The sequence below is a fragment of the Bos mutus genome, chromosome 13, assembly GCF_027580195.1.
Source record: "Bos mutus isolate GX-2022 chromosome 13, NWIPB_WYAK_1.1, whole genome shotgun sequence".
Taxonomy (NCBI): Eukaryota; Metazoa; Chordata; class Mammalia; order Artiodactyla; family Bovidae; genus Bos; species Bos mutus.
In genome coordinates, this window is record NC_091629.1 from 23,303,515 (window position 1) to 23,374,784 (window position 71,270).

At 45.2% G+C, this 71,270-nt stretch overlaps 2 protein-coding genes across 3 annotated transcripts; both read left to right on the plus strand.

The window, feature by feature from the left end:
- Nucleotides 1–260: 260 nt before the first annotated feature.
- PET117 (PET117 cytochrome c oxidase chaperone) lies at nt 261–4,266 on the plus strand. Its single transcript, XM_005904563.3, has 2 exons — nt 261–460; nt 4,117–4,266. Exons 1-2 carry the CDS (start codon nt 365–367, stop codon nt 4,264–4,266), a joined length of 246 nt encoding a protein of 81 aa, XP_005904625.1. The 5' UTR covers nt 261–364.
- A 217-nt stretch (nt 4,267–4,483) lies between these two features.
- Nucleotides 4,484–30,404, plus strand: KAT14 (lysine acetyltransferase 14). 2 transcript variants are annotated; one of them, XM_070381122.1, is made up of 10 exons: nt 4,484–4,752; nt 6,813–6,931; nt 9,249–9,370; nt 13,770–13,951; nt 15,603–16,022; nt 16,135–16,703; nt 23,798–23,934; nt 24,791–24,966; nt 27,189–27,379; nt 29,366–30,404. In XM_070381122.1, exons 1-10 carry the CDS (start codon nt 4,494–4,496, stop codon nt 29,537–29,539), a joined length of 2,349 nt encoding a protein of 782 aa, XP_070237223.1. In that variant the 5' UTR covers nt 4,484–4,493; the 3' UTR covers nt 29,540–30,404. The 2 variants fall into 2 exon arrangements, with proteins under 2 accessions (XP_070237223.1, XP_070237224.1); XM_070381123.1 differs by having other exon boundaries at nt 15,606–16,022.
- The last annotated feature ends 40,866 nt before the right edge of the window (nt 30,405–71,270 follow it).

Genomic DNA, 71,270 nt, shown 5'->3' on the forward strand with positions numbered 1-71,270 from the left:
CTGCCGCAGAGGACGGCGGATGAGAGGAGGGGGCTCAGGCCTCCAAACACCGTCCCGGGTGGTGATGCCGGGGCCAGCTCTGGGCAGGGGCTCTTGGAAGTTGTCCCTTTTCCAGCCCGCAGGGCAGGGAGATGATCTGGTCCCTCGGGTACCCGCCAGGCCCCACCAGAAGTCACGCTCTGCGGCGGAGTAAGGACAGCGCTCGGCGCTCGACTCCCCGCGCCTGGCGGCGACCGGGCTCTGCGCTCGAGGCATCGCGCCTGGCCCCGCCCCTGGCGGCGATGCTCACTCGGCGGCGGCGGCGGCCCCGGGCCTCAGGCGCTGCGAGCAGAGCTCGCGGCCGGCAGGCAGGCAGGCGACGGGGATGTCGAGACGCTCCAAGGTGGTGTTGGGCCTCTCGGTGCTGCTGACTGCGGCCACCGTGGCGGGCGTGCATCTGAAGCAGCGGCAGGACCGGCAGGTCGGTGTTCCAGGCCCGCCCGGTTCGGGCCTCGGGCCTGGCTCCGCGTGGTGCCTCTTTTCCTCGCCTTTCCTCCCTTCTCCGGGGCCGGGGGACCCCCTTCTCCTTGGGAGGAACGGTCCTGGGGGTGAGGGGGGAGTCCCCGGGTACACTGGGCTCCGAGACGCCCCCCACCCCGGCCCCCGGGCCCGCCGGGGTCGGAGCGCGGGAGACTGACCGTCTGCGTTGTGTCTCTCAGTTCTCGGGTCTTCCGTTTCCCAATCGGTCAGCGTGACCCCCGGGCGCAAGCCTTGGCCCCGAGCTCGTAGGGAAGAAAGAAGAGGAAGAGCAGCTGGTCGTGGGTCTGAGGGTCGAGCGAGGGGAGTGGCTCGGGGCGGCGGAGCCTGGGTCGCCCCGGGTGGGCACAGGCAATGGGGGGAGAGGAGTCGGTGCGTGTGCGGGTGGTGCGGAGATGCTGCCGGCGAGGCCTCTGTCCTGTTCCACTCTCTGGAAATCGGCAGACGAGGCCGACGGTGGTACAGGGATTTAGCGGAGGGAATGGAATGATTAACGATGACAGGACATGGAGGAGATGAGAGATTTGGGCTTAAAGTAGGGCTCTAAGGGACTTCCTGGTGGCTCAGAGGGTAAAGAATGTGCCTGCAATGCGGGAGACCTGGGTTCCATCCCTGGGTGGGGAAGATCCCCTGGAGGAGGACATGGCAACCCGCTCGGGTACTCTGGCCTGGAGAATTTCCATGAACAGAGGAGCCTGGGGGGCTACAGTCCATAGGGTCGCGAAGACTCCGGCACGACTGAGCAACTAACACAGCTAAGGGGATAGCTTTCCGAACAGAGGCAGGAGGCTTCCTTCTCTAAGAAGGAAAAGATGGTGATGGGAGGAAATTTGACAAGGGGGTTGAGAATGCTGTAGCGGATGTAACTCTGAGGTCAGGGAGCAGGGGTTTTTCCGAGTGTAGAGTAAGGCTGGGCTCAAGCTTGGTTCTGACCCCCAGCTACAAGTGCCAGTATTCCTGGGAAGTTTTTTTTTTTTTTTTATTAAATACCGTGAAACCGCCTGGGTCCTGCTCCAGACCTGTCAAATCAGAATCTCTTGCGGGTGTGGATCCTGCTTAAGTATGTTTTAAAAGCGACCCAGGGGTTCTAACATGCAGCCAGAGTTGAGAACTGCTGTTAGAATGCGAAAAGTGAAAGGTTTAGATATTTTTAAGTTAGAGGTGAAGGTTGACCAGAATAACTTGTGTTTGTTATCCGTCCAGTCATTCATGTGGCTTACTTCCTGGGAAAGAGGAGGACATGTGATTTGACATGGTTGGGTGTGTTGGGAGGTTCAGGGAAGCAAGAAATAAATCAGTGGTTGGCGTGGTCCCCCGTTGTTTCCTGACTGTCTACCACATACCAGGCACTGTACGGAGCACTCATCCTCACAGGAAGCCAGCAAAACTGGCAGTACTACCTGAGGAGTAAGAACTGCACCAGGAGCTGGGTTCCAGGTATAAGAGTTATGGTAATGAAGAGGTCTGGGTGGTCAGCACAGTTGTGAACTGGAAGTCCCAGGAAGGGTGTGCCAGGCAGTTGGCACAGATCTTGAAACTTGGGGGGGAAACTAGCAAATGATGGATGGAGAACAAGAACCTAAGCCATGTGCCAAAGTCTGAGAAAGGAAGGGAGGACCTCAGAGCAGGTGTGGAAGGTGTGGGCTTCAGGGGTTGGGTGGGGTGTGTCAATGTGTCCTGACAGGAGGCCCACAGGACAGGAGCTGGGGAGGGAAGAGTAGAATGAGAGCTTCTGATTCTGTCTGGAGATCTGGCTAAGGGCGCAGGGTTCAAGACAGATGGGTTTCAGTTGTGTATCAGTCCCAGGACTCTTAAATTTCTTAGCTCCCTGATGATGAGCACTGAAGCTCCAGGCCTGGAGGAGGGCCAGCACCGAGGTACTTGGTGAGTTGTTAAAGTAGACATAATAGTAAATTTAAAAACCAAAAACAAACAGATCTGTAACTTGGTGCTTGTTGATGAATTGCAAGCTAGCCTTGCAGATGGAGATACTTACCTTGTAGTTTATTTGAAAGAGGTCTGGTTTAAAATTAAAAAAACAAAAACAAAAAAACATTTACCCAGGTCCCATGCCCTGCCCCCATTATTCTGCCTCACAGGCCACTGTTAGGAGAGTATTTAATGACCTGTAAACTATAAAATGTTTGTTATTAATAATGACTGGATTGATGCTTCAGGAAGTCATCTTAGATGCCACATTCATGTTCTGGAACCTTCTGTCATTAGTGTTTGTGAAAGTAATTGCCATTGGTGGGCCTTTGTTTTTCCTCTGCTGATAGCTTTCTTTTTTTCCCCTTCTCTGCCCATTAGGTAATTGATGGTAATTCTGTGTAATTTTTACTTATTCTGTTTATGTAACAGAACAAGCCACGTTCTTTACTTTCTCGCATTCTTAAACTGTGTTCAAATTTTAGTACTTTTTTTCTATGATATTTATTATTCAGCTAGGACAATTGCTAATAGGAATGTAGTTCACAGTTACTTTAACTCTCATCAAGGTTTTTTTTGGGGGGCAGGGGACATAGGTGGCCTGCAGGGTCTTTGTTCCCCAACCAGTGGAAGCGGAGATTCTTAACCACTGGACCGCCAGGGAATTCCCTCCTCAAATTTTTATTTAGCTCTCTTTTTTTCTTCTGTTTCTTTTTCGTTTGTTGTTTTTCACTTGTTTTATTTTTTTCCATTGCTCTCAAATTTTTAAAGTATCATATATCAACTAAACTTCTAAAATTCAGCACAGTGGCAGTTTTTCTTTCTTTTTTTAAAAAGAGATTTATTTTTGGCTGTTGAGTCATTGTTGCTGTGCTTGGGCTTTCTCTGATTTCAGGGTGTGGAGGCTACTCTTTGTTGCGGGTTGCAGTGCTCAGGCTTTTTACTGTGGTGGAGTACAGACTTGAGGGTGTTGAGGCACATCCGCTAAATAGTGGTACACAGGCTTAATGTTGCCCTGAAGCATGGGGAATCTTCCCAGCAGAAGCAGGGATCAAATCTGTGTCCCCTGCATTGGCAGGAGGATTCTTACCCACTAGACCACCAGGGAAGCCCCAGTTTTTAATTTTTAATTGTTATTTACCATATTTGTATTAAATGATGTGGACTTCCCTAAAAGACAATAAGAAGTCTGTAATAATACTATGACAGTCTACCAAGTTAATTTTATGGTTTCTTTATTACATTTATACAGTAAATTGGGAGAAGGCAATGGCACCCCACTTCAGTACTCTTGCCTGGAAAATCCCATGGACGGAGGAGCCTGGTAGGCTGCAGTCCACAAGGTCACTAAGAGTCGGACACGACTGAGCGACTTCACTTTCATTTTTCACTTTCATGCATTGGAGAAGGAAATGGCAACCCACTCCAGTGTTCTTGTCTGGAGAATCCCAGGGACAGAGGAGCCTGGTAGGAGGCCGTCTATGGGGTCACACAGAGTCGGACACGGCTGAAGTGACTTAGCAACAGCAGCATACAGTAAATTAAAATAGTAATTGGGTAGTTGGAATCTAAAAGTTTTAACTGTATCTAAACTGTGTTTTAGATTTGAATGATACAAGGATGGGAACTACCTGTTCCAGTTTTACTGAAATCTGTTTCTTACATTTTTAGAGGCTTCATGATGGAGTGATCAGAGACATTGAAAGGCAGAATCGGAAAAAAGAAAATATTCGTCTTTTGGGAGAGCAGATTCTTCTGACTGAGCAACTTGAAGCAGAAAGAGAGAAAATGGTGTTGGCAAAGGGATCTCAAGAAACGTGACTTGAAGTGTGTGTGAAGTATTGATGAAAGAGACAGCATTCAATGTGTGTGTTGATGGAGAACAGCTTAGTGAAATCTTTTTTACTCACTGTCCTTTTAAACTTGATCAGAAAAAGGACAATGGCTCATATATTCTAAATAATGTCTTTAGAGCCCCTTGTGTCTGCGTAGAGGTGTCCAAGGATTGGAGTTGTTCCTGAGAACCCTGACCCTGTGAGCCGGGAGGGATGGAGGGTAGCATCCACCTGAGCGGTTTGATTAGTCGGCACGACGATGAAGCCACGAGAACATCAACCTCGGAGGGACTGGAGGAGGGGGAGGTGGAGGGGGAGACCCTGTTGATCGTGGAGTCGGAGGACCAGGCATCTGTGGACTTGTCTCACGACCATAGCGGGGACTCCCTCAACAGTGACGAAGGGGATGTGTCGTGGATGGAGGAGCAGCTGTCCTACTTCTGCGACAAGTGCCAGAAGTGGATCCCAGCCAGTAAGGAGCTTCTCCTTTCCTTTGCTCTGTCAGTTCCTGTGGGAAGATGTGTTTTCCTAACCTGTGAAAGAAACAGGAATGTGAAGTAGATCTAAATAAAAAGATAACTCTTTGATTTATTACTAGTTTAGTTGCTTAACTGCAGGCTTATATAAAACATAGACACATTTGTCCTAATAAATATGACTGCCAACCTCTGTCACTTTGTTAAATTAACGTTCTTGATTGCCACCCAGTAAAAATTAGAAATTCTGTGTGACTTAAAGAATCAGCTGCATTTTTCTATCAGGGTCACATTATTGTGGATTTGCAACCAAATTCTAGGCCCAGCATAGAGCTGAAGTTCAGACTTATAACTCAGGTAATATTTAACCTACATGGAAAACAGCTGCGATAGTTTGCTGATATAAGGAATTAGCAGATTAGAAATGTGTTGTGCCTGTTTCTAGTGTTTTCTTCTTGCTGGCTTCCTTGATCTGCTGGTAGATCTGCTAGTAGATGCACACACACACCCCAGGAAGTCCTTTGCCAGGCATCAGGGCAGTTACCGAAGCAGGGCTTTCCCGTTAGATGGAGACTGGTAAAGACACATGTATCGGAGGAGTACTCTGTGTACTGGAACCTGTAACCAAGTCAGAGAAATTTAGATATATGTGTGTATGTGTATTTTTTGTTGTGAACTGGGTCATTTTCTGGTATGTGGAGATGTTTTTAAGATGGATTCAGCTGTTCAGATTCCTAATTACTATTTAATAAAGTAACACCATTTTCACAGAAAGCAAACCTAAAATTTACTACCTATAAGCTAGTTTTGGGGGCTTCCCAGGTGGCTCAGGAGTAAAGAATCCACCTGCCACTGCAGGAGACATGGGTTTAATCCGTAGGTCAAGTAGATCCCCTGGAGTAGGAAATGGCAGCCCATTCTAGTTATCTTGCCTGGAAAATACCACGAAAAGAGGAGCCTGACGGGGCTATAGTCCGTGAGGTCACAAAGAGTTGGACACGACTGAGCACATACAAGTATGCGTGCGCACAGGCACGCACATGTGCACTAGCTAGTTTTTGCTCTTGAGCTGTCTCTGCTTGTAGATCCAGGGTTCTGGATGGCTGGGTGGCTCTCTCCTGTCCTCACTGTAAACCGCCCTTCCTGCTGGGCACCTGCAACTGCTCCAGCCTCTCCTTCATGTCCTCCTCTCCCCACAGATAATCCCCGCAGAGCTCTGTAGCCAGGGTGACCTTTTCATTCTCCACGAGCAGGTCTTTCTTTTCCCTGGGACTTTGCACATGTGAATTTCCTTTGTGGAACGTGTGTCTTTGCAGCCTCTATCCTCCCTACACCCCCAGCACCTTTTTACACCTGCCAATTCTAAGCATCCTTCAGGCCCTAGTGCCCCCACTTTTTCCAGCTCTCCTGTCTTCCTAGTGTAGATTGGCATCTCTTTTATGTGCCCTCACGTTGCCCTACTGAGCACATCACATTCCACTCCAGGGGTCTTCATGTCTCCCAGAGCTTCAGCATCTCCTGGGGAACTTCAGAAAATGCCCTACATCTAGAGGTTGATTAACTGTGTGTGGGACAAGCCCAGGGATATTAAGACAAACAGCTTCTTGGGTGGTTCTGATACACAGGATGGAGAGCAGCTGTGGTGCCGTTACCTGCTTGCCCGCCCTGTGCCCCTCGCAGCAGCTATAAGCCTCTGAGGGCGCCCAGCGCATCTGCCCTGGGCATCCTGTTCCCAGTTCCTAGCCAAATGGCACAGTGGGAGCTCAGATATTTCTTAAAGGGTATGTAAGGAGACCTCTTGTAGGAGTCAGGAATGTTAACAGTTGGAACAGCCAGTGAGGATAACCGTACCTGTCTTCTCAATGTCTTCTGAAAGTCAGGGAACCACGGATCTATCTTACTGGGCGTGCACTTGATAGTAGAAGAATAACCTTCCGACTTGGGTTGGCTGAAAGAAAAATGGAAGACGGCCTGGGAAACTTGGAAAATGGTTGGTAAACTGATTAAACCTTTGGTTACTTTGTTCTAGTGATGTATCTTTTTGTTTTCCTCCTAGGTCAGCTGAGGGAACAGCTCAGTTACCTTAAGGGCGATAATTTTTTTAGGTTTACCTGTTCTGATTGCTCAGAAGATGGCAAGGAGCAGTATGAGAGGCTGAAGCTGACATGGCAGCAAGTGAGTAAAACCTCTAGAGTTTGTGAGGTTGGTCTGCCCCAGATTTATTGGAGTAAGTGTCTAGAGAATGAGGAACTTACATATGAGCTTTTGAGTTGTTTTGAGGGTCACTTTTTCACAATGAAAATCATACAGAATATGTGGAGAAAAGAGTTCTTAGTGAAATTACTCACTGCCAACTTAGCACACTGGGTTTGAGATTCTTGAAAATCTCACCCACACAGTTTCATTTATATATAATACCAAATTTCTGATTTTAATCAAAGAGGTTCACATTTTTCTGGCAGCTGTTTTTAGAAAAATAAAACCATTCTAAAAAATGTGAAGATGGTGAATCACTACACTACAGCTGAAAACAATACAATTCTGAAAGCAACTGTGCTTCAATTTAAAAAAAGTGAAGTTGGCCAACCTAACCCTGCCCAACTATTGCCTGAATAGTATCTTATAACTGATCTCCAGGTTGTGTTAATTTTGGGGGGTTTGTTTTTATATTAATATGTTTATAGCAAGGCACCAATGGTATATGCAGCCTTTTAAGTTCTAAAAATTATGAATTAAACATCACTTACTTGTGGCTCAGCTGGTAAAGCTGGTAAAGGTCTCTCGCCTGCAATGCGGGAGACCTGGGTTCCATCCCTGGGTTGGGAAGATCCCCTGGCAGAGGGAAAGGCTACCCACTCCAGTATTCTGGCCTGGAGAATTCCATGGACTTTATAATCCATGGGGTCACAAAGAGTTGGACATGACTGAGTGACTTTCACTTTCATTTTCACTCGGTTTTTATGTTTGTTCTTTCAACAAATACCGAGTGCATACCATGCACCAGGCACTGTTCTAGGCCTGGAGAGTAGAGTATAGTCGAGACTAGCTAATTCTCATCCAGCTCTTTCTTTTCTATGGTGAATGAGACAGCCAAGACAGCCCCAGGCAGCTGACTTTCTGGACATTTGTTTTAGATGATAAGCAGACAAATACATAGGTTAATTATCCCTAGCACTTTTTGCTATGAGGGGAAATAAACAGGATAATCAGAAGGTGATTTTGTTATACCGTCTAAGTCACTTATGGTGTCCTTATAGATTGTAGTTGTGTTTGCAGCCTGGGACTGTCATCTTAATTATTGTTGCTTTTAGTAGGACATCTAATGAAATCTGTCAATGGTGGTTTTAGGGAGCGTTTTTTGACTTGCCTGAAAATATGTGAGTAGAAAATGAAGCTTGTACTGAGGATGTTTACAGTCTAATGAATATTATAACTGGTATTGTTTTTTTTTTCCAAAGCATACATAGAATACTTTGTCTTGGCAAGATTAGATTAATATTACCATTATTCTGATGTGTGCACATATAGGCAGATTTGGAATTATGGAAGGACTCTCTTCTTAGATTCTCTGTCCCCTTTTCAGTTTCATTGACCCAAAATTAATCATTATTTTTATAAGGATGAAAACATGGTTTTGAATAGCATGTATAGATTCTTGTCCATTTATGACTACAAAACTTTCTTTAGATGAGAAGAGAAATGTCTGAAAGGACCGTCACCGAAAATGTTAAAAAAGATGATTTCTTGATGGTGGATTTAAAATGATTTTTACTTCCTTTTTTGTTCTTTTCTCTTCTATACAGTGTGTTATTTATATTTCAAGAAAGTACTTCCCCATTTGGGGCTGTGAATGCATTACCTGTGAAATACATGGTTGGGCCAGATGCAGTGGAGCTGGGGGTGTCATGCTCTCTGAGGATAAACAGGGCAGCCAGTCCCGTCAGGTCTCTATCCCTCGTCCATGCCAGTTTCATCTCGGGAGAAGTTGGCCATGGCTGAGAAAGGCTAAACCCAGAGTAGATGGTACCTCACATTGTCTTCAGTTCTGAAATTCTGATAGTCTCTTGTTTCTGCCTCTGAAGGGCTTAGAAAGTGTATGTGCAGGGGTGATGCTCAGAATATTTAGTAAAGGTCAGCACTGTCTGTCAGCAACACCGGATGGAGCAGCCCCTGGGGCCTCCTGATGCCTGTGGTTAACACAGCATTTAGTGCTGCCTTTGAGTGATGGAGGGGGCGGGCATGGGGGTGCTTAGGACAGTCCTTACTCTTCACCAGCTCAGCCACACAGCAGCCTGGCGTTGGTGACATGTGAGGAGCAAGTGCACGTGATTACAAGGCTAAGTGATGCTCATCTGTGGAAAGCAAACAGGAAGTAGAATTCTGTACTGAAGATTCTCCAGGGTGTTATCCTTCCCCTCCCCTGATGCCCACTCAAACAGCAAACGTTCTTCCTGTTGGTACTTTTCTCCCAACCTGTGCACTTGTGTTCCAGGTGGTCGTGCTGGCGATGTACAACTTGTCCCTGGAAGGCAGCGGGAGGCAGGGCTATTTCCGGTGGAAGGAAGACATCTGTGCCTTTATTGAGAAACACTGGACTTTTCTACTAGGAAATAGGTAATGTGACTTTTAAAAGTCTTATCCTTGAATGAAGATGTAAAGAGCAAAATACATGCGACTTAAGACAGCCTAATGCAAGCCTTTAGAGCTTTAGCGTATACACTTGCGGCAGTTCCTAAAAATTTTTTAATCCAGAAGATGATTTCACTTTAAGTTAACAATCTCAGCAGAGGTGGGTATAATTACCAGCATAGATATAAGTGTAGGTTTCCATACTTCTTACCCTACATCCAGGGGAAACTACTGGTTTCTACTGAGCAGGAAGATGTTTGAACAGATTCTTAGACTGTTGAAAAACAGAGTTTGATTAAATGAAGCTGCATAATAGCTGGGTAGGTGACTAATTTGAGGACAGAGGACTATTATGTCCTTTTAGAGTCAGTGCCTTATAGGAGGTCAGAAGAAGAGAAATAATGGCAGTTATTGACTGGACTCATTGAAGTTGCTCTTCATTAATTACTAGTGTTTGTCTTTATTAGCTCTGGAAGGTAGAAACCATTGTGTACTTTTTGGCATTCATAACACTTTGCCAGGTCTAGGCAGATTTACATGCATGTGGTTTATTCATTTGTTACTCTTTTTTAAAAAAATTTACCTATTTATTTATTATTTTTGGCTATGCTGGGTCTTTGTTGCTGCATAGGTTCTCTCTAGTTGTGGTGACCAGGGGCTATTCTCTAGTTTCAATGCGTGGGCTTCTCATTGAGGTGGCTTCTCTTGCTGCGAAGCACAGGTTCTAGGGCACACAGGCTTCAGTAGTTGTGGTTCCTGGGTTCTAGAGCATAGGCTCAGTAGTCCTGAGCGTAGTTGCTTTGTCACGGGGGACCTTCCTGGACCAGAGATCGAACCTGTACCTCCTGCATTGGCAGGTGGATTCCTCATCACTGAGCCATCAGGGAAGCTCCATATTGCTATTTTTAAAATGGATAAGTGACAAGGACCTACTGCTGTATAGCACAGGAAACTCTGCTCAATATTCTATAACAACCTAGTTGGGAAAAGAATTTGAAAAAGGATAGATACATGTATATGCATAACTGAATCACTTTATACCTGAAATTAATACAACATTGTTAATCAACTGTACTCAAATATAAAAAGTTAAAAAAATAGATACAGACACTTTGGAGATCTGACTTAATATGAAGTATATTGCATTCCCTGGAAGATGGTACCTGTATATTCTGAGCAATATGTTTTGGGTGCTCAGTTGCTCGGTCGTGTCTGACTCTTTGTGACCTGATGCACTGTAGCCTGCCAGGCTCCTCTGTCCATGGAATTTTCCAGGGGAGAATATTGGAGTGGGTTGCCATTTCCTACTCCGCATTTGTTACTCTTTTTCATCATGATGCTTTGAGTTTGCCCCTCCTTTGTGACCCACTCCTTGGGTCATCAGATGTAGGGATGCCGGGCCACAGACATCCAGACCAGACGTTGAAGCTGAAGGTACATGTGCATCGAGCAAGATTTTCATTGCTCTCAGGGATTTAGCAAGTTGGCAGTTGCATTGGCGGATTGTTTGAGACTCTGATTGTTAGTTGCCTTCTGAAGTTCTGGGTGAGATGCACGAATCCTGCAGATTTGGGGCAATATGGACACGATAAAGGTGGGCACAGGGAGTTTGTGCCTGTCCTCGCCCATGTCCTCAGATGCCAAGAAGTCACAGCTGTGCCGGAGTTGCTGCGGGATCGGGGAGGGTGACCGTCTGCAGGCTGCCATGAGGAGAAATAGATTCAGTGCCTTTTTACAAAAGGAGCTATTTTTGTTCTGGAGATATTTAGTGGTACTAAGAAAAGGACTGACAGTTTAACTGGTTCTTTTTCTTAAGGAAAGGAAATCTGTTGTCTTAGTTTAATTATATAGGTCTATTTATGGAACTTAATACACCCCATTTGTAAGGGGCAGGGAAGGGAAAAAACTGATCAAATTAGATCTTGGCAGGTTTTCATGGTCAGTGCTGTTCTACTTGGTGGATTGTCCTCTAGAAGAAGCTGGACCATAAATTACAGTCCATTTGGTCAATTTTAGCTCTGAGTACAGTAGTGTCTAATGACCTCACATCCTTCAGCCCAGTGACAGACAGCCACACACGCCTTCCAGGAGCAGCTTGGCACAGTGTGGGGTCTGGATGCACACACAGGACCGTGTCCTCCAATCATATCTGTGCTCTGATCTCCCGCTGCTGCTTCTGATCACAGAAGTGCTGACAAAGGGGTAAGCAGCCTTTGTCATTGCACCTCCCCGCACTGTTGCAGGCCCCGCCTCTCTGGCTGGATTGACTTTAAAGGAACTTAAGGGCTGGCACCTTCTTCCCCACCTTCACTTTCCTCTTTGTCCCTCTTTTGGAGCCAGACATTGAAGACTGAAGATGTTTGAAAGCAACCATCTATACAGGGGCGATTAGTCTCCATGCATGCCCAGGGGAAGGCACAGGCTTAGACGTGAGCCAAGAGGACCTTGAGTTTTCAGTCCAGCTGATTTCTGGCACAGAGACAGCTTGCAGCCATCATGTCCAGTGAACCCTGGGGAAAGAAGAAAGACTGACGTCCAAATGTCAGATGTTTGTTTTCAACAGACAAACCCTAAGGAATACACAGAGCCAGAAAGTATGACCCATTTGAAGGGAAAAAATAAACCCAAAACTGTCCCTGAAGAAGGACTAATGGTGGAGTTACTAGTCAAAGACTTTAGAACAGCTTAGAGATGCCCAGAGAACTAAAGGAAGAGGTGGGAAACATCAGGCAGCAAGGTATGAATGAAACAGAAATACCATCAAAGAGATGGAAGTCCTAAGTAAATAAAAAAGAAGTTCTGGAGCTGAGAAGTACAATAACTGAAATGGGAAATTCACTAGAGGGATTTGAAGCCAAATAGGACAATGGGAAGAAAAATGAACAGAGCTCCAGAGACCTCTGGAGTAGGTTCCCCTGGTCAGACCTCTGGGTGGGGGTCTGGAAGTTTCAAAACCAGGTGAGATGGTAGCAGAAGAGAGGTACTCTGGGGCCAGAGGCTGGGGGTCACTCTCCCATCTCAGTGCTTAGGCCCTTTACAGTCTTTTTGTTTTTTTTGTGTGGAATTCTTTTGGTTTGTCTGTATTTGTCTAGTATATCTCTGTTCTTAAGAATACCTTTCTCCTTTGCCTTTTCAGCAGTATTTTCCATTGTTAGACTGGCCTTTGTAATTAAAGACGATTCTTCAGGATTTCTGGTCACTGGTTTATGTTTTTGAGGTGGAAATAGAACACTTTCCTTATATAATAGACCAACTTTTTACAGGAACCTGAGTACTTGACATTTTGTGTGCTGTGCATGCTCAGTTGTGTCTAATTCTATGTGATCCCATGGACTGTAGCCCACCAGGATTTCCCAGCAAGAATGCTGGAGTGGATTGCCATTTCCTACTCCTGGGGGTCTTCCTGACCCAGGGATCCAACCTGTGTCTGCTGCATTGGCAGGCAGATTCTTTACCGCTATACCACCTGGGAAGCCCCAGTTGACATTTTACATATTTAAAATTTTGGGTGTATACACTCTAGTGTAGTTATTTTTAAATGCTTGTTGTGTTTTGGTTGGGGGGTGGGGGATTTGGTTAGAGTTGATTATTCCCCTGAGGCTCGACTCTGTGTTTGTGGGACATACCGTATAGTTATATTCCTCCTCTGCTACGTGAAGGCAGGTAGCAGAATGAGGGATGCCTCCGACTCCGTGTGTAAAATGAACTACTTACCAGGGCTAAGGACTCTCCTGCTTGCTTTCCTGAGACTTGGTTTAACTGATACATAAATGCTGCTACTGCTGCTAAGTCGCTTCAGTCTTGTCCGACTCTGTGACCCCGTAGACGACAGCCCACTAGGCTCCTCTGTCCCTGGGATTCTCCAGGCAAGAATGGAGTGGGTTGCCATTTCCTTTTCCCCATACATAAAAGCAGCTCAAGTTAAATAAAATTAGCCTGTTGTTGTTGTCTAGTTGCTAAGTTGTGTCAGACTCCATGGGCTGTAGCCCACCAGGATTTCCCAGGCAAGAATGCTGGAGTGGGTTACCATTCCCTGCTCTAGGGGATCTTCCCAACTGAAACTCTATAATCATGTGGATTCTGATAAGAAGTGTTTTATGAGCTCTGTTTTATGGCATTATTCCATTTAATCCTCTCAGCAGCCTTGCCAGTTTTATTATCCTGATTTTAAAGATGAAGAACCTGAGGCAGCTGTTAATAGAAGGGGTGGTGGAGACGGGATTTGAAGCCATACAGAACCCTGTGCCTCTCCCTTACCTGAAGAGCTCTGTTCCTTCAAAGAGGCAGGTTCCGTAGCCCATCCCAGACCTGGAGGCAGAGACTGCACCATCTAGGTAAGGAGAGAGTTGTAAAGCCAATAATTTTTAAATCCTCGGACTCTCAGGAAGAAGACTTCCACCTGGTGGAGCACGGTCGCTGGCTGCCTCAGCGTGGGGAGCCCCATGTACTTCCGCTCGGGAGCTCAGGAGTTCGGAGAACCAGGATGGTGGAAGCTCGTCCACAACAGGCCCCCAACGCTGAAACCCGAGGGAGAGAAGCTGTCCGCCTCCGCTCTGAAAGTGAAAGGTACTGTCATGAGCCCAGAAATGCCAGTGTAGACGACCTATTTTTACCAGGCAGGCACTGTGGCCTCCCTGGAGCTGCTCTGCTCCACAGTTTTCTTCTAACACAGGTTTTTATTCTGTAAATAAATAGTGTACAAAAATATTTTGTAACTTCCTAATCAAGGAATCCCCTAAACAGAGGAGCCTGGTGCACTACAGTCCATGGAGTCACAAAAGAGTCAGACATGACTTAGCAACTTTATAAATTTCCTTGGGTATCTAAAAGGTTGTCTATTTTCAGTAAGTTTTTTTTATGTTTTTAACCTTTTTAGTATGGAAAATGTTAAATATACAGATGTGAAGAGAGTCATGTAGTGAATCCCTTCACACTTTTGTCTTCACTTTAGCTGTTAACCCTGGAGATCTCCTTTAATGTCATTTATCTGGGCCCCTGGGTGCTTCTTCCCAGCCCCCCACCCATCCACACCCTTGGGTTATTCAGAAGCAACTTCCAGGTATCAGCAGTTCCTTCTTAAATATTTCATTATTAGCCATAAGGGTTCTTTCCTGTAACCTCACCTTAATGGCATTTTCTCACTTATAAAAAACTAACAGTAGCTCCTTACTGTCACATATTGATCTGATTTTTTTAATCTAAAATCATTTTGATAATAAACTTTAACTTTTTAACAATGTAGCTGGGAATAAAACATATAATATTGAAGCTATAAAGTCTGAAAGTCCCTCTCCACCTCCTGCAGCTTAACTTCAGCGGGGCCACTGTTGTCTCTTGTGAGTGCTTTTAGAAGTCTTCTTTGTATATTTAAGCGTTTTCTTAAAAAAAAAAAAAAAAATCTGGTTCATACTATATTACCTCTTCTCCAATTTTTCCACACTCACCAAGTATATCTTGGCCATCTTTCCATAGCAGTACATGTAGGTCTATCCTGTTCCTTTTATTTCATTGCATTTCACTGAGTAGCTGCATGATAACTAAACCATTACCCTGTTGATGCACATTTTGGTTATTTCTATCGTTTTTGTTATTTAAACAATACTTTAATACATTTGCCAATATTTTGTGATAAATTCCTGGAAATAGGTTATTGTATCAAAGGGCATATATTTATTCAAAATTTTAGTCATATTACCAAATTACCCTCCAAAAAGATGTGATAAACTTTATGCTCTACCAAAAAGACACGAAAATACCCTATTCCCCTGTGCTCTCTGAGCATTATCAAACTTTTAGTGTTAGTCACTGAGTCGTGTCCAGCTCTTTGTGACCCCATGGACTGTAGCCCTCCAGGCTCCTCTGTCCATGGAATTCTCCAGGCAAGAATACTGGAGTGAGTTGCCATTCCCTTCTCCAGGGGATCTTCCCAATGCAGGCACTGAACCCAGGCCTCTTGCATTGCAGGTTCTTTATCATCCCTAAGCCATCCCAGTTTCTAAACTTTTAACCTTTACCAGTTCCCGTAAGTGAAAGTCCGTGTGGAAAGTGTTTGTATTTACATTATAATTCCTTTTTCCTGGTTAAGAGAAATCTTAATCTTAGTTCAGGGCATTCATTGAACATTTCTCTTTCTATGGTAGTAGATTCACAATAAGTTAGTAAAAGTAGCTAGTGCTGAATCGGTATTTAAAAATTTAGATCTTTTGTTCTTCACCAGCAGCCTCCAAACCAACTTTAGATCCCATCATCACTGTTGAGGGACTTAGAAAGAGAGCGAGTCGGAATCCTGTGGAATCTGCCATGGAACTGAAAGAGAAAAGATCACGGACTCAGGAAGCCAAGGATATCAGGAGAGCCCAGAAAGAGGCGGCTGGCTTTGCTGACCGGAGCAGCTCTTCCACACCTGTCAAATTCATCAGCCGAGGCCGCAGGCCCGACGTGATTCTCGAGAAAGGAGAAGTCATCGACTTTTCGTCCCTGAGCTCCTCGGACCGCACTCCGCTCACGAGCCCATCGCCCTCACCATCCCTGGACTTCTCCGCCCCAGGGACCCCGGCCTCTCACTCAGCCACGCCCAGCCTGCTTTCGGAAGCTGACCTCATTCCGGATGTGATGCCGCCACAGGCCTTGTTTCATGGTGAGCCGTTGTTCTGGGGTCTCAGGGCCTGTGTGGCCCTTGGGGCGGTGAGTGTGCTTTCCCTGGGGGGCGGTGGGGCCACATGTCCTCACTTACTTTCTGTTCCTCACAGATGACGATGAGATGGAAGGAGACGGTGTCATAGACCCTGGGATGGAGTACGTCCCGCCCCCTGCCGGTACGGCTGCCTCAGGGACAGGGCTTGGGGGCAGAAAGAAGGTCAGGGCCCCCGAGCAGATCAAGCAGGAGGTAGAGAGTGAGGAGGAGAAGCCCGACAGGATGGACATCGACAGTGAGGACACAGACTCCAACACGTCCTTGCAGATGAGGGCTCGAGAGAAGAGGAAACCTGTACTGGAGAAGGACCGGAAGCCCAAGGGGCCCAAGTTCACCCCCGTGAGCATCTATGAGGAGAAGCTGCTCCTCAGGCGGCTGGAGGCCTGTCCTGGGGCCGTGGCCATGACCCCCGAGGCCCGGCGACTGAAGCGGAAGCTGATCGTCCGGCAGGCAAAGAGGGACCGGGGGCTGCCACTCTTTGACCTGGATCAGGTCGTGAACGCCGCGCTCCTGTTAGTGGACGGAATTTACGGGGCCAAAGATGGAGGAGTTTCCAGGCTTCCAGCTGGACAGGCCACGTACAGGACGACCTGTCAGGACTTTAGAATCCTTGACCGGTACCAGGTGGGTGTTGTCTCACTCTTCAACTCCTGGGACTGCGGCTCCCTGGTGCGTTCTGGAGAGTGGAAGAACAGTGAAGGGAGAAGTGCAAAGACGACTGGGCTGTGTTTATTTTAATTGTCCAGCGTGAACATTCCTGAATACATCTGAGTTTGGGTTTCTGTTTTCCTTTTGGGTATTCTAGACAGAACCTAGACATTCTCTGCATATCTCTTAGTCTCCGAGGGTGGCTACTCATGTTCTGGGTTGTAGCTTTGACTGGCAGGTTTGTTGAGGATGTACAGTGTGCCAGTGTACCAGACGCTGAGCTGAGCAGGAGTGAAGGTGTGGTTTCATTTGTGTAGTTAGGAGACACCCTGCAGGAAGAGCAGCGAGTCGGCATGGTGTCCGCCTGGCCGGAGGACACTAGTGTGTGAGCGCTCCAGGGCCAGGTGATTGCACCACAGGTGCCAGAACTCCGCCTCCCATGGCAGGAGCCAGCCAGTCTCTCTCCCTGTGTCTTGCTGGCACTGCTGCTAACCATTCCTTAACTAATTTTGCTATTCTGATGGCTGTAAAATGAAGTCGTGTTTTTTTTGTTTGTTTTTTGGATGCATTTCTTTGATTACAGGTGAAGTTAGAACATTCTCCTGTTTCCTGGTTGTTTGTGCATTGCTTGTCTGGACTGTTTGCATGTTTCCTGTCTTCTTCTGTGGTGGGCTGGTCTTCTACCTGTCTTCTCTGGACACTGGTGGGGTGTGGACTTTGCTGCTGGTATTCTGGTTACCCAGCACTGCGTTGCATGTGGGGCTGTTCTTCCCGGTGCTGGGCCTTTCCCTATGGGCCTTTCTATTTGAAATGCTCTTTCTTGAGTTCTGGAATTTCCTGGCATCTATTTCTGTCTGTTCGGAGCACTCCTGTTATTTGGCTGTTGGACCCTCTTAACCAGAGGTGTGCAAGCCTTTTCTCTGAGGGGTCAGAGAGTAAGTAGCTGTAACTTCGCTACCCAGCTCTGCTGTGTGGTGTGAGGGCAGCATACACGACTGATGAAAGGCGTCACTGTGCGCCAGAAACAGTATGTACGAAAGCAGGCTGGATTCGGTCTCTGGGTTCTGTAGTTTCCAAAGACCTTCACTCCAGCTGGATCCCTGTAATTCTTTTCCTGTTTCTCCTTCCTGGGAAGCCGTAACCTGCCTGCCTGCATCTTAGGAACCTTGTGAGGAGAGCCAGGGGCTGACCATGCAGTTGTTAAACTTCCCCTGAGTCTCCCTGTTTTCTGGACAGAATTTCTACCCTTGGCTGCATCAGAATCTCTCATTGGAGCCTCCAGAGAATCTGGTCTGCCCTGAAGGGAGAGGTGGTTTCTGTATGTGGATGGCAGAAGTGTCATTGGAGCTTTAATACCTCTTGACCCAAGAGACCCCTCAGTCTATGGCCCCCTGCCCGCCCTCAGCTTCACTTGGACCTGATGTCCTTGCTGACCTGAGACACTGGTTCTGGCCTGTCCTCACAGCCACCTTAGGTTTGGGCTCTCCTGGTCTTAGTCACTTGCCACTTATTCATATGCTTTTGTGCTGTCATCTGGTCACCTGTTCTTTGTTCCTTTTAATCACTATACTTAACTGTTAAAATTATGAAAGGCATCTTACCCATACAAGAACACATACAGGTATAGTTTAGAAGTTAATAAGATCAGTAAGAAACAGGGCATTAAAACCACCTTAATTCTGCAGCCTGCCCACTCCCCCAGAGGAAGCGACTCTTTGACTTTTAGTGTTAACCATTCCCTCTGCCTTTTTAAACTCTTTATCCATAAACAGTGTAGGAAGCATGGATGGAGCATGCTGCTATTAGATGAAGCCTTCCAGAAGAAGACAGGCTTAATGTGTTTTGCAGGTCACTGATGTAATTGTGTCCCCAAACGTGTGTATTTTCCTGACTCCTGGTGCCTGTGCATGTGACCTCACATGGAAATAGGGCCTTTGCAGATACAAGTAGTTAAGCTGAGGTTGCATGGGGCAAAGTGGGCCCTTAGCCCAGCATGACTGGTGTCCTCCCAAGAACAGGAGAACCACTGCCAAGTGACGGCCCAGGCAGTGGTTCGAGCGGTGTGTCTGCAGAGCTGAGGAGCACAGGCCTTGAGGCCACACCAAAAGCCGAGAGAAGGGCCTGGCATAGGTTGTCCCTTGGAGCCTCAGAGAGCACAGCCCTGCTGAGGGGTCTTACTGCTCCACACGCAGCTTTTCAGTTCAGTTCAGTCGCTCAGTCGTGTCCGACTCTTTGCGACCCCATGAACCGCAGCACACCAGGCCTCCCTGTCCATCACCAATTCCTGGAGTCCACCCAAACCCATGTCCGTTGAGTCGGTGATGCCATCCAACCATCTCATCCTCTGTCGTCCTCTTCTCCTCCTGCCTTCAGTCTTTCCCAGCATCAGGGTCTTTTCAAATTAGTCAGCTCTTCACATCAGGTGGCCACAGTATTGGAGTTTCAGCTTCAACATCAGTCCTACCAATGAACACCCTTCTTTGGTGTTCATTGGTAGGACTGATCTTCTTTAGGATGGACTGGTTGGATCTCCTTGCTGTCCAAGGGACTCTCAAGTCTTCTCCAACACCACAGTTCAAAAGCATCAATTCTTCAGCGCTCAGCTTTCTTTATTGTCCAACTCTCACATCCATACATGACTACTGGAAAAACCATAGCCTTGACTAGACGGACCTTTGTTGGCAAAGTAATGTCTCTGCTTTTTAATATGCTGTCTAGGTTGGTCATACCTTCCTTCCAAGGAATAAGCGTCTTAATTTCACGGCTGCAATCACCATCTGCAGTGATTTTGGATCCCAGAAAGGTAAAGTCAGCCACTGTTTCCACATCTATTTGCCATGAAGTGATGGGACCGGATGCCATGATCTTAGTTTTGTGAATGTTGAGCTTTAAGTCAACTTTTTCACTTTCCTTTTTCCCTTTCATCAAGAGGCTCTTTAGTTCTTCTTCACTTTCTGCCATAAAGATGGTGTCATCTTCATATCTGAGGTTATCGATATTTCTCCCAGCAATCTTGATTCCAGCTTGTGCTTTTACCTGCACCTTAGTTCTCTGCCTGCCTTATTCCTGGTGCCAGACAAAACTGGTGCTGCCAGTTGCATTGTAAGAGGATTCTGCAGTACAGGTTGGACTGGTTCTCACTTCACCCAAAGCCAGCTCTAGATTCTGGCTTGAAATCTCTTAATTTTAATCTATCTGCCAGCTCTAGATTCTGGCTTGAAATCTCTTAATTTTAATCTATCTGCTTCCCAGTTACTGTGGTTTCTTCTGATCTTTTTGTTCTTGTGTATTTGTCTTTTATTTATTTATTTTTAAAGACTATTTCTATAGTTGTGGGGTTTTAGGAAGAAGTAAAATTAAATGTTTGTGTTTCATCCCCCATCTTAACCTGGAATGTTAGTGTCACTTTAATACAGTTATATAGGGGAGCAGCCGTAAATGCGTTTGTTCAATCCACTTGCCTTCTCGTCCTCTGATCAGTATATTCGTAGCTGTAACTGTCCCTGTGATATTTTAGCCATTACTCATGACTTTTGAAATGATGTGACTTTTTTTATAGTTCAGTATTTAGTGTTTTGCAATTTTTGTTAACCTTTCCTCTTTAACTCAAGAGTTATTTAGTGCTAAATAACTCTTAGTTTTCAGATACATGAGAATTTTTATACTATCTTTTAGTAATTGATTTAATTTCTAATCAGATTATTTTGTAGTCAGAGAAAATAGTCTATGTGACGTTGATGCTTTTCTATAGAGAAAATTGTTCCATTTTTATTCTTTTTATAGGTCTTAACTTAAGACATGTATTTCTTTTTCTGTATTATTTTTTAAATATTACCATGTGATCCTCGCCCTACAAACAAAAAACTACCTCTGCCTGCTCTCCTTTTCCTTTTTTCCATTGTGTTGCTTATTTAGTCAACAATAAACCTCACTAAACTTAAACTTTTCATTCACTTCCCATCATTTCTTCCAGGTTAATTTCTTGCTGAAGCACTTTTTGTAACAGTTCTTAAAATGTGGTCTTTTTGAAGTTCAGAACATCCTCACTCTCACATTTCAATGATAGTATAGCTGGATATAAAATTGTCATTTTTTTTCCCCTGTTGACATTTAGCATCACCACTTCATCATCACCTCACTATCAGCTTGTTCCTGAAGCTGCGTTGTCATTCTTAACACTTGCTTCTTTATAGGTGGTCTTCTTTTATTCTCCTGTGCCCTGGAAGCTTTCACAGTTTTCTCTTTGTTTTTGATATTTATTTGTATTCACACACTTTAAGTGCTTTTGCTTTCATTTATCTTGCCTGGCACCTCTGCCCTTTTGTTACAGGTGACCGATAGACTTCTTAGCATTTGTCCTCCTCGTTCTGTGAGCTCCTTGGATCTGTGGTTTTGGTTTGGTGTCTGATTAACTTGGGGAAATCCTCAGCTGTTATCATTTCAGGTATTTCTTCTGTCCTATGTGCTCCTCCTGCTATTCCCATTTTGCATATATTACACTTTTAGTAGTTACATCACAGTTTTCAGATATTCTTTTCCTTTCTGGGGGTGGGTGGGGCTTTTTTTTCCTCTCGGCTTTTCAGTTTTGGCATTGGGTCTCAGCACTTGGCTTAGAGTATTCAGAAAACCATGTTGAAAACAGATGTGCTGTCATCCAGGCTCTGTTGTTCCATTTACAGAGCACAGGCTGTGTAGACGGAGCATAAATCAGACGGTGAGTGAGCACTGGCTTCAGCTTAACACCACCAGCTGCATTAGCCCCTCCTCATAAGAGAGTCAGCCTAAGAGAAAAAAAAAAGTCAGCCTGTCCTTTGAAGCTTTGAAGCCTGAAGCCAGGCACTGACTTCTCCTCTCTACTTATTAAAGTCCTGGATGGCAGCTTCTTCCACTGGATGACTGTTCCATCTACATTGACATTCTGTGGTTTAGTGCAGCCACCTTCTGTCACTATCTCACCTAAGTCTTCTGTATGACCTGCCACAGCTTCTGCATCAGCACTTGCACTTCTCTCATGGAAACAGATGGCTTCTTGCCTTAAACCTCATAATCCTTAAACCTCTACAGGCCTCAGACTTTTCTTCTGCAGCTTCCTCACCTCTCAGCCTTTTTGGAATTGAAGGGAGTTAGGGCGTGGCTCTGGATTAGACAGTGACTTAAGACAGAGGAGGTCCCCGACACCAGGAGCAGGGAGATGACAGTACTGAACGAGCAGGGACTTTTCCTTCAAGTGAGTGCCATGGGGAGCGCGGCGGGAGGTGGACTGCACCTTTTGTGGAGGTGATGCTCCATGGTTCTGATCCTCAGGAGGAGCCCGTCCAGGAAGGTTTAGGGCAGGAAGGCCCCGAGGCAGGATTTCATTTGGCACGTGGGGTGGGAATGTCTTAATGGCAGAGGACCTGGCCAATGGGGTCGTGGATCCTGCAGGGCGTGGGACAGGAGTCTGTGTCGTATTCTGAATGCACAGCTGGAAGCCATGTAGGAGTTTCAGACCAGGAAGGTGACTTTTATTACTTTTTAAAAGTAGGCTCTGGCCTTGTGTTCAGATGGATGGGGTGGCATGAGTGTGGCAGGGAGGAGCCCGGTAGGGGGCAGGGGTAGTTCATGGACCAGGCAGAAGCTAAGGATGGTTAACCTGGTGTGGAAGCCAGGGAGACAGATAGGGTGAGGACTGTGCATATCCGGGGGTCTCACAGACCTCACCTCCACATGCTGACTTGACGCTGTTCACAGGCTCAGTGGCTGGTGTTACCTGTTCTCAAGTTGCATACCACCCCAAAACTTAGTAGCTTAAAACAATAACTATTTCTGAGTCTGTGGGTTGACTGGGTTCAGCTGGGTATTTTTCTACTTCATGAGCTGAAGGAAGGGGCACCCTGTGGCTCCACTTAGCTGGAGCTTGGTCCGCTAGAGCCTGTTGACATGTGGCCACCAGCCCTTCAGTGTCCCACCTGGGTACCACAGCAGCTGGACTCGAGGAGGAAGCCACCAGCTCCCTTATGGCCTGTGCTCAGAGGTCCCAGAGTGTTATTGCTTCTGCCATGTTCTGACCGGTCAGGCCTATGTCAGGCCTGCCAGGTTCCAGAGGAGGGGACATTGACTTCGTCTTTTGATACAGGAGATGGGTGTGCCTTCAGGCTCAGGAGGAAACGGGCTGTACTTGGAAATTGTGTACCCCAAGTTTGAATTTCACTTGAAAACTCAAAGTCCTGGCAGAATTTCAGAGTTGATTGGCCTCTGAAAGTTTTGGTGTCCAGTTTGGGAAAGTAATCAGAGCAAAATTATTAAGAAAGGAATTCATGCTCTTCTTCCAACAAAGTTATTTTCTAGCCCAAGAGCAAGCTGATTCTACAAAAACAACTCAGGTTTCTAAACTTCATCCAACCCCTGGCAAACCGCTTTGTAAATGTACTTTTTAATCTTCCGTCTGAGCTGTTTGCTATGAAACCTAATTGTCCGTGTTCTATTACGACATGACCGAGGGCCCTTGAGCAGCCCTGTGTGGAGAGCAGGCGTCTGCAGGCCTGTGGGGAGCAGGGACCATGTCCCCTCTACCCTCTGGTCAGTCCTCTCTGCTCACACTGAGGTGTAGGGATAATAATCTATGTCAGTCCTACTTTTGTGAGATTTACTCAGTAGAGACATATTGTAATAAATCCATATACACATGCAACAGTAATTTCTGCCATGGTAACAGAGACCCTTCATGAGACAGGAGCCGTGTATGTGTGTGTGCATGTGTGTGTGACCCACCTGATGCTTGGGCTGACTGATATTTGATGAACGGATTCAAGGTGCCTTATAGACAACATGAAACTTGGAGAAACTATACATAACTTAAAACTTTTTAATTATTTTGCCTTTAAACTATTAAACTGCAATTAGGTTTTCATATCCAGTTTTATGCAAAGGTACTTATGAAGTTTTTATGAACCTTAAATTTTCCAGTTAAGTCCTGCAGAAAGACCTACTTTCTGCCACATAAAAATGTCCTAAGTACTACTCATCTGTAGAAATGAAACCAGCCCTTTGAGTAATTTTATTTTTGTATAACTGGCCTGTCTTTCTCACAGACTGCCTTGCCATCCAGGAAAGGATTCCGGCACCAGAGCACAAAGTTTCTGTACCGTTTGGTGGGATCGGAAGATACGGCTGTGGACCAGAGCATCGTCAGCCCATACACGTCTCGGATCCTGAAACCCTACATCAGGTACACAGAGGACAGCTGTGACACTGGGTGTGGCACGAGCAGTGGTGCTTGGGTTCTGAGCCAGCCCCAGCCTCCCCACATCTGTGAACTGGCGTTGGCAAGGACCAGGCCTCTGCTCTGTGTCTAGTCTCGTCCTGAAACAATATACAGTGTGTTTCAACTGTATATTATTATAGAAAGGTTGGTCCCTTTGAAATAAATATACAGGGCAACTCTGAGATTTCATTCTGATTATTATACTTATTGTTTTATTTTAAATTGTACATAGTTAGTTGTCTGCAAAAGGAAACAAGGGGACGGTGGGGCCTGTATGTGGACTGATGATGAATATCCCATGTAGGCAGCACCTGGACAGTGAGCTGGCCAGAGAGTTCCCACCCCCACCCGCACTGGGCTGCACATGACTGACAGTTATCTCTGCCACCCCAGTCATGTGTCCTCCTGGCCCAGCCCCCCACGCTCCCCCTGGGCAGACCCATGGGTCAGCATACAAGCCTGCTCCTTGCCCCTGGGTCTCCGGATGTCCAGGCGGAGTTGGGCCTTCCTCCCCGGGCTCTGTCCTGGGTCAGAGGGTGGAGTTAGAAAGCCGTTTCTGTTTCCACAGTCCATTCATTAAGGCTCACCAGCACTAGTGGACTTCCTGGCAGGTTCCACTAGGTCTTGTCTAACGAACGTTAGTAGAGATAATTTTAAGTGTCATACCAGAAGAATACTGTAGCTCTTAAGTCAGCTGACGTATAAAGTAGTGCGAATTAATTTAAAATTTTCAGCAGATCAAGGAGCATTGTGAATCAAATGGCTGGGAGTAATGGGTATTTTCCTTGTCTTCTGTGTGTTTCTTTTCTGGATTCTGGAGGCGTGATTATGAAACAAAGCCACCCAAACTGCAGCTGCTCTCCCAGATCCGCTCCCACCTGCACAGAGGGGACCCTCACTGGATGCCGGAGCCAGACGCCCCTCTTGATTACTGCTATGTCCGGCCAAATCACATCCCAACCATAAACTCCATGTGTCAGGAGTTCTTCTGGCCTGGTATGTTCTCCCTATTCAAGCTCAGCAGGTCCACCTTCCGTATCGTTCACTTCAGCAGTTTTTAAAACTAGTGTGTGTGTCATGTGACCCCAAAACCTTTACTCATATGGTTTCATTCAGTTTGTCTGCTCATATAGACAGTTTAAAATACGAACATCTCTTTCTCTCCTAAGATCAGGAAGAAGCGAGTAGTTCAGTTCAGTTGCTCAGTCGTGTCCGACTCTTTGCAACCCCATGAACCGCAGCACACCAGGCCTCCCTGTCCATCACCAACTCCCGGAGTCCACCCAAACCCATGTCTATCGAGTTGGTGATGCCATCCAACCATCTCATCCTTTGTCGTCCCCTTCTCCTCCTGCCTTCAATCTTTCCCAGCATCAGGGTCTTTTCAAATGAGTCAGCTCTTCGCATCAGGTGGCCAAAGTATTGGAGTTTCAGCTTCAACATCAGTCCTTCCAGTGAACACCCAGGATTGATCTCCTTTGGGATGGACTGGTTGGATCTCCTTGCAGTCCAAGGGACTCTCAAGAGTCTTCTCCAATACCACAGTTCAAAAGCATCAATTCTTTGGCACTCAGCTTTCTTTATAGTCCAACTCTCACATCCATACATGACTACTGGAAAAACCATAGCCTTGACTAGACGGACCTTTGTTGGCAAAGTAATGTCTCTGCTTTTTAATATGCTGTCTAGGTTGGTTATACCTTCCTTCCAAGGAGTAAGCGTCTTAATTTCACAGCTGCAGTCACCATCTGCAGTGATTTTGGATCCCAGAAAAATAAAGTCAGCCACTGTTTCCACATCTATTTGCCATGAAGTGATGGGACCGGATGCCATGATCTTAGTTTTGTGAATGTTGAGCTTTAAGTCAACTTTTTCACTTTCCTCTTTCCCTTTCATCAAGAGGCTCTTTAGTTCTTCTTCACTTTCTGCCATAAAGATGGTGTCATCTTCATATCTGAGGTTATTGATATTTCTCCCAGCAATCTTGATTCTAGCTTGTGCTAACTCCAGCCCAGCGTTTCTCACGATGTACTCTGCATATAAGTTAAATAAGCAGGGTGACAATATACAGCCTTGACGTACTCCTTTTCCTATTTGGAACCAGTCTGTTGTTCCATGTCCAGTTCTCACTGTTGCTTCCTGACCTGCATACAGATTTCTCAGGAGGTAGGTCAGGTGGTCTGGTATTTCCATCTCTTTAAGAATTTTCCACAGTATATTGTGATCCACACAGAAGTTAAAGCAATAAACAGTGCCGTTTGTTCCTCTTCCCTGTTTGTCTCTGGTTTCAGAAGAAATGGTTCACCCTGTTATCTCCCGCATGTATCGAGATCCCAGGCTGGTGGCTTGGATGTGTCTGGACACTTTTGATGTTTGCTTAATAATTCTGTGTGCTTTGTTTACTTAACTAGTCCTTGGTGTTAGTACAGCCAAAAGTTGTTTTTAAAAAGCCAAAAACCCCAATCACAGACTTTGAAAATAATAGACCCAATGCAATATATCATTTTATCAGCCTTACCACATTATATATAGTCTCTGAAGTCATCAATTAAAGGAACACTCTCTCATTGCTAAATGTATGTTCTTTGTGGCTCTGCTTTGAAATGTAAAGGAAACAATACGTCTTCTAGGGGCTGGATAAGATTTTGTCAGGATGTCAGTGCATGTAGTGGGGGGTGGGATGGGGCTGAAAGGAACGTGCTGGGAGTGTCTGTTTCTTCCTGTCCCTGCGCGAGGTGGCTTCCAAACAATAAGCGTGGAATTATGTGATATTTAACTCCTTTATTGTAAAAAGTGACATTTGTACCAAAGAGCTTGTCAGTGGTCTGTGTATGAGGTAAAGAACACGACAATTTGGGCGGTCTTAGATCTTCCCTTCAGGTCTGGGTATCTCTCATCTCACCTGAGGCAGATTCCCGAGGCAGGGCATTGGGATATGTGCTAGCTGGCGCACATGGCCCAGAGGCCAAGCTCAAAGCCAGGTGTGCCCACTTCCAGCCTGCGTGCTCTCTCCTATCCACCCTGTCCCACTTCCCTTCTTTAACATATGTACACAGACCAGATGATGCTAATTTTGGTATTTATGTGTGGCGTCTGCAGTGGTGTCTCTGTCTGCAGTCTGGGTGTTTTTAGCAGGCAGGTGCAGCTGAAGCACAGACTGAACAGCCTGCCGCTCACTCATCCCAGAGCCTGGGCTGACTGATCGCTTCTCTGCATAGGCGTCGACCTGTCCGAGTGCCTGCAGTACCCTGACTTCAGCGTCGTCGTCCTCTATAAGAAAGTCATCATCGCGTTCGGCTTCATGGTCCCCGACGTGAAGTACAACGAAGCTTATATTTCGTTTCTGTTTGTCCATCCTGACTGGAGGAGAGCGGGGATCGCAACTTTCATGATTTATCATCTGATTCAGGTATGTTGTCTCTGCTCACTGTCTGCCTACCTGCCCTGAAAGGCTTGGAGTGCAGACGGGGCCAGAGCCAGGCAACACCAGGTGAAGGGGAGCCAGCTCTGTTGTCCACAAGGTTATTTACACCTAGACAGAAGCCTCACCCCCAAAGAGGTCACTCCTCAGACCCAAGTTTCAAAGAAATCAGTTTGTGGACATGTGTAATAAATAAAATGAGGTGCGTACAGAGGTAAGAGCCTGCAACACTCAGACCGTCTTTTTTTTTTTAGTTAATTTTTATTTGGCTGCACCAGGTCTTTCTTGCAGCACGTGGGATCTTTGATCTTCATTGCAGAAGTCAAACTTTTAGTTGCAGCACATGGGAGTCAAATTCCTGGTCATTCCCTCACCAGGAATCGAACCCGGGCACCCTGCATTGGTTGCGTGGAGTCTTAGCCACTGGACCACCTGGGAAGTCCGGGACCGTCCCATCTTGTAACTGCTTCTGGTCTTGGAGTCACCACTGTGGTGACTCTGAGAAGTGGGGGTGAACATGTGATTTTTAGTTCTTAGGTATTTTTAAACATTTTAACAAAACCATTTATCAGGGATTTCCCTGGTGAACTAGTGATTAAGACTGCACTCCCAATGCAGGGGGTGCGGGTTCTGTCCCTGGTGGGGGAACTAGATCCCGCATGCCACCCAGCATGACCAAAACCAAAAAAACCTCATGCTATCAGCAGTAGGTATATTCTGTTATTGCCGCTTGTTTGTAGTTTTACTGTCACTGTGTAAGCTGCTGTGAACCTTCTAAGTAATCCATCCTTTGATGTATCTGTATCACCTTTGAGGAAGATAGACCATATATTTATATACAAACACCAGAAACACAGGCAAGGTTTTTTTTTTACCCCAGAATTCATCTGGTGACTTACTTAGAAGCCATTCGGTATGGAGCACTGTGTGTCATGTAGGCAAGGTTCTTTTTAAATAGGAGTTGGTGATTGAATGTTTTTTCCCAGTTTTTAATGAAACTTGCTCAATAATTATCACATGTTGGTGTCTGTCCACCTTTGATGAGGCATCTTAGTATAGGAAGCCTTAAGGACGGGGTTGTAAAACCTCCAAGACTCATGAAGCCCACAATCTCAGCACCTCCTCACTAAAGAGCCAATTCTGAGTTTATGTAACTTCCGGTGCTCTCTTCTGTGTGGCTAAAGAATCTGAGAACCTGCCTAGCTGCAGTAGACAGACACCCCTCTTTTCCCCCACTGGATAAGGCTGGTGCTACATGAAGAAACCTCAGTTCTGAGAAGTCTGGGAGTGCTGGGGCGGGGGAGGGGGGGAGGGGGTCGTCTTTGGGATTTGGAACGTCCCTAGGGGATACCCAGCTTGTATAATTAAACAGAAGTCTTGAGGTTTCATACCCGGTCACATAACTTGACATCTTTCCTAGTAGGTCCAGGGGGAAGCGTTTATGATTGTCTTGCAGGATGACATCTAGTTTTTAAAAACAGAACGTCTGGTTTCATCCCTTGTTTCTTCAAGGTTGTCGTAGTGTTTGGTATTGTTACGCTGGATATACTTAAATGTAACTGAATTATAAAACAGTTGGCAGTGAAATATCCCCAGTGGCTCTTTGCTCCAGAGAGGAAAAAACTGGATACAAACCAGGGTCCTTAAGGCTTCGTATACTAAGAGGCCTCATTAAAGGTGGACAGACACCAACATGTGGGAATTACTGAGCAAATTCCATCAAAAACTGGGAAAAAACATTCAATCAGCTTACCGTCCACCTCCTCAGTCTGGAACGTTTCATCGAGGGTTTTGGCGGCGGCCAGCGGGCTTGGGTCCCCCGACGGGCGCTAGCTGGTGGGGCCGTGCCCCAGCCTCAGGCCGGACTCTTCCAGCCTCCATACCTGACTGCCTGCATGTCAGGGACTCTCTCCACCCACTCCTTTTCCCCGAGGCTCTCTCGTTCTCACTGTGTGCTTCTCCACTCTCTTGCAGACCTGCATGGGCAAGGACGTGACCCTGCACGTCTCTGCCAGCAACCCTGCCATGCTGCTCTACCAGAAGTTCGGGTTCAAGACGGAAGAGTACGTCTTAGACTTTTATGACAAGTATTACCCCCTGGAGAGCACAGAGTGTAAGCACGCGTTCTTTCTGCGTCTGCGACGCTGACATGAGCGCGGCTCCTCACGGGGCACAAGTGCTTGGAGGAGAGGGCTGACGTGAGTGCAGCTCCTCACGGGGCGCACACGCTTGGAGGAGAGGGCTGACGTGAGCGCAGCTCTTCATGGTGCACGTGCTTAGAGGAAAGGGCCAACAGGAGGCCCGGCAGCAGCGCTCACCCATTGCAGGTTCTGAGCTCCGCGGAGCTGAGGGGCGTGGGCGGACGCGTGTGTGGTGACCCCCTGGTCAGCAGAGTCACTGGACAGGCCTTCGTCCGCACCTTGGACTCCCAAGGTCAGCCAAGACTGCCAGGTGTGCCGACTTCAGCCGAGAGCGCGTTCAGCCAGAAAGGCCTGAGCTGATCTTCCTGAGGAGAGATGTTCTGTCCCATTTAAAGTGAGCAGAGTGATTGTAGTCCAAGATCCCAGCTGTGTCCACGAGGCCTTGCGCTGTCCTGGTGACGACCACATGCTGACCCAGCCTGTCCCAACCCGGCTGTGCTGTCCCCAGAGCGGGGCATGCGCTGACTTTGGTCACAGTGTCTGTGTGTGACGTTGCCTCACCTTTCTCCTGTGAGCATTTCCGGCTGGGGCCCTGGCCTGGGAGGCGAGAGCTCTTCTCCTGTCCTGTGAAGTGAGGTCAGTTTGGGGCTGGAGGAGCCGGGCAGCCTGCCATTTGACTGTGCCCCTGACGGAGGTGTGCGGTGGTGGAGGGGTCAGCCATGGACAGACACACCTCGCGTCTGCCGGCCGAGGCTGTTGGCTGGCTTGTGGAGAGTGGAAGTAGACCATCAGTCAGGTGCTTTTGGATTTAGTAGAAATGCTTCCCACAGTATCAAATGTTCTCAAATAAAATATTTTCTTATTACAACCTATGGCCAGTCTAACCAGTTTGCTTTCCAACTCTCTTAAGAGCAGTAGTTCTTATTTTGTGGGTGGTTGGCTGGGTGGGTTGGGGGTGGGACATGATTCCCTTTGAGAAGGCAAAGAAAGCTCTGCACATGTAAAATTTTGCATTTGTGATCTTTGTACACCAGGACCTCTGTTCTGGAGTCTGTGCTTAGAGGGAGCTGGAATCCCTTTATTCAAGGGAAATGTGTGTGTGTCTCCCCCAAGGGAAAAGTCTGAGACTGTCCTGTCGCTTGTTTCTGATAACTGGGATGGGCTGCAGGGCTCCCCAGGCTCCTTTCCCCTCCCCCTACAAGACCCAGGCTGGATATATGGGGTCACTCAGGTACCAGGTTCCCCAGGACAACAATGATCAGCCTTCAAGAAATGGGTCTTCTGGAGGGAGGTTCAAGAAGGAGGGGACATATGTATACCTATGGCTGATTCATGTTGAAGTTTGACAGAAAACAACAAAATTCTGTAGAGCAGTTATCCTTCAATTAAAAAAATAAAAAAGGGGTCTTCTGGGCTCTTCTCACCCTCTTCCCTTTCAGAGAGTCAGCACCAGCATTTCCCCAGCCTGGCCTTCCAGGGACCCCCCCAGCAGACTGGGAGGGGCCAGCTGTCACCTGATGTGCACTTGGCCTTAAGGTATAGGTATTTAACAATACAGGTGTGTCATATTCTACTCTCTGAGTGTATCTGTTTTAATGCTTAAGTGACCTCCTCAGTCAGTCTCTCCCATCAGGAATCTTCCATAAATGTATTATCCTTATCCATCAGAGGGCAGACAGAATGAAAACCACAATCACAGAAAACTAATCAAACTGGTCACATGGACCACAGCCTTATCTAACTCAATGAAACGGTGAGCCATGCTGTGTAGGGCCACCCAGTCCATGACAGACGGGTCATGGTGGAGAGTTCTGAGAAAAGGTAGTCCACCGGAGAAGGGAATGGCAAACCGTATTCTTGCCTTGAGAACTCCACGAACAGCATGAAAAGGCACAAAGATAGGAAGGACACTGAAAGATGAACTCCCCAAGTCGGTAGGTGCCCAATATGCTGCTGGAGATCGGTGGAGAACTAACTCCAGAAAGAATGAAAAGACAGTGCCAAAGCAAAAATAACACCCAATTGTGGATGTGACTGGTGATGGAAGTAAAGTCTGATGCTGTAAAGAGCGATATTGCATAGGAACCTGGAATGTTAGGTCCTTGAATCAAGGTAAATTAGTAGTGGTCAAGCAGAAGATGGCAAGAGTGAACATCGATATTTTAGGAATCAGTGAACTAAAATGGACTGGAATGGGCGAATTTAACTCAGATGACCATTATACATACTACTGTGGGAGGAGAAGGGGACAACTGAGGATGAGATGGTTGGATGGCATCACTGACTCAATGGACATGAGTTTGAATAAGCTCCGGGAGTTGGTGGTGGACAGGAAGCCTGGCGTGCTGCAGCCCGTGGGGTCGCAAAGAATTGAACACAACTGAGCCACTGAACTGAACTAATGGGTTTTTTCCAACCCAGAGCTCAAGGAAGAGCCGACAGCTGTACATACAAGCCCCGGGTGTGTATTTGTCCCCACAGATGGACCTGCCGTCTCATTCCTCTGCAATGAAATGTCAGGGATTCCAGACAGACTGATCTGTGCTATGAGTGATAACCTGCTAATTCGGGTCATCTTGAGAGAGAATTTTGAGTTGAAGATAAGTGGTGGCTGAAAAGCAAATACACTGCTTGTATCTTTGTGTATGTGTGTGTGTGTGTGTGTGCGTGCATGTGCATGCTCAGTTGTGTCCGACTCTGCGACCCCATGGACTGTAGCCCGCCAGGTTCCTCTCTCCATGGAATTTTCTAGGCAAGACTACTGGAGTGGGTAGCCATTCCCTTCTCCAAGGGATCTTTCCAGCCCAGGGGTCACTCATATGTTTACATTTTGCCAAAATGTCAAGCCATTATCAGGAACCGACACATTCTCACTTAGCCCCCTTTTCTTTAGCTCAAGCAAATCGTTCTTCCCATCCCCAGTTCGGTTAGAGTGGGGGAGATAAATTCTGCTCATGCCAGTTGGTCGTACAGCAGTGTCAAGTCACATGGCAAAGGACATGAGGAATTATAATCGGTGGATTAGGTCAAAGATTGTATTACTTAACATTGTTAAATTCAAACTGTTCTCTCATTTCTCTCATTTCTTCTTTGACTCCTGGACTATTTAGAAGCAAGTCTTTTAGTTTCCATATCTTGGGGAAATGTTTTCATCTGTCTTTCTGTTACTGATTTCTAGTTTAATTCTCATGATCAGAGAACATACTTTGTATCAGTATTTAATTCCTTAAGCCAAAGGCTGTGCTGTGCTGATGTAATAGAACCTCTCTGTTCTTAGGAAATAGGTTCTGGAGTCTTTAGGGGTGAATGACCATGATGTATGTAACTAACCCTCACATGGATCATGAAAAAAAAATGTGTGTGTGTGTGTGTGTAGAAACTGCAAGTAAGTGAAGGGCGGGCAGGAAACATGCATATATCATAAAGCTAAAGGATAAAATGTGAACAGTGGATGAATCTTGACCAAGGATATGCATAGGTTCTTTGTACCACTTTTAATTTTGGCAACTTTCCTATAAATTTGAAATCTCCAAATAAAAAAATAAAGGAAAAGCTAATAATCTCTCCCTACTCCTTCAGTTGTGTGTCCTTCCGTACCCCTTCCATCCCTGAACAAACATATGTGAATATTTATACACTTAGATGGGGTTTTATCCTTTTATTAAAATGGGATTATTCTCAGTGCATTAAATACTGTGCAAATTGATTTTCTCTCTTAACAAGACATTGTAAAACTCCTTCTAGGTCAAAAGACACAGGTTTAGTTTATTTTTAAACAGAGGTGTGTAAGTATCAATTTCTTCAACCATGCCCCTAATGTTGGACATTCTGGCAGTTTCTAGTTTTTTTGTCACTACAAACAAGGCAGCAAAAACCATCCATGTGCACATCACCCACAGTATTGGTGCCGAGCCCACGACTCACTTCTGGAATTAGAATTTCAGTCAGATCAGCTCGTACGACAAATAGCTTCACAATCCACCGTGTTCAAGGCTGTCTGGCTGTGGGAGAGAGGCCTGTCTCCAGAGGCCACCTGCTCATAGCCTCGTGTCCAGTTGCACACAAGCCCTGCATTTTCAGAGGCAGCTGGAACAGCCCTCCCATGTTTGTCTTTGGACACAAGAGACTGTTAGGACCCGTCTTGCTGTCTGCGGCGGGGCCTCGTGTTGATATGGTGGGGAGTCCAGCCTCTCCGTGTGTCAGCCAGACTTGGAACATCCCTCTTTAGCTAGTTCACGCACCTGTTCATTACATAACTACATCAAGGTTTTGCTTGACATTTTAGGCAGAGCCCAGGCTTCCGGAGGTGGGGCGGCAGATGGCACCTGAACAGGTGGTTGGCTGCTCTAGTGGAGACGTCTGGTACAGTTGATCTGGCTGAGGTCATAGGTGTGACCTTCACATGGGACAGTCCCTCTCCAAGGATGGCAGTTAACATCCATGCGGTGTTGCCTCTTGCCTGGCAGTGGGCTGAGCACTTCTACACAGAGCATCTTGTTTGACTCCTCCGTGACTCAGGTCATATAATCCTATTACATCACTTGCCTATGGCGTGGCCACAGTCCTACCTAAAACCAGTGCCAGCGTGTGGGCAGGCCATTTCCCAAGTCTCTGTTCAAGGCACCAGATTCCCAAGAAGACTCCTATCTGCAAGGAGTTTACAATCCGAGCCCACCTCACAGGGTGCTGAGTAAGGCCAGGGACACAGTCCTGGCTGATGGCCAAAGAGAGGCCCTCTCCCTCCCTCTTTGTGGGGTCCCCTGGGTGAGTGTGTTGTGGATCCCACATCTGTGCCCAGGCTTCATGGCAAGTATCCCAGTCCATCCCAAAGGGGTTTGTGAGGAAGGCCTTGACTCTGGTCTGGAAGCAGCTCCCAGCCATCTGCCTGCTGAGGAGGGATGTCAGTGTTGCCCCCAGAGGCACTCATTCAGAGTTCATGTCACTGTCTGTGACTCCATCTCCTCCCTGTAGAACTCTGAGGAGAGGGGACTGGGGCTGAGGGACCCTCCAGCATCTGGATGAGACCTCGGAGAGCCACAGCCTGAACAGCTGCCTCACCACCTGCCAGCTTCCACCCACCACCCCCAGGTCTGTTTCCTTTCAAATGCGTGTATTTTACTGGGTCAGCTTGACAATTTTTTTACCCAAATATATGGGGTGCCTAGTTGAAGACACTGGCCCCTTCCAGCACTGCAGAATGTCCCTGTGTCCTCCATTGTCCTCCTCAAGGTCACCAGTTTTCTGACCTTTATCCCTGAAGGTGAGTTTTGCGACTTCTCTGCTTTCTTAAAAGTAGAGTCATCCTGCATCTTATGCTTTTCCTTGTTGATCTGCACAGTTCCCACAGGGCTCCTTGAGGGTAGGAATGTTACAGAAATCAGGTCCAGCTGCTCAGTGCTCCAAAGCCAATACCTGAGAGGCAGGTGTTGGTGGAAAGGAAAGGTTGCTTTATTCCAGAGACCAGCAACCAGGGGAGAAGGCAGACTACTGTCCAAAGGCAAGCTACCCCCACCATCAGTGGGCAAGAGCTCTTATGGGAGGGGCTACATACGGAAGCAGCACAGTCAGCTCTGACAGTCATCTTGAAATTGGTCATCGGTGGTCTGACCAGCATCATCTTGATGGTTATAGGTATGGTTAATCTTCAGTTCCAAGGTCAGCTTGTTCCCATTTCTTTGAGGCCAGTTCCTGGAATTGTGGCAGCTTATGTCATGGCTACAGTCTGGTCATCAAGTAGTTAGCTTCTTGCATCTTGTGGGGGTTTCAGTATCTACAAGACAGCTCATAGGATATGGCTCAATATTATCTGCAGCTCTTGAGGAGGAACTGAAGACAGTTCATGACAGTTTGCTTCCTGACAAAACTATTATTATTTGGTCTTGGACTGCTTTCCTTTGTTTCTATATTTTCTCATCTCTCTGATGAAATTTATTCTTTGGCTAAAGATTTTGTACAGACAAGAGGGAGGTGGAAGACCAGAAGTCAGGGGTAGTCTGTCCTGAGAAGGCCCCATAGGGTCCTTCCCATCTCAGAACTGGGTCTTCATCACCTCAGTCCCTGTCCCCTCCCTCCAGGCCAACACAGAGCAGGGTGCCCAGTGTGTTCCTTCTGTGAAGGCCAGCCTGCCTCTGCACAGCACAGGGTGATGGGAAGAGCACAGGCTGCTTGCATTCAAACCCTGATGCTCCCACTTACCGCTGTGTGACCTTGGGCAAGTTACCTAACCTCTCTGTACCAAACCAGGGAGAATAATAGTAAATACTTGCCTAATATTAATAGGATCATTGTGATAATTAAGTGCATCGATAAAGTTCTTCCCAATGTCTGGGTGTCCCTTGTGGCTCAGCTGGTAAAGAATCCACCTGCAATGCAGGAGACCTGGGTTTCATCCCTGGGTTGGGAAGATCCCCTGGAGAAGGGAAATGGCCTGGAGAATTCCATGGACTGTATAGTCCATGGGGTCACAAAGAGTTGGACACGACTGAGCGACTTTCACTTTTCACTTTCCAAATGTCTGGCCTAATGTGGCTGTTTAAGTGTTTGTTAAATGAAGACATGAAAAAAAGAGAAATTTTCCATCTGAACAGCTGAGGGCAAGGCCCAGCCCTGTTTTTTGACCACCATCTCCTGAGTCAGGAGTCAGCAAATTACAGCCTCCCCACCGCCGGGTCTTGTAGGTAAAGTTTGGCGCGCAGCCACGCCCCTGGTTTGTGTGTTGTCTAGGGCTCCTTCCACACTGCAGGGGCAGAGACGAGTGGGGACAATACAGACCATTTACTCTCTGGCCTTTCCTGGAGTGACCTTACTGACCCTACCCTGAGTCTTCTGAACTCACCATCCACAAGGGTCTGCCACAGCTGCCAAGCAGACTGCTCTGACCTGGAAAAAGTGGCTTCTGTGGATGTCACCCATTTAACTGCCTCAACTGTCCTCTCTGCGAAAACCCCTTGCCTCCCAGGGATTTCCTGGGCTTCTTCATGGTCCTGGAGAGCTCTGGGAGAGGTCAGACCCGGCAGGTTGAAACAAGACTGTCTCACTGAGCATCGGAACAGTCAGGGCCTACATGGTTTGCTCCTTCCTCCCTCTGATCATTCATCACAAGTTTTCTGAGAGGCAACCGTGGGCAGGGCCAACATGCAGCAGTAAAGTGAGAACACAAACAAAAGCATTAACACAAAGGAAAAATTAATGAATTGGACTTCATTAGGAGGCTATTTCATGTAAATTGATGATGTTTCCAACTTTGCTGGTGAGGCACAGGGATTCTGAGTTATTTCAGAAGACAAAGAAGAATTCCTTGGTGGTCCAGTGGTTGGGACTCAGTGCTTTCACTGCCAAGGGCATGGGTTCTACCCCTGGTCGGGGAACTAAGATCCTGCAAGCTGTACGTGCGTGCTACGTCACTTCAGTCGTGTCTGACTCTTTGTGACGCTATACGCTTTGTGACTCCTTTGTGACCCATATGGTCAGGAGTATAGCCCGGCAGGCTCCTCTGTCCATGGGATTCTCCAGGAAAGAGTACTGGAGTGGGTTGCCATGCCCTCCTCCAGGGGATCTTCCCAACCCAGGGATTGAACCCAAGTCTCCTGCATTGGCAGGAGTGGGTTCTTTACCACTAGCACCACCTGGTAAGCTGTGCTTGCAGCCAAAAAAAAAAAAAAAAGGAAAATGAAGAAACAGAGAGAGCCCGCTTGAGAAAATTAACAAGCAGATCCTGGTAAAACCCTGGTTCTGTTACTTACTGGGCCTTTACTGGCATGTGACCCTGGAGAGTTATCTCACTGAGCACACAGGGGCAATTGGACACAGAGGGCAGGAAGGGGTGCCCAGCAGCCACCCGAGCACAGCCCTGGGTGCCATCTGTTCATCCGCCAGCAGAAGACTCGATGAACTCCACCGCCCAGAGGCAGAGACAATCATCTGAAAATGCAGGGAGTCAAAACAACGCAACCTGCAGATGCTTTACTCAAAGCACAAGCCATGCCAAATAGGAATGTTAATTCAAAAGAACAAAAAGAAAAGCTTAACCTTTATGTACTTATTTAGACCTTCCTAGCAATATAAGTCTGCCGTCTACTGGAGAGACAATTGGAGTTTTTATTTAATGTTTATTTTATTTTTATTTATTTATTTTATTTTAATGTTTATGTGTCAGACCTTTATTTTTTATTTATTTATTTTTTAATTTCAATGTTTATTTATGTGTCAGGTCTTAGTTGTGGCATCAGAAGATCTTTGTTGCATCATGTGGGATCTTTCGCTGCAGGACAGGGACTCTCTTGTGGCTCACAGGCTCCGGAGCGCATGGCTCAGTAGTTGTGGTCTATGGGCTTAGTTGCTCCTTGGCATGTAGGATCTTAATTCCCTGGCCAGAGATTGAACCTGTGTCCCCTGCATTGCAAGGCACATTCTTAATCACTGGACCACCAGGGACGTCCCCGACAATGGAAGTTTAATCAGCCTGTGTATCTGGATGTCCTCACCTGGGAAAGAACAACCTAGGGTGGCTGGGTCTTAGCAACTGAAGACCAAGTTGTCAAAACGGAGCAGGTTTCTCTAGAAGTATCAGGATTCAAGGCGAGGGACAAAGATCTTAATAGTTAAAGATTGGTGGCCATTAAAACAAAGAAAACTGCCACAAAAGGTAAAACCACCTATTGTATGGGCTGGTGGTTAGGACTGGAGTTGAACATCCTTCAGATATTAGGCACGTGAATGTGTGGTCACTAGTATGATTATTACCGCTGTTACATAGTGAATGATTTGAATGTCCCATCTAGTCAGTTCTTTTAGCTCTGATAGAACTTCAGTATCATGTAGCTTTTAAACCTGGGGCTTTTGGTCAACTCTAAGCCTGGCCTGATCCTAGGAATTCCTATTGTTGCTACAGGACTTGCTATCAGTCAACAGGACCAAAAAAGAAAAAAAAATCATTTTCAAGAACCTAGAAAGTAGGTGGTATCTTGGCATCAGCCTAGTTTTATTCCCTCTCTGAGCCCAAGGCTGACTGTTGGCGGGGTTCTTGAACTTCAGTCTTCTGTTTTTTAATTCACTTTGCTTTTTCTTAAACACCACCCAGGTTTTCTGCTGGATCCCACGGAAAGAGTGCCCAGCGGTACCCTGTCTCATGCTTGGGACAAGTTGACATGTGTAAGACAGAGCTGCCAGCCCAGGGGCCTCGGGACTGGGGTTAAACCACTCTTGCTTCTTTACCGCTGCCTGGAAAATAAAACCTCTGGGCTGAAGGGTGGCAGGTCCCAGCGGAGGGTGGCGATTCTTGGATCATCTGTGTTTTTCTTGGCTGGAGGCCAGAACCAACATACTCGGGTAACATTTGCAGAGAAAAGTCCTTATGCTTGCTTACTTTGCTTTCTTGCTCTTTCTCGTCAAGATTTAAACAGTGCTGAGCCTGACAATGAGCAGATTTAGGGAAAAACAGCAATAACAACCTGGAAAATGAGCTGGGGAGCCCTGTTGACTGGGGACTGACAGGCTCAGAGGCCCTCCGGAGGTGGTGACTTTTTGACTTTCAGTTGAATCCCTGCTGTGTCCCACTGTCTTTTCCTTTACCTTTCCCATCCTGGGCTCTGGAATTAAGGTCCAGAATTGAGGGCTGTTCTGAGCATGAGGTGAACAGAGATGTGATGTATCCATTTTCTCTGGTGTCCTAAGGAAGAGAAACCTGAATTTAGCCAAGAGGATAATTTTTCTGAGGCTAAGAAAGAAAAATGCCCGTGTGGAACACGTATTCTCAGAGATGTTATATTATGACCTACTATGTGTCCTGTGAGCTTCCCCTGTGGCTCAGATGGTAAAGAATCCGCCTGCAATGTGAGAGACCTGGGTTAAATCCCTGGGTCGGGAAGATCCCCTGGAGGAGAGCACAGCAACCCACTCCAGTATTCTTGCCTGGAGAATCCTGGACAGAGAAGCCTGGTGGGCTATAGTCTATGGGGTCACGGAGAGTCGGACACGACTTAGCCACTGAGCATGCAGCACACATGTGTCCTGCACTGTTCTAGAAATTACCTAAAATGAATCAAACCATGGAACTTAAGCTAATTGCAGAGCCTCTGAACAGAGGTGATATGGAGGTCTAGGGTATTATTTAATCCTATCACGCCACTGTCGATAATTATATTTACTTTTATTCATGATTAATTAGACAGCAATATCACTTGTGCGTCTTTTCTTGCAGTGAGATGGGGAAAACACAAGGTGAGCCTGAAGCATAAATTTTTTTTTAAACTGGGGTATACGCGATTTACAATATTTTGTAAGTTTCAGCTATACAACATATTGATTCACAATTTTTAAAGGTTATACTCCATTTACAGTTATTATAAAATATTGGCTGTAATCTCTGTGATGTACAATGTATCCTTGTACCTATTTATTTAATATATAGTAGTTTGTATCTTTTAATCCCTTATCCCTATTTTGCCGCTTCCTCCTTCATTTCCCCCTCCAGTAACCACTAATTTATTCTCTATGTCTGTGAGTCTGTTTCTTTTTTGCTATATTCACTATCTTGTTTTATTTTTTAGATTCCGCATTTTTTTAAAATGTTATTTTATTTTTAAACTTTACATAATTGTATTAGTTTTGCCAAATATCAAAATGAATCCGCCACAGGTATACATGTGTTCCCATCCTGAACCCTCCTCCCTCCTCCCTCCCCATACCATCCCTCTGGGTCGTCCCAGTGCACTAGCCCCAAGCATCCAGTATCGTGCATCGAACCTGGACTGGCAGCTCGTAAGTATTTATTTGGCTGCACCAGATCTTTATTTCTTTATTTGGCTGCACACAGTTGTGGTGTGTGAGACTTTTTAATTGAGGCCTTCAAACTCTTAGTTGTGGGCATGTTTGGTTCCTCAACCAGGGATCAAACCCTGGCCCCCTGCAGTGGAAACACAGGGTCTTAGCCACTGGACCACCAGTGAAGTCCCCTAGACTCAACATTTAAGTGATATCATGTAGTATTTCTTTCTCTTATTTCACTAAGCATAATACCCTGAAAGTTCAACCATATTGCTACAAAGGGCAAAATGTCACTCTTTTTTAAGGCTGAGTAATATTCCATTGTATATATGTGTCAAATCTCCTTTATCCACTCCTCTGTTCATGGTCACTTAGGTAGTTTCTATATCTTGGCTGTTGTAAATAGTGCTGCTATGAAGAGTCTGAAGCATCCTGTCAGACCAGTAAGGGAGGAAGTACTTGAAAAGAATGGGGATGTGGCAGATGGTTCAGAAACATGACAGAGCTTCTAATGGCCAAAGCTGGAGCAATCAATGGAAACAATAAAATAAATAACAATGTTGAATTATAACCCAATAAAATAAATATCCATAAGCACATATTGATATAAGTAAATAAAGTTTTCAAAATTAACAAGTAAATAAGGGAGAAAGGCCAGCTCTTCCTTATAAAAGATTTCTAATTAATAAATGTAGAAAGAAAGAGGGGAACAGAAATCTCCTGGAGAAAATCAATCTAATAGTTCTCAGATCCACAAATGAATGTTCAAGTTGTCAGCAAAAGTTTGTGGAAAAACAAGATATTTGCAGTCTCAAGTATCCCCACCCACAAGATATTTATTAATTACAAAGAGGAAAACAGTAATCTTATGGTCAGGAGACAGCACCATAACCAAGTGATCAAAGGCAATACCACTGTAAAAAGATGTCAACATGCTGCTCCCCTGATAGGTACATGAAGTGAGACAAACCCAAATGGAGGGTGTCCTGCTAAATAAGTGGCCAGTGCTTTTCAGTAATGCCCAAGTCATGAAAGATAAGGGAAGATAGGGAAAGTCACAGATCTAAGGAGATTAAGGATATATGACAGCCAAAAGCAGATGTGGGAAAACTGGTCAAGTCCAAATAAAGTCTGCAGATGGATTAATAGTACTGTACCCATGACTATTTCTTAACTTTTATATGATTATGCTAGATAGTAACATTAGGGGAATCTGGGTAAAGGGTCAGTAACCAACTTTTCTCTAAGTCGAAAAATATTTTTAAAGGACAGAATACATTTGAAAGTAGGTCTATTTTATGTTTAATAGGAAGAGAGTTACCTTTAGGTTCAGAACAGTCTGGTTTTACAAAGCACCTGCTTATCATGGACTTAGGGTCATCAAGAGTTGCAAACATGTGTATCTAAGGAGAAAGAGCCAAAAACCAGCTGTCAGGGTAGCTGAGACCTTCCTTCTTGCTTGGACACTTCAGTTTAGTTCAGTTCAGTCACTCAGTCATGTCTGACTCTTTGCAACCCCCATGAACTGCAGCACGCCAGGGCTCCCTGTCCATCACCAACTCCCAGAGTCCACCCAAACCCAAGTCCATTGAGTCGGTGATGCCATCCAACCATCTCATCCTCTGTCAGCCCCTTCTCCTCCTGCCCTCAATCTTTCCCAGCATCAGGGTCTTTTCAAGTGAGTCAGCCCTTCACATCAGGTGACCAAAGTATTGGAGTTTCAGCTTCAACATCAGTCCTTCCAGTGAATACCCAGGACTGATCTCCTTTAGAATGGACTGGTTGGATCTCCTTGCTGTCCAAGGGACTCTCAAGAGTCTTCTCTAACACCACAGTTCAAAAGCATCAATTCTTCAGCGCTCAGCTTTCTTTATAGTCCAACTAACATCCATACATGACTACTGGAAAAACCATAGCCTTGACTAGATGGACCTTTGTTGGCAAAGTAATGTCTCTGCTTTTTAATATGCTGTCTAGGTTGGTCATAACTTTCCTTCCAAGGAGTAAGCGTCTTTTAATTTCATGGCTGCTGACTCAGTATTTCCAGGTCATTCTCATTTTCCAGATTTGTAATGAATCTGTGGCACATAAGTATGACAAATAATCACAGTTCTTTGCATCGGGTCATACGGCTTGTACCAAACATTATTCTTTGAAAAAAGAAAAAAGGCAATACAGAAACCATTTGGTGTGCATTTTGTTTATCTGAAATCAGACATCACATTGACCCTATAACTTCTGGCCTCACAGTGGTGCATCGAAGTCCTCAGACTACATACAGATAGACCACATCCCTCAACACAGCTGGTTACAGGGACACAACTGATAGAAAGAAAAATAGAGAACAAGGGAGTTTTCCCTAGTAACTAAACAGTTAGGACTTTCTGAGAGAAAAATTCAAATTCCAAGTAACCAGAAAGTTTCACAGGTCATGTGGTTATGAATATCACTGTAGTCAACAATTAACAGAAAATTTGTATGGTGCCTTTTGTATTGTATCAACTGAAAAGAGTGGATTACTCCCCTTATCTTTTGTAAGCTTTTCAAAGAAACACTTTTTTTTTTTTTTAAGGAAATTGTATTTTTAACAAAGGTGCTATGTATTCTCTCTTGGTCTGTGAAAAACAACATTGGTCAAGTAGGGGAAAATTGGCCCCAGGCAGAAACACCATGAACAGTTGTACACGTTGTGCACTGCAAAAATGGCACCCCAGTGAAGGGCTAGTGGGCCTGAAACCCGTCCTTCTTTCTGCCCTCCAGGCTGCATGACTGAGAGTCATATCCGCCCAGAGGAGTGGTTGCCTTATTCTAATTACACAAAGGCGCTGAGTAGGCTGATGTTGACTTTAGCAGTAGGTGTGGTGTGACCAGTGTGGGAAGTAGATTGGGAATTGTGAGTTTGGTGTGGCAGAAGGGATTTTGATGATCTATGACTGATGAAAACACTTTACTATTTTATGGCAAATGTTTCTTTCTAAATCCAGAGTTTTTATTGAAAGAGTAAGGCTCTCTGTTGGGCTTCTTTAGTGACTCAGTGGTAAAGAACCCGCCTGCCAATGCAGGAAATGCGGGTTCATTCCCTGGGCAGGAAGATTCCCCTGGAGAAGAAAATGGCAGCCCACTCAAGTATTCTTGCCTGGGAAATCCCATGGATGGAAGTGCCTGGTGGGCTACAGTCCATAGGATCACAAGAGAGTTGGTGACATGACTTAGTGCCTAAACAAGGCTCTCTGCCATCCCAGAAACCCAGCATGTTCCTCACATGTCATTCAGAAATTTCCTATATACACATTTGTATGCACATAAATTTGTATAATTGGAAGCTTATTATTACATCCTTTGCTTTCTAAAAACATTAAATAATATTCTTTTATTAATCTGATAAAATATATATAATATAAAATTTGCCATTTTAACCATTTTTAAGTGTACAATTCAGTGACCTTAAGTATATTCATTATTGTACAGCCATACTATTTTTATGTTCAGAATTCTTTCATTGCCCCAAACTGAAATCTATTCCCAGTACACAATAACTCCCTATACCCCTCTGCCCCCAGCCCATGGTGATTGCCATTCTACTTTCTGTCTCTATGAATTTGACTATTTCAGATACCTCATGTAAGTGAAATCATACAATATTTGTCCTTTTGTATCTTTATTTCACATCAAATAATGTCTTCAAGTTCCATTCAAATAATGTCATTTATGTGGTAGTGTATATTAGAATGTCATTTCTTTTTCAGGCTGAATAATATTTCAGTGTATGTGTGTGAGTGAGTGTATTTCATATCTTGTTTATCCATTCATCTGTCAATGGATACTTGGGTTGCTTCAGCCTTTTTGGCTACTGTGGATAATATTGCTACAAACATGGATGTACAAATCTCTCTTCAAGAAACCCTGCTTTTTTATAGACCCTGTATATAAACCCAAAAGTGGAATTGATGGATCACATAATAGTCTTATTTTTTAGTTTTCAAGGACTCACCAAGCTGTTTTCCAGAACAGTTGCACCAATTTACATTTCCACCAACAGTGAATAGGTGTTCCAATCCCTTCACATCCTTGCCAACACTTGTTCTTTTCTGGGTTTTTGAAAATAGCCATCCTTATTGCTGTAAGGTTGTATATCACTGTATTTTTGATTTGCATTTCCTTAATGATGAGTGACATTTGAGCATTGTTTCATGTGTTTATTGATCATCTGTGTATAGTTGAATGTTTTCCCTGCACCATTTGTTGAAAAGACTGTCCTTTCCCCATCAATAGTGTTAGTCCCCTCATCAAAAATCATTTGACCCTGTATGTGAGATTTATTTCCAAGCTCTCTATTCTGTTCCAGTGGTCTGTATGTCTGTCTTTATGCCAGTACCATACTGAAAGTATGAATCCTCCAACTTTGTTTTTTTTTTTAAGATTGTTTTAGCTATTTGCAGTCTCTTGAGAGTCTATATGAATTTAAGAATGAATTTTTCTATTTCTGCAAAAATATCTTTGAGGTTTTGATAGGGAGTTGGTGATGGACAGGGAGGCCTGGTGTGCTGCGATTCATGGGGTCGCAAAGAGTCGGACACGACTGAGCGACTGATCTGATGTGATCTGATACTTGACTCTATAGATCAGTTTGGGTAATAGTAACATCTTGATGATATTAAGTCTTCCAATCCATGAACACAAAATACCTTTCATTTATTTGTGTCCTTAGTTTCTTTTAGCAATGTTTTATACTTTTCAGTATGTAAGTCTTTCACCTCCTTGGTTAAATTAATTCCTAAGTATTTCATTCTTTTTGTGCTACTGTAAATGAGATTATTTTCTTAATTTCCTTTTCACTCTGTTCATTGTTAGTATATAGAAACACAACTGATATTTGTGTGTTGATTGCATATCCTGCAGTCGATGGAGTCACAAGGAGTCGGACACAACCAAGCGACTTAACTGAACTGACTACCTCTTACTTTTTAAAACATATGCCTTGGGGCTTTTTCACACAATAAATATTTGGACATGCCTCGTCATACTCTGGATAGCATTTCATTGTGTGGATATCCTAGTTTGGTTCAGTTCAGTCGCTCAGTCGTGTCCGACTCTGTGACCCCATGAACCACAGCACGCCAGGGTTCCCTGTCCATCACCGACTCCCAGAGTCCACCCAAACCCATGTCCATTGAGTCGGTGATGGATATCCTAGACCTGAGACCAAAGACATCTGTTTTCATATTTGACTGAGCATAGTTTTAAAGAAGTGCCTACATAATAAACTCTGTGCTGCTTCTTGGCCCCGGAAGTCTAAAATACTATCTGGCCCTTTAAGAAACAGCTTGTCAGTCCCCATTCTAGAGCACACTTGGCCAGGCTCTTACTGAAAGGCCAGTTGAATTGTTTCCAGTTTAGTGCTATTAAAAACAATTTTCAGTTATGGAATTCTGCCCTCAGAATCTGTAGAGGAAGAAGTGCCGGATGCAGAGGTACACGCGTCCAGTTTTTGACACTGAACACCAAAGGGCCTTGGAGAACACAGAGTCCTTGGCCTCTCACCAGCACCGCCTCTGGTGGTGTCCAAAGCCTGCGTCCAACGTGGATTATCTGTCATTTCAATTTTTATTGTCTGGTTGGGATTTCCATTGCTTTTATTGTGAATTAGGTCGAGCACCTTTTTATATATAAACTACCTGCTCTTGTCTTTTGTTCACTCTTCTTTTGGATGTTGGATTACGGATATTAACCAGCTCTTTCTGATTTTTAAATAACAGTTGTTCTTTCAGTAGTAAGGCAGTTAGGCCTTTATTGTTTTAGTAGCAAATGTTTTTTCCAAGTCTGTCATTTCAAAACACTTTTAGAAATAACTATTTTTCCCTAAATAAACTTTTTTCCTTAGAAAATTAATCTACTGTAAAAAAATATAGTTAATGTACAGTATTATATGTTGCTGCTGCTGCTGCTGCTGCTAAGTCGCTTCAGTCGTGTCCGACTCTGTGCGACCCCATAGATGGCAGCCCACCAGGCTCCCCGGTCCCTGGGATTCTCCAGGCAAGAACACTGGAGTGTGTTGCCATTTCTTTCTCCAATGCATGAAAATGAAAAGTGAAAGTGAAGTCGGTCAGTTGGGTCCGACCCTCAGCAACCCCATGGACTGCAGCCCACCAGGCTCCTCCGTCCATGGGATTTTCCAGGCAAGAGTACTGGAGTGGGGTACCATTGCCTTCTCTGGTATTATATGTTACAGGTACACAATATAGTGAATCACAATTTTTAAAGGTTATACTCCATTTATAGATATTATAAAATATTGACTGTAGTCTGCATACTGTACAATATATTCTTATAGCTTATTTTATACATAATAGTTTGTACCTCTTAATCGTCTATAAAAACTTTATGGGTATGAAAATGTAGCAGCCTTTTCCTTTATGGCTTTTGGGTTTTATGTCTTATTTAGAAAAATCTTCCCTATTTGGAGATGATTTAAAAAAAAAAAAACAACAACCCTCAAGCTTCTTTCCGTGCTTTTATGTTCTTAAAGTACTTTTCTCCATCTGGAATTTTCTTCAGTGTAAGGAGCACGCCATGGCTCCAGCTGGCACTCAGCTGTCCTAGAGTCATTTATTGAATAATCTACCTTTTGTTCATTGCTTTGAAATGTCATCTTTCCATACGTGTTGGGGTCTATTTCTGGACTCTTATTTGTCCCATTGATCTCACTGTACATTCATATGCTGTTTCAAGCACCTTTAAGTAAGTGTAGTTTTATGTGTGCTTAGTCACTCAGTCATGTCTGACTCTTTGCGACCCCCTGGACTGTAGCCCGCCAGGCTCCTCTGTCCATGGAATTCTCCAGGCAAGAACACTGGAGTGGGGTTGCCATTCCCTTCTTCAGGGGATCTTCCCAAGCCAGGGATCGAACCCAAGTCTCCCACATTGCAGGCAGATTCTTTACCAACTGAGCCACCAGGGAAGCCCAAGAATACTGGAATGAGTAGCCTATCCCTTCTCCAGGGGATCTTCCCGACCCAGGAATCAAACTGGGGTCTCCTGCATTGCAGGCAGATTCTTTACCAGCTGAGCTACCAGGGAAGCCCTAGTTATTATTATTTAAAAGGGCAGTCTCACCTATTAGCCTTCTTTTATAGAGTTTTCTTGGCTAGTTTTGCATGATATGAACTTTATTTTTTTAATGTCTAAATTTTTTCATATTTTCTTTGTGTAAATCTTATACTTCTACTTATTTATTTTTTTTTGGCTGCACTGGGTCTTCTTTGCTTTGTGCAAGCTTTCTCCAGTTGTGGCGAGTGGGGGCTGCTCTAGTTGCCGTGTGCTGGCTTCTCACTGAGGTGGCTTCTTGGGTTGCAGAGCACGGGTTTTATGCACACAGGCTTCAGTAGCTGCAGGCACATGGGCTTATTTGCTCCACAGCCTGTGGGATCTTCCTGGACCAGGGACTGAACTCATGTCCCCTGCACAGGCAGGTGGATTTTTAATAACTCTACCACCAGGGAAGTCCTCATATGAACTTTAGAATCAGCTTGTCTAATTAAGAAATAGATATTTTTTATTGAGATTGCATTAAATTTTTAGATAAGTATGGCAACCCACTCCAGGATTCTTACCTGGGGAATCCTATGGACAGAGGATGCGTAACAGTCCATAGGGTCACAAACAGTTGGACATGACTGAAGTGACTGGGCACAGGGAGGAAAAAGCATAATGTCAGTTCTTGTTATTAAAAAACTGGGTGTATTTTGCTATTTGCTCAATATTTTTTAAGTTTTACTGGAGCTATAAAGTTTTGATTCATTTAAATTCATCTTAATTGAGTTTATTCCTAGATATTCTGTCTTTTGTGGGCATTGCAAGTGAATTTTCCTTCTGTTATATTTTCTAACAGGTTCCTTGCACATCAGAAAGCCATTGCTTATTGAATGTTAAATTTGTAACTAGTCACATTACTGGATTTTCTTTTTATTTCTATTCATTTTTCAGTTGAATCTCCCAGATACACAATTGTATCACCCACAAGTAGCGATTCTTTCACCTAAAATTTAACTTATACAGTTACTTTTACTGTAAGATTTCATTACAGGGCCATGTAAGGGTTTTCCAATTTGTTGTCTTTGAAGGCTGAGTCTACAGCTGGGACAGGCAGGGTCCAGGTACTCTGCTTTCCACCCTGGGAACCCGTGGAGGAGTCCCCTGAGCATAAAACTTAACAGAGAGGAGCTCTAAGCAGAGGGTCATACCTGGAGGTGAGAAAACCACTGGGCATCTCCCAAAATGACCTTCCTCTCTGTACCCTTGAGCAACATTTTCCATATCTCTGTTGAAATGAAGATGGTTCAGATCACTCAAGTCATACCAGGCTTCAACTGAGTGATTCAAATACTGAGATTCTTTCAATATTGAAGGCATGTTCCCGGCTTTTAAAGCTACTAATCCCAGGCAGGAGTAAATTGGCACAGTTACCTTGGAAACCTGTTTGGCATCATTTCCTAAGTCTTAAATCACCTCTAGCCTCTGATCCAGCAGTTTCATTCCTAAGTTTTTATGCTCAAGACAAATGAAATGCTCACACCTAGAGTCAATTAATCTATGACAAAGGAGGAAAGGATACACAATAGAGAAAATACAGTCTGTTCAGCAAAGCTGGGAAAGCTGGACAGCCTCATGTAAGTCAGTGACGTTAGAACCCACTCACACCATATACAAAAATAAATTCAAAGTGACTTAAAGACTTAAACATAAGACACGACACCATAAAACTCCTAGAAGAGATCATAGGCAAAATGCTCTCTGACATAAATCGCAACAGTGTCTTCTTAGGTCAAATCCCCCAAGGCAACAGAAATAAAACAAAAATAAACAAACGGGACCTAATCAGAATTTACAAGCTTCTGCACAGCAGAGGAAGTAATAAACAAAAGGAAAAGACCACCTACAGAATGGGAGAAAATATTTGCAAACAGTGTGACCAACAAGGACTTAATCTCCAAAATACAAACAACTCATACAACCCAGCAAAAAAAAAGCAAACAACCCAATCGAAAAATGGGGAGAAGACCTAAATAGGCAATTCTCCAAAGAAGAAATACAGAAAGTCAACAAGCAAGTGAAAAGATGCTCAACATCACTAATTATTAGAGAAATGCAAACCAAAACCACAATGAGGTATCACCTCACACTGGTTAGAATAGCCATCATTAAAAATTCTACAAATAATTAATACTGAGAGGGTATAGAGAAAAGGGAACCCTCCTACACTGATGGTGGGAATGTAAATTCATGCAGCACTATGGAGAACAGTATACAGGTTGCTCAGAAACCTAAAAATAGAACTACCTTATGACCCAGCAATCCCACTCCTGAGCATATATCCAGAGAAAACTGTAATTCAAAAAAAATACATGCACCCCAGTGTTCATAGCAGCACTCTTCACAATAGACAAGACATGGAAACAACGTGAATGTCCATTGACAGATGAGTGGATAAAGATGTGGTACATGTATACAGTGGAATACTACTTAGCCATAAAAAGTGAGATGTCATTTAAAATAACATGGATGGACTTAGCGATTATCATACTGAGTAAAGCAAGTCAGAGAAAGACAAATACAATCACTTATATGTGGAATCTAAAATATGACCCAAATGAACATATCCAAAAAATAGAAACACACTCACTGACATGGAGAACAGACTTGTGGTTGCCAAGGGGAGGGGTGGTGGGGGACAGATGGGCTGGGAGTTTGGGATTAGCAGATACAAGCTATTACATACAGAATGGATAAACAATAAGGTCCTACTGTACAGCACATAGAAATATAGTCAATATCCTGTAACAAACCATAATGGAAAAGAAGGCACATATGCATGTAACTGAATCACTTTGCTGTACAGCAGAAATTAACCCAATTATAAATCTACTATACTTAAATAAAAAGTAAGAAGAGCGAGAAGTGAGCATACAGAGTCTCCAGTGTCACAGGCAGGAACATTTTCAGTATTTCTGCTGGCTCCATCTTCCAATCAAAACCAACTCAAATGTCCATCAGCAGAAGGACAGATAAACTGTGATCTATTCACTCAACATAATCCTTCTTAGCAGTGAAAATGCCTGGCAGAGACATTCACTATGATAATGACCATATTCCTGCTACACTCACAGCGTGACTGGTTCCACAGACGTGAAATGAGCCCAGAAGCCAGACCTGGCAGAGGGCACACTGCGGGTTTCTACTATGAACTACTTTTGTGTATCTTCAAAATTCTCCATAATAAAGGTTTTATTTTTTCAAGCTCCCCTGAAAGAAAAAGGTAAAGAAACATGTAAAGCCATTTAGAAAAATTTCCATCAAAATTGCTAAAATTAAGTCTGACAGTTGAAGAAGAAAAAATGGAAGGAAAACAGTAAAGCATTTTACAAAAACGTTAACCCAAAATATTATTTAAGAAGTTTTTGCTGTATGGAGGAGTGGGGTGGCATCGTCTGTGACCTGAATCGGGCAGCCTGGAAGAACTGGCCATGCTTATTCACTCACTGTGGGTGGGCCACAGGGACCAACCTCTAGGGCAGAGGGACAGTGTGCCCTGCATCTGCCACTCACCTGTGCCCACACTGCTCAGCTCTCCTGGTTCTAGACCAGCATCCACTTCAGTGTGTCATGAGGAATTAGAATCACGAACACAGGTGCTCTCACTTCTTGCAGGAAACCAAAAGCCATTGAGTGTAGGGGGGCAGATTTGCTTTTGGAATGATACTCTGAGTAGGCAGGGCGAGCAGATGGCAGTTCACTTAGAGAAGCACACAGAGCCCTGAGGTTGGAGTGGTTGGAAGATTAGTTTCACATGATGACTGGCAGCACAGCCCCTGGAGCCAAAGCCTGAATACCTGTCTATGCCTCGAATCCCTGAATTCAGTATGATCTCAAAGACCAGGGGGACAGAATATGTGGGAAGGTTTAGCAGCCTACTTGGCCTGAAGGATACTTAATGCTGGTACTCAATGAACCTGCTTTCTATTATTACAATCATAATAGATCTGCCCCTTTGTTCTGATATGGGCTTCCCTTGTGGTCACCTGGTAAAGAGTCTGCCTGCAATGCGGGAGATCTGGGTTTGATCCCTGGGTTGGGAAGATCCCTGGAGAAGGGAAAGGCTACCCACTCCAGTATTCTGGCCTGGAGAATCCCATGGACGTACAGTCCACGGGGTCACATAGAGTCAGACATGACTGAGCGACTTTCAATTTCACCTTTGTTCTGATGTGCCATGGGCCCCTTAAGGATTTCTGGGGCCAGCCCACATTTGCAGAATGACCAGACTCCACTATGGGTAGCTTGAGGATCTTTTTGCTAAAGCTTTCATTGATTCAGGCTGCACCTAATCAACTTAGGTAGGCACTCGGAGTTTTTAAATAGCCAAACAGACCTTTAATAACACTTTTGTAGATCACATCCAGGGTCATGTGCCACTGTGACACAAACCTCCATTTGCTCTCCTGTGAAATGGGTGCACATCCTCCAGGTGCTAGGAAGGAGCAGCCTGTGGTTAACAGGAATAGATCCTTGCATAAGGGTAAGACTTAGAGGTCCCAGGAAGATGGCCCCGGGTGATTCCTCTCCTCTCTGGGTTTGCCCCAGACTCTCCTGCTCCTGACTTCCTCGGTGAATCAGCCGGGCGATTCACCAGGTTCAGTCTGGGAGCAGGCGTGAAGGGTCCTGCCCGTCTTCTCAGACACACAAGATCGCAGATTTTCTTCTCTCGGTCTTGGTGTCTGCCACAGATCCCGGGTACAGGCTGTAGACCGTGGGAGAATGGATTCCCGCCATCCCCGCCTTCTCCCCATGGGGCACAGGGCAGGCATTCATCACCGAGAACACCCTCTGCGCGTTTGTTCAGTGGGTGTAGCAGTAGACACGTTTCGCCCCAGCAACTTCTTTAGTATTGTCACTCTCATCTCAAGAAAGTCTCATCAAGCTGTTCCATTTACTCCAAAGCAGCGAAACGAAACGCTGCTGTGACCAGGGCTCGGCCTGCTCTTGATTTCAAAAGGCCTTGGGCGGCCCCTCCCGAGATCGTCTGGGCTCAGGATGTCCCTCCATGGTCATGCCCAGATTCTTGATGGATTTATTAAGTTTCATGGGAGAAAGCTTTTCTCTGTTGTTTGTTTAGCAAATCCTCCTGTTGGGAGATGATTGTAAGAAGCACAGGGAGAAGAAATCCAGTCACCTGTGGTCTCCAGAGGCCCCAGGGGCCAGGTGGGGAAAACGCGGATTGGACTGGGGTGAGACGTTTGCCTAAAGGTCTGCACTCGTTGAGGGCAACGCTGACCACCCCTCAGGGAGTCTCAGGCACCCGTGCCGCCAGGTCAGGCAGCAGGGAGGGAGTAGTGGTGGGGACCAGGCTGACCAGGAGAGCCTTGCTCCTTCCAGAGGGAGTCCCCACCTCACCTCAGGCCTGCCTGCCTTGTGGCAATGAATACCAGCTTCATGTTGGACACTTTTTTTTTAATTGAAAAGACATTCAACATCAGTCATCATTAGGGAAATGAAAGTCAAACGACAGTGAGATACCAGCTCATCCCCAATAGGATGGGTTATTATTTAAAAGATAATAAAACAAAGAAAATAAGTCTTGGTGAAAATGTAGACGGGCTGGAAATCTTGTACACTGTTGATGGGAATGCCGCAAAGTACAGCTGCTAGGTTTATTAAGGATAGAATTATCCTATGATACAGCAGTTCCATTTCTGGATGTATGATTTGAAACAGTGTCTCAAAGAGGTGTTTGTACACTCATGCTCATAGCAGAATTATTCACAATAGCTAAAATGTGGAAGTACCCCCGCTGTCCGTTGATGGATGAATGAATGAATAAAGTGTGGTATATTCACATGATGGAAATCTATTCAACCTTAAAAAGGTAGGATATTCTGACACATACTACAACATGGACCTAACATAGAACATCATTGACGTTATGATACAGGAAATAAGACAGTCACAACCAGGCAAATAGCATTGTCATTGTTTAGTCGCCAAGTCATATCTGACTCTTTTGTGACCCTGTGGACTGTCTCAGGCAAGAATATTGGAGTGGGTTGCCATTTCCTCCTCCAGGGGATCTTCGCAACCCACGGATCCAACCCGCCTCTCCTGCATTGGCAGGTAGATTCTTTACCACTGAGTCACCAAGGAAGCCCACAAATCATTCCATTGAACAAGGTACTTAAAATCATAAAATTTATAGAAATTCAGTAGAAAGTAGAACTGTGGTTCTACTTTCTGTAGTTCTACTGTGGTTGCCAGGGGCTGGGGGAGTGGCGAATGGGGAGTTAGTGTTTAATGGGGACAGGGTCTTGTAAGAGGAAAAGAGTTTGGGAGACAGATAGTGGAGATGGCTAAACAACAGTGTGAGTATACTTAATGCCATTGAACTGTACACTTAAAAGTAGTTAAGAAGGTACATTTTATGTGTATTTTCCCACAATAAAAAGCAAATTGGAAATAAACTTTAAGTATAGCCCACACCAAGGAAGACTTGTCTTTGGACCATTGGAGCCTGAGGCTGCTGGCTTGTCCCCTCTGCTGTGGGCGACGAGCTCCCACAGCAGCCCGGGCACCAAGTCCACTGTCCTCCTGGCCCAGCTGGGTGCCGTCTCCGGAACTGGGCGCACCTGGGTTTGAATCCTGGCTCTGCTTCTCACAGTTGTGAGATGCTGGGAGACTTCTAAGCAGGGGTCAAGGGTTACAGAAGCAGCTTTGTCTCTGTGTTTGTCCCCTACCTGAAGGTGCCTGGAGGTTCTGACCCCACATGCCTCAGCCCAGGAAACCTGGGTGATGGCAGAGGTGAGTTCAGCTCCTGCCCACGTGAACTGGTACCTGCACGCTGACCTCAGATGGTGTTTTAGAATCCCAGGCTCTCTTGGAATCTGTGCTTAACAGTTTAAGGGGAGGGCAGGTGTGCACGTGGGCCGAGCTCAACCCTGTGAAGAAAGCGGGGAGGGTGCATTAGCAAAACAAGTTTTACATAATTTCCCCTCACAGTTTCCCTGTAGAAATTGTAAGTTTTATTATTTCCTGTTTTCTTTAAGGAATTCCAGTGGACTTGTCTTTCCTGATGGCATAACATTTAGTAAAAGTAAATTAGAATGTTTTTGATAAAAGTAAATGTATGAGTTATATTCTTAAATTATGCCATCTTTTCTTGGACATTTACTGAGGATTTGAAAACAAATAAGTTGTTCAGGGCCCTGTCCTCAAGGAGCTTACATTCCAGAAAAGAGACAGAAAATTAAAGTACTTTTGTAGCTTCTGTGCAAGGGCGTACTAGGGGTCGGTGAGTGACTGGCTGGAGGGGAGAGGTCAGGGGACATGTCCTGGTGGATGGGAAGCCCGAGCTGACAGTCTCGGGGACCAGGACTGGGCCAGAGAGTCATGGGGAGGGAAATGGAGAAACACAGGAACAGAGTTCTCAGGCCTGTGATGGAAAACCTCAGATTAGGGCCTGGTATTAAGTGCACATATAGTGAAGCCACAGAGCCTCAAATGCCTGGGCCCCAGCCTCTCCTAGCCACCCTGCTCCCCAGGAGGAAGGCCCCCACCTAAACAACGCTCCTTGTCAAGAGGGACCAGCACGGATCCTGCTTATTTCTGAGAAGAGGGTGTCAGCCTGTGGCATTGTTCAGACAAGCCAGCCACATCCTCCAGCATGAGCCCGAGGTCACCCCGCCCCTCGATACCACCAAGCCCACCTCCACGAGCAATAGGCTGTTGGGGCCTCCCTGGTGACTCAGTGGTGAAGAATCCGCCTTCCAGTGCAGGAGACATGGTTCAATCCCTGATCCGGGAAGATCTCACGTGCTATGGAGCAACTCAGCCCATGCACCACAACCACTGAGCCTGTGCTCTAGAGCCGGGGAGCCACAACTTCTGAGACCACGTGCCACCACTACCGAAGTCCGTATGCCCGGGAACCTGTGCTCCATGACAAGAGAAGCCTCCGCAATGAGATGCTCGTGTACTACAACTAGAGAGCAGCCCCTTCTCTCAGCAACAAAGACTCTGTGCAGCCATAAATAAATAAAACATTGAAACAGGCTGTTCGCTCTGCCTCCAGTGCAGTCCCCCTGGGGTCCTCCCCCAGCTGTGAGCACAGGTGCGGGTCTCACCCATTCATCGAGTGTCAGTGTCCTCGGCCATCCCCATAACCTAGGACGGGAATCCCTTCCTCACCAGCAGGATGAAGAGACAGTTAAGCAATGCTCAGAACGATGTGTATGGAGGGCTATACATGACAGTTGTTGGGGGATTCCATGAAGCAGGAGCAGTGGATAGCTGCTCAGGAAGTGGGCAGAGGCCAGTTTATGACCGTTTTGGTGCCTTTAACCAGGCCGTGCAGACCTTAGTGGCAGGTGCCACTGGAGCTTGCCCAGCAGGGAGGAGGACTGACCCTATCTGAGTGGTAAATGGATGACTCTGGGCAGCGTGTGGGCTGGGTTTGGAGGGGCTGAGGCTTGAGGTCAAGCAAGTCTGATTGGGAGCCACTCTGGACATTCAGGTAAGAGAATGAGGACCTCCACCAGGACTGGGGTGTGGCGGGGAGAGGAGGCTTTGGGAAGGGTTTTGATGTAGGAAATGTAGTCAATTTGCCTCACTTGATCCAAAGGCAGCAGGTGTGTGTCGAATCCACTGGTGAGTGGGTGTTAAAGGGGCTTTGGCTGGAGCCCAGCAGACCACAGAGACTGTGCAGGTTAGCTCTTCCCTGGGGTGGCTGGCTTGAGGATGTGTGGGAGCCAGGGGCCCACCTTGCACTTCACTGGCCCAGGACAGCAGGGAAATTTGTAGGAGGTCACCAGGAGAGCTGAGACAAAGATATGGCCCCCAGGTAATGGTTTTGAACATAACCCCAAAAGACGACGTGATCTCGTGCTCAAGCGCTGACTCAGGCTGGGTGTGCAGAATTCTGAAAAGGCAAACACCATGTCTCTCTCCATTCTCCCATGTGAGATAGGAGTTGGAAGAAAAAACCTCTCATTTCTTCCCTTTGGGTATGATTAACCTTCAGCATGTTGACTCAAGTATGAATTAACCAACAGATCCAAATTTAGGTGTTTTATTCCCCCCAAGTTTAGGGAGTGTTTCCATGGTCCTTTGGACTATGACTTCAAGAGAAAATGCAGAAAGATGAGAAACTGAGTGAATGAAATACTAAAGAGTTGGATGGTTGTGGTTCTCAACCCTGGCTGCATGCTAGAAATATCTGGGGAGATTTTTTAAAAATAGTTAAACCCAGGTCCTCACCCAGAGGTTGTGATACAATCAGAGGGACAGAGCCCTGGCATCTGTATTTATGTTACCACCCCCAGAAAGATTTGTAGAAGGGGTGCCTGCCAGGTTGTTAGCCCAGGAACTGGTGAAAGAGAAAATACCGTTGTGGGTCCAGCAGGCAACGTGTTATATTAAAGGACTTCCACAGTCACTAGTTTTCATGACCGTGTTTCACTCTCATATCATACTAAACCAGTGCTCAAAACCCTTACTCATTAAATGGTTCTCAGACCAAGCATTTAAGATTTAAGCATGGGAGGGACTTCCCTGGCGGTCCAATGGTTGAGACTTTGCCTTCCAATGCAAGGGGTGCAGGTTCAATCAGGTCGGGGGGCTGACATCCACATGCCTCATGGCCAAAAAATCACAACATAAAACAGGAATGATATTGTAATGATAATGTAATGATATTGTAATGTATATTGAATGATATTGTAATGATAATGATAATGTATTCAATAAAGACTTTTTAAATGGTCCACATCAGAAAAATCTTTTAAAAATTATAAAATTCTGTTTTAAACAAAGATTTAAGTATGTGAAATCCTCAAGTTGGCGAAAGAAAACATTCAAGAAGTTTCCACCTTATTGTTCAAGCTTAAGCACATTATGAAGCACTTTGGAGGGCTGGTTGTTATCCAGTCTGTTAGCTGGGTTTGGCGAACCACTAGAGAATTAAACTGGAAGCAGTACCCCAAACTGGTGAAGGTTAGGTGGATGTTTTATAGTCTGATGACAATTTTTGTTTCACCTTCTCCCTGCCCCAGAGTAAACCATAAGTCAAGGTTTACAAGGACTCAGAGGATTTTTTTTTTTTCCCTAATAAGTCCCCCAAAAGGTGTGGTGGACTCTGGAGAAACCTGCTTTTCGTGTGCTCCTGGGTTCAGCTACTGATTCTTCCTGTGGCTCTGAGCAGTTTCTTCTCAATTTTCCCATCAGTGTAATTCCCCACCTCACACACTCACAGCAACATGAAACTCTGCCAAAGACTTTCAAAAACATAGAAAAGTCTCCTTCCCCTCCTCATACACGCTTAAATTCCAAAACAACACATTCATTTACATGGTGGTACAGTGAGCAGAGAAAATTACAGACTCCCAAGTAAATCTGACTAAAGACTTATGTATGTGTATATGACAATTTTTCAATTTTTGTCTTTTGGTTTAGAATACTTAATTCATTCACACTTAAGGCAACTGATGGAGAAGACTCTTGAGAGTCCCTTGGACTGCAAGGAGATCCAACCAGTCCATTCTGAAGGAGATCAGCCCTGGGATTTCTTTGGAAGGAATGATGCTAAAGCTGAAACTCCAGTACTTTGGCCACCTCATTGGAAAAGACTCTGATGCTGGGAGGGATTGGGGGCAGGAGGAGAAGGGGACGACAGAGGATGAGAGGGCTGGATGGCATCACTGACTCGATGGACGTGAGTCTGGGTGAACTCCGGGAGTTGGTGATGGACAGGGAGGCCTGGCGTGCTGCGATTCATGGGGTCGCAAAGAGTCGGACACGACTGAGCGACTGATCTGATCTGATCTGACGCTGGATTTACAACTGCCACTTTGCTTTTTGTTTTCTATGTGTGTATCATCTCCTTTTTGTTCCTCTCTTCCTTCATTACCACTTATTCTGTGTTGAACAAATATTTAGGATGTCATTTTAACTACTTTTGTTGCTTTTATAATTTTTCAAAGTTTTCCCCCACTGGTTACTGTAGGTATTTTAATCAACATTTTTAACTTATCAATAATAACTCATTTCAAGTTAATACTGACTTAATTCTGATAAAATATGTCAGTTTTACCCCAGTATGGATCCATTTCCTCCCATTCCTTATGATATTGTCCTAAGTATTACACTCTATATCTTATGTTGCCTCACATACCACACAATCTTTATTATTTATGAATTATTCTTTTTATGCAGTTCTTCACAGGTTTTTATTCCACCTTGTTGCTGAAGCTTTCAGGTGGACTCCTGAACTCTCCTAGAGCTGTTTTCATTCCTAGATAGCTGTCTAATTGCTGATCTCTGTCAGAGAATGGAGGTTGGGGTCCCTTCAGTTCAGTTTACTCGCTAAGTTGTGTCCGACTCTTTGAGACCCCATGAACTGTAGCTCGCCAGGCTCCTCTGTCCATGGGATTCTCCAGGCAAGAATACTGGAGTGGGTTGCCATTCCCTTCTTCGGGATCTTCCCAACCCAGGGATCAAGCTTGGGTCTCCCGCATCGCAGGCAGAGTCTTTACAGTCTGAGCCACCAGGAAAGCCTTTATACTTTTAAAGAACAGATCTAACTACTGATTTTTTTCACTTAATAAATTGCGAAAGCAGGGATTTAATTTCAGATAAAAATGTTCATTCAACATATATTGACATATTTATTATATATTATTACAGACAAATAGAATAGAGAAAAAGAGATGATGCAAGCCACAAAAAGCCTAAATCCTCACGCAAGTTTGGTCCTTGACCTGCCGTGAATTAGGAAAAATGACTTCACTGTGCTGTGTTAGTACTTTTAGTGCCTATTTTAAAGTGTCTATAAAAGGCTTAATTAAAAACATTAAAGTAATTATGTTACTTACCCCTTAGTTCCTCTTTCTGTATAATCACCATTTAGGCAGAATATCTACCTCAGGGCATGATAAAAAATAAACAAAAGATAGACAAAACTGCAAGATATAAAATACTCAAATAATTAGGTTTCAAACTTCAGATTTAAGATTTCATTCTCATCTTCGCGTTTTCTTGGGGAAGCAACAGGATGCAGTTACAAGAGTGGCTCTTAAACAGAGACTGGTGTTTAAATCCAAGCTCAGTTCCCGCGACGAGGCTGGCACCCTCAGCTTTTTCTATCCACTGATGTAAAGTATTCTGTGGCCGGTCTGGGCTTCCTCTGCTGCTCTGCATGAAAGCCTGTTTCCTGTGAATGGCTGGAAGGACTGCTGCCTGCTTTTCACTTAAGTCCAGGGTTCCCTGTGTGTGTCAGTCGCTCAGTCGTATCCGACTCTTTGTTTCCCCATGGACTGTAGCCCACCAGGTTCCTCTGTCCATGGGATTTTCCAGGCAAGAATACTGAAGTCGGTTGCCATTCCCTTCTCCAGGGGATCTTCCCAAGCCAGGGATTGAACCCAGGTCTCCCACATTACTGTCTGAGCCACCAGGGAAGTCCTTTCCTCCAGAGGGTATAGTCTACAATGCTCTTAAGTGAAGTGACTTCTGCCCCCAAACAGGAGGAGTCTCAGCTTTCCCTGGACAGTACCTTGATTTTTGTGAGAGAAGTTTGCAGTCAGCCCTCTGTGTCCCTGGGTTCCATATCTGAGGATGCAACCAACAGTAGGTCAAAAATATCCATCCCCTTCCAAGTTCCAGAAAGTTCCAAAAAGCAAAACTTGAATTTTCTGGGCACTGGCAAGTATTTACATAGATTTTATGTTGTATTCACCACAGCATTTACATTGTACTGGGGGCTTCCCCGACAGCTGATGCTGGCTGCGGGCTGAGAAATGATGCCTGCTCCTTTAAGCCACCAAGGTTTGGTGTGATTGGTTCCACGGGAATAGGTGACAGTATAACCAGTTTGTTGGGACAAGTTGAGCATCTTAAAGCAAAGCCATGATCAGACCTGCCCACTGATGCTTAGACACAGGCTGCAGGTAAGTAACCATCACCCGTGTGCTTCCAAAGGCTCTCAGGGGTCTGGACCAGAAGAGAATGTTTCAGATTGAGGAGGTAAAGCAGTGATTCTCAGCAGGGTACCATTCCCCAAAGGTGTTTTGGAAGTTGGTAGAAGTGTGATTGGGGTGTAGGCAGAGTACACCACAGCCCAGCAAACTCAAGAAGCAGTTCACATCCTACAGGGCTTCCAAATGTGCCTTGCCCCAGGCTTATGCTGGATCTGGCAAAGGAAGCCCTGAGAGCACTGTGGAGGGTGGAGGCGAGGTGAGGGTACTCGCTTTTGGTATATTCCCACCCAGCAAAGGATCAGTTGTGGCCAAGTTCTCCCGCCTGAGGCTCCAAGACTCACTGCGTTCAGTCAACTGCTACTTCTGCTCTGAAACTCCTTCGCTTACCCCTCCAGAGCCTCAGCTGTCCCTGATAGCTGCCAGAGCCTGCCTTTACCTTCCTGGACTTTCCTTACATCCTCCTCCAAGCACGCCGTCTGTTTCTTGCTGAGGCACCTGCTGATAACTTGTGCACCCTCCGTTTCCCCTCTTTAGAAGTGTTATCCCTGCTTATGGTAAGATGGTTTCCCTGTTTCTCTGATGATCTTCAAGTGAGTCTGGTCTGTCTTCTCTGAACACTAGTTTCTATTCTATCCCCCACCCTTAACTCTTCTATTTTTCTGTACTTCTCATCTGGAATGTAATTCTGAGCTTCTCGCTTGCTTTAAGAAAACTCATTCTTTCATTTTGGCTGCACTGGGTCTTCGTTGCCACACGTGGGCTTTCTGTAGTTACGGCGAGTGGGAGCTATGGTCTAGTTTGGTGCTGGGGCTTCTCATGGTGGTGGCTTCTCTTGTCGCAGCACACACTCTAGGTGCACAGGCTTCAGTAGTCGTGGCACACGGGCTTAGTTGTCCTGTGGCATATGGGATCTGCCTGGATCAGGGATGGAAACTGTGTCCCCTGCGTTGGCAGGTGGATTCTTAAACACTGCATCACCAGGGAAGTCCTCACTTACTTTTAAATCTAAACTTATTAACTATAACCAATTTTTACAGAGGGGTGTGAATATTTGCTCTTTTATTACATTTTCTAGTGTAGTCATGCTGGAGCACCTACATTTTGGAATATGTATTACATATTATTTCTTCATAAATGAATTTTCTTCTAGTTATTTATATCATGATTTGGAATATACATTATATACACATCAAATAAAACATACCTATTTATCATACATATGGTATATGATATATGTAATATTTAATTATATATGCTTATTAACCATGAATTTCATTTCCAGACAGTGAAAGGAATATTCTTAATATTAATTGTTTCACACTCAAATCAAGCTGACCGTAATTCTGCTTTCTTACTACTACAGCCATATGATTTTAAACTCTGGAAGGGCAGAGACCATGTTGGTTGTGTTATCTTTCTATCTCGAGCACATGATAACTTGGTTGGAATTCAATGAGTATGTGTGAGTTGAAACAATAAATGAGTATCTCTCCTTAAAAAAAAAAAAAGTGTCACAGAGAGTCATTAGTACCTCTGACCATAGAGTCCCACAGTGTTAAGAAGGTTTTAACAAAGTCTCCTCCATGACATTGACCTTGACTCCCCCACAGATCCTTTGAGCAACTGGTAAGATTTTATGGATTTCCAGAGAATAGCAGTCTGTCAGCCACAAAAAGGACTTTCAAGGGCAGGAAGCTTTCATCTGAGCCCCTCCCCATCACATGGTCCAGAAGTCTGGTGGGAATTCCCACCTCACCAACGAAGACTCAGAAGGTCAGAGTCTCCTGGGGCAGGAATGGCAGCCTGGGTGGCCTCTTTGGCCCGTGACTGCTTATTCTGTCTGCCCTTCCCAAGATGTTGGAAATATGCCCAGACAAGGTGGTGAAGACTCCCTGAAGTTGGACATGCCAGTGCCTCTTGAAGAGTGAAGAAAGAAAGTGAAAGTGTTAGTCTCTCAGTCGTGTCCGACTCTCTGTGACCCCATGGACTGTAACCTGCCAGGCTCCTCTGTCCATGGGATTCTCCAGGCAAGAATATTGGAGTGGGTTGCCATTCCCTTCTCCAGGGGATCTTCCTGACCCAGGGAAGAGTGCTCTTAGAGTACCGGGTATTAAAGACAGTGGCAAGGAACATGTAGCCTTTGACACACCCTCCTACATGTTGACTGGCATTCCTAATTTCCTTATCCTTCTGTGTCTTCACTGTACACCCCGCTGCGACCTGTTGAGAAAGTTGCTGGGTATAATGAAATCAGACAAGTACGCTAGAGCTGGTCTTACTAAAAACGATTTGACTCTTGGCTGCTGTCATCACTGTGGTTCCGTAAAACCACCTCTTCCGAGGAGTTGAGAATCTTTTGCAGACGTGACTTCATGTATCTGTACGACAAACTTATTCATAGGTGGGTATCATCATCCCAATTATGCCTTAGGCAGTTAGGACTGTCTCAACACCACCCGGAAAATTGGCCGTAAAGCTGAGACTGGAAACTCAGTCCTGCAATCTTCACTTTCGTTCTGGACCTGTCAGAGCTTGTTGCCACGGGCTGCAAGGCATGAAAGACACTTGGGAAAATACATAAGCATTTGTTATCCGGAGTGCAAACAGCAATATCAAACATTTGGTGCTTGAAACACTCTCCAAAACAGGAAACCTATGAGATTCCAACGCGTCAGCAATAGAAACTGTAGAACATCTCTGGCTAACAACACATGCCAAAAGCACTTGGGTCTTCCAAGTATCACAACATGAAATAAAAGGAAAAAAGAAAAGAAATACAAATAAAGGATAAAGAGATGCAATCAAGAAATATTCCCTTTTAATTTCAATTTTTTTCCTTTTATTTTTTAGCCACCCCATGTGGCTTGGGGAATCTAGTTCCTCAACGAGGGATCGAACCCATGCCACCTGCACTGGACGTGCGAAGTCCCAACCACTGGACCACCAGGGAACTCACAAGAAACATTCCTTTAACAAAATAGTGCAAATAAGGGAGAAAAAAAGATTCCTCCTAGAAAGCCTGTTGCAATACTCACACTTGAGAGAGAATCAAAGAGAAGGGAAGAACTACATTGACATCATTTGCTGTTTTAAGACATCTAATTCTCCCCCGAATTCACTGCTGTCTTCTCTCAGCTGGTGTATTGCTCAGTGACAACCAAGAATCTAAAGGTCTTGGGGTCCCAGTTGATGCCCATGTCCCCCACACACAGGCTGTATTCATGACCCACATGGTTGACATAAATGTCTACCCTTGAGTTGAAAGTGTCCCAGCTTATGGTTAACAGGAAGCTGATTTCCTAACTTAGAAAAGTTACTTAACTAGAGACTTCCCTGGTGATCCAGAGGTTAAGAATCTGTCCTGCGAGGCAATGGGTTTGATCCCTGCCGCGGGGCAACTGAGCTCAAGAGCCACAGCCACTGAGTGTTCTTGCTTAGAAAATCCCATGGACAAAGGAGCCTGGTGGGCTACAGTCCATGGGGTTGCAAAAGAGTAGGACACGACCAAGCGACTAAACAACAAAATAATTGTTTCGGATACTGTTTAAGCCCTCCGTATGAATAAGCTAACTTAATAGATGAATAATGAAAATTTAGTTACTTAACTAAAACTATAATAGAACATGGTGTTTAAAATGCTGAAATCACCTCTCTAACGCACTGAGTTTAGAGCTTCACTTCTCCCTGGTGCAGGGACACCAAGCAATCCCAGCACACCTGCCAGACTTAGAGCCGCTATGAAGTGGGATGAGGTGCTGGGCTTGGCTCAGAGACCTGGCACTGTGACCTTGCACAGACCAGGGTCTGACGCCTGGGACCTCCCCTGTGAAGGAACAGGCCCAAACCCGAAGACTTCAGAAGCCTGTCTCTTGAGCGCCTACCTGCTTACACGTGAATCTGCCTGACTAGACTGTGCTTTTCTGACCGCAGCTGGAGTCAGCTCGTGTTGCCCTTTGATGTGGATCCCAGCATCGCCAGAGGACTATCTGATGGAACAAGGTGTTAAAGACCTTTCTACACCCACTGCATGGACATATTTCTTGACTTTATCATCTCCCTGGTGAGACTGTGAGTTTCCTGGGTGCAGGAGAAGGATCCCCTCAGTTTGAATCACAGCAGCCCAGTAAGGACCCAATGCCTGGTTTTAGCCGTGTGTGTTACAGCATATTATCAAACCAATAGAGACATAAACTTGTATTTCAAACTAATATAAATAGATACATTTGTGAGAGATATATATTTGTTTTTTTAGTGAATCTACTTCAATATTTATAATCTAACATGATCTTTTTATTTCTTAAGAAAAAGAATTCTAAAAAAGTCTGTTTTCAGGCGAAAACAAAATCAGTGAATTTTGCAGGCAGGATAAAGAGACCCATTCATATTTTCTCAGTGGAATCTTAAACTCGAAGGGATTCAAAGTGCATAAGCAAGACTGATTTTGCTTTTGTGAACTGGAATTCCAGCAGTGAATGAGAAGATAAACAAGATCACTGCTTAATGTCTGACCCCCTGTCTACTCCCTGTCTGACTACCTTGCTGGAGCCCATAAATCAATCCTAAAACTCTGAATTTGCAATTCACTGATACCATGATTTTTTTTCTTCTTGTATTTGTCTTTCTAAAGATGATCACTCTATATTCAACAGCAAAAATCATTTTATTTCATTTTGTAAAGCCCCAGTCCCATTGAACCCCAGAATTCAAGTGGATAGGAGAACATTCTAGAAAGCTCTGATTTTATACAACCTGAGATTTCTCAATGTCTGAACAACAGTGCCTCCGCGAAGGCCACAGCAGCCACCTCGCTTCCACCCTGGAAGCACTTCAGAAGTTGCTGAGGGACTTCCCTGGCAGTCTGGAGGTTAGGACCCCACAGTCTCACTGCTGAGGGCTGGGTTCAATCTCCAGTTGGCAACTAAGATCCCACAAGCCTTGCAGTGCCACCAAAAAAAAAAAAAAGAATTTGTTCAGTTCCACGGAGTCACCCCGTTGATCTTGTCTTTCCATTTCAAGGGTTCAGCCAACCCTTGAGTACTTTCTGGAGCACCAACTCTGAAAGCAACAGGCAGTAAAATGAGACCCAGCACCTGCCTTTTGGGGAGCTCATTCCTGATGAGAAACAAGTTGCAATAGACTGTGACAAAAAATATTAAGGCAGAGGTTTCTAAAACGCATTACAGAAGTCAAATCAGGACAGCGTAAGGAAATTTGGAGAAGAGGCAACACTTGAGCTGGGCTTTGAAGGATGAATAAGAGTTTGTTGGAGGAAGGAGGCATGATATTCAGCTCACAGGGTACTGGAAGATGGGGACTTAGAAGCTCAATGTTTTGAGAAAATTCCAAGCTGTTTGAAGTGGCCGAATCCAGGTAAGACTGGAAGAGTTGAGATTTTATCCTGTAGCCAGCAAGGCGCCCCTGGAGGTTTCTGAGCAGTTCAGGTAAATGGTTAGAGCTCCATTTAGATAACAGGAAAGAAGATTAAAAGGCGGCAAGGAGCTTTCCGAATGCCAGGACACTGCCTGAGCAGCTGGTGTGTTTCTCCCAGAAAGAGAACAAAGGGCCCGAGGCTACACCCAAGGCTGTGGCCAAACAACACAGAAAACCGGTAGATTTAAGAATCACTGATGTGTTGCGGGGGCAGAAAGGGAGATGTTGGGAAAGGCTCTAGGAAGGTGGGTGATCATTGGAATTGAGAGCAGGGGATGGAGGTCTGGGGTGCCTGACACCCACTGGCATTGGAGGCTCAGTCAGAGCTCAAAAAACTCCTCTGGGATGGAACTTGCATTCTTCTACATACATAGATAAAGCTTGGTTTTGATTCAAGAGCTCATGGACCACTGTGATTCCAAAACAGTGGAGCAACAAACATTCAGAGGATGCGAGGAAAGCGTGAACGTTAAACTGCCTCCCCCACCCCACTCCATGCCAGACCAAGCTGCTGCTACTGTGTTGGTTGGACCTGTCAGGAGGGCAGTTTGAGGTTGCTGTGCGGGGTGTGAGCCGAACAAAACTAAGGAGTGCAACTCACATCTGAGACCTTGTAGAAATGAATGTCTATGAGGAAAAATTTCAAGAAAAACAAAATCCCTTAAGGAAGACGACACCTTTTTCTAATTTGCACAAGAATGCTATCAAGACTAGTAGAAGCTGTCTTTTCCTGTTGAAGGTGGTTCACTGGTGAGATATGTAAGAACAGTACATATTAATACATTCCTTTCACCCAGATATCAGAAGGCTTAAAGGAAACACAATCCATTCATTCTCTAGTTGCTGGAATCCGACTATAGATATCAAACTGGAATTCAGTCTTTAGCCAGAACAAACACAATTTAAGGCATAATCAGGCTTAAAATCTTGTCACAGTCAAATGCGATGTTCTTTTACCAGAAGAGAACTCACAGCCTCTCAACTTCTGCCCACATCTTCTGGAAGTGGAGAAGGAAGCCAGCAGCTCCCTGACTTGAGTTCTTTGCTAGGATTCTTATACCAGTTCCTTAAGTGCAAGGTGTTTTCTTACATGAGCACATGTCTTAGTCCCTTCATATTGCCAAGTCAAAAATACCGCATGGCTTAAACAAATTATTTATTTCTGACAGTCCCATAAGCTGGAAAGTGCAAGATCAAGGCCCTGGCAGATATGGTGTCTTGTGAGAACCCGCTTCAGGTTCGGCTGTCTCATGGACAGCAAACTTTTCTATGGTGGAAGGACTGAGGGAACTTTTCGGGGTCTTTGTTTTAAGGGCACTAATCCCATTCATAAGGTTCTGTCCTCATGACCGAATCAGCTTCCAAAGGCCCCACCTCCAAATATCGTCACATTGGAGCTGAGGTTTCAACATATGAATACTGGAGGGACACACACTTTCAGTCTATGGCAATGTAACATCAAGAACACCACAAGTAATATTTCAGTGTTACTAAAATTAATTCCAAAGAAATTACACATTTATTTGTTTACTTTTTAAAGTATTTATTGCCTGGCATCCTCCTGGAAATTGTAAGCTCTTGAGAAGACAGACGCTCTGTCTTGTTTATTGTCAAAGCCTTAGTGCCTGGAATCATGCCAGGCACATGCTGTGCTGTGCTTAGTTGCTCAATCATGTCTGACTATTTGTGACCTCATGGACTGTAGCCCTCTAGGCTCCACTGTCCATGGGGATTCTCCAGGCAAGAATCCTGGAGTGTGTTGCCACTTCTTTCTCCAGAGGATCTTACCCAGCCAGGGATCAAACCCTGGTCTCCTGCATTGCAGGAGGATTCTTTACCTCTGAGCCACCAGGGAAGCCCGATTATAAGAATATGCATCATGATTTCCATTATCTTCAATGGAATATTAAACTTCCCTGGCTGTCCAGTGGTTAGGACTCCATGCTTTCACTGCAGTGTCATAGGTTCCATCCCCAGTCGGGGAACTAAGATCCGGGCAAGCCAAAAAGGAATACCTGGTGGCTCAGAGGTAAAGAATCCTCCTGCAGTGCAGGAGACCAGGGTTTGATCCCTGGCTGGGTAAGAAATCCTCTGGCCCAAAAGTCAATGTCTTGTCCATGCTCCAGGATTCTTGCCTGAGAATCATCAAGGAGACACAGGAGCCTGGAGGGCTTTTTTTAAAAAAGAACAGTCATCCAAATTTACTTTCAGGTCACAAAGAGTCAGACATGATTGAGCAGGGAATATTTAATACATTTAAATATTTCAATCTCACAAATATTTGAAAAGATACAAGATGGGTGGTTTCCTCTGAGGCCGTGGTCATCCCTGTTGTTCCTGGGAAGGGCTGTCTCTAGACAGCTGAGCCCTGACTTCTGAGTGGCTGGCCTGTGCCCAGTCTCCACCTGGACGGCCAGTGGCCTATGGGGAGGGGAGGGCTCCCTGTGTAGAGGGTGCCCCCTGCTGTTCAGTGGTGCTGAGGCCACGTGGAGAGCAGAGGGGAGGCTTCCAGGGGAGAAGGGTCTCAGGTCAAAGGTCAGAGCCCTGTGAACTTCACTGGAAAGGACCTTCAAGGTGATCAGTTCAAACCCACGTATTTCAGAGAGAGAAACTGAGGCCTAAAGAGGTCAAATATCTTGTCCATGCTCACTGTTAGTTAAAGCTGGCTTTCCTGACCCCTGCCTCGCATCAAGGAGACACTAAACTCACAACTCGAGTGTCTTCCGCCTTTTTTAAAAAAGAACAATTCATCACAAATTTACTTTCAGCTTTCTATAATGTGAACTATTCACATTTTCAAGACATGATTTAAAATAATCGAGTGATTTTAAAAGTCATTTATTATACTTGGACCCCAGAAGCTCCCCAGGAAGGGATTTCCTTAGGAACCAACGGAAGAGGGGCCTGCCTCTTACTAGCCCAGCCCTTTCATTCATTTTCTTTCTCCAGAGGCCTCATGTTTTGAAGGTTTTTAAAAATCTACCAAACAAAGCGCATATTTAGAGGAAACATGTTCACTTTTAGACGCACAGACTGTAGTTCTAACTGACATCACGAAATGAAATTGGAGGTGTGGAACACTCTACCCCATGACAGTGACAGTGTGGGCTTTCTGGAAATATTAGCCATGAGAATTGTATCTTAACAGCCAAAGCCAAGGGGGAAAGGGATTTTTTGTTAGTCTCTGGTGCCCTGTGGAAGGTTAGTATCTCTTCTATCTGGTGTTTTGAAATACTAAAAAGAATCTTAAGAGGTCAAAGGAACCTGGTATCTTTGATTGCGGTATGGACACATGTATCTGAGGATGTCCGAAGGCCCAGAAGCCCCAGGCTGGGGCTGACTCTGTGAGTCACTGACTCTCCCGCCCTGGGGACCACTTTGTTCTCACATGGCACTGGGATGTGCCTTGATCTAGTCTGTTGATGCATCTACCTTGGTATGAGGGCTTGCCAGTACAACCCTCCAAACCTGACCACTCAACTAAAGCAAATGTTTCCTGTAAACTAAATTCTGTGTGTGTGTGTGTGTGTGGCTGCACCACCTTTTTGGCTTGCCCGGATCTTAGTTCCCCGACCAGGGATGGACCCTATGACCCTGCAGTGAAAGCATGGAGTCTTAACCACTGGACAGCCAGGGAAGTCCCTAAACTAATCCTTTTACAGATATAAATGTATCTGGAGACTAGTAAGCTGTGTTGAACATACGCAACTGTTTGCTAAAGCCACAGGCTTCTCAAAAAAAGAGAAAAAGCTAATTCCATTTATATGAAGTTCTAGGATGAGAATCACTAATCTAGCAATTGCCCTTAAGGCCACGAGGATGAGGATGTAGCCAGAAGGGGCCTGAGGGAACTTCCTGGAGTGATGGGAACGTTCTGTAACTGGAGAAGGATTGGGGTTTTATGGGTGTCTGCATCTGTCACACTTCATTAAATGGTACTCGTTAGGTTCACACACTTCACTGTAAGCACATTTTACTTTCAAAATGAGCTGTAAACAAATACTGAACTTTAGCTAATGACTTGCATGCTGAAGTGCTTAGGGGTGAACCGATGTCTGTGACCTTGCAGTGCATCCCAAATTAGATGAACTAATGGATGGGCAGAAAGAGAGGTGTGTGACAAATACATATATATGATAATATATTAACTGTGATGGGCGTCTGGACATTCCAATCTCCCAATTATTTGTGTCAGAAAATTTTCATAATAAAATGGGAGGAAAAGAATTAAGATTCAATCAGTTACTCCCTTAAGCATAATGTTATTATAGCTGAGTCAACTTTCAAGATTCTGCTTTAGAAAAGGACATTTATACATTTCTAACCGAAGAAGTCTTCAGAGTGGAAAGCTGGTACCTCGGTGGTGTTTGTCTCTAGTAACATGGCTGGCTGGTTATTACTTGCAGACATGTCCTTCTTTCCCAGAGTCTGTGCTGCTGGAGGGCTTGGAGTGTAACACATTCACCTAACAAGCCCTGTGAGTGGTGTGTGGTGGGCACTTAATGCATGTGTGGTAAGAGCAGGACTAGGGTCTCAGAGGTGGATTCTGCAGCTTACTGGCTGCTGCCAGCTCTGAGCTTCTGTGTCCTCATCCACAAAATGGGGTGATCACCATTTGGCTGTTCTGAGGTTCAAGAAGGTGATGTAGGTAAAACAAGAGTATCTGGCTCCTGAGTAGTAGTAGTAGTGTTAGTCGCTCAGACATGTCCAACTCTTTGCAACCCAATGGACTGTAGCACGCCAGGCTCATGTGTCCATGGAATTCTCCAGGCAAGAATACCACACTGGGTTGCCATTCCCTTCTCCAGGGGATATTCCCGACCTAGGGATTGAACCTGGGTCTCCTGCATTGCAGGCAGATTCTTTACCATCTGAGCCACCAGGGAAGCTCCTGGCTCCTGAGAAGAGCTTTAAAAATTGAAAAATGGGTATAAGGTCTTTAAAGGGTCTACCCAGAGATGGTTTTTGGTACCAGGCAGAAACTGAGCAGCACTGAACATGATGCCTCATGAAGGACACAATCCCACTCCAGTTCAGTGCTCATACCAGGACCTCAACCTGGGCCCAACTGTACGGGAGCCCTAGGCAGACCCTACTAAGAACCATGGTTTCCAAAAAAGAAGCCCCAACTCTTCAAAAATGCTGTTGTCATAAAAGACAAAAAAAAAAGTGTGGAATATTCCAGATTAGAGGAAATTAGGGACACCACAATTAAAACTCAAATCCTAGACTGGATCCTGTGCTGGGGAGGGGAACATATTATAAAACACACTCGGGCCAGTTGTCAAACCAGAATGTGGATGGTAGGCTAGTGTAAAATATTGCTCTAGTGTTAAATTTGGAAGGACTGATGCTAAAGCTGAAGCTTCAATACTTTGGCCACCTGATTTGAAGAGCTGACTAATTTGAAAAGACCCTGATGCTGGGAAAGATTGAGGGCAGGAGGAGAAGGGGATGATGAAGGATGAGATGGTTGGATGGCATCACCAACTCAATGGGCATTAGTTTGAGCAAGTTCCAAGACTTGTTGAT

Bases quoted from the DNA above. Each gene is read 5' to 3' on its own strand.
- KAT14 (XM_070381122.1), top strand. From the start codon at position 4,494: ATGGAGGGTAGCATCCACCTGAGCGGTTTGATTAGTCGGCACGACGAT. The intron at 13,952-15,602 runs GTACTGTCATGA...GTTCTTCACCAG, and splicing joins CTCCGCTCTGAAAGTGAAAG to CAGCCTCCAAACCAACTTTA. The intron at 24,967-27,188 runs GTATGTTCTCCC...TTCTCTGCATAG, and splicing joins TCAGGAGTTCTTCTGGCCTG to GCGTCGACCTGTCCGAGTGC.
- PET117 (XM_005904563.3), top strand. From the start codon at position 365: ATGTCGAGACGCTCCAAGGTGGTGTTGGGCCTCTCGGTGCTGCTGACT. The intron at 461-4,116 runs GTCGGTGTTCCA...TTACATTTTTAG, and splicing joins AGCAGCGGCAGGACCGGCAG to AGGCTTCATGATGGAGTGAT.